Here is a 72089-nt window from a genome sequence, read left to right as displayed (position 1 = left end):
TGGCACGCTATCCAGATCAGCATCATCAAGTTTTGCGACGTGGTTCGTCAACTCGAGGCAAGATGGCCATTGCACGGAACAGAGGATGAGATCGTAAGTTTTACTTTCTTTTGCTCAACTTGTTGATAGATTCATTCACTCAATGTTTTGGTCTACACATTATATGTAGCCCGTAGCACGGTTTGATGAAGCTGAAGGGAGGATATGTGTGGAACGACATGATTAGTTCATGAAAAACTTGTTGGACATCCGGTATCTAGTCGATTTAGATACATTATTGTACTAGACCTAATTTGCATGGTATGTATGGATAGTTTGTGTTATTTTCTATTCGAATTTTGATGAATATCGATCGGTTTGCATGAATTTCGTTCGGTTAGTTAAAATTCACTTTGAAATGTATGTGGCTACGGTTGGATAACATTCTCCCGCATCTGTGTCCGTGGACTGGCTCCGCTTGTACACAGATGGATGCGGGTTGCCGTTGGAGATGCCCTAATCTAGTCAAAGTTGCCACCAAGATGTTAATCTTCCAAAGATTATTTGGATTCTCACATTATTCAATAAAGTTTCTTCGATTCCCCCTAAAAAAGAGATAAAACATTTATATCCAAGAAAAGAAAAAGGAAAACCCTAGATCTCGCAACTGCGGCTGTGGGGGTGGCGTCGAGGAAAGAAGGAGAGGGAGAACACTGCTTTTGGAGATGGAGGTGATAGGAGAAGCCAAAGAGGGTAGCGGCGGAGAATCCGCGTAGCGCCGCCGTAAGGAGGCCAAATCCTCCTCTGGGATCGAAGACGGTTCAGCCACGCCGGAGCAGATCTCGGAGAACGAAGACGACAACTCAACGGATGGGGAGCTGTTCCTGCCCGAGTACTTAACGGATGAGGAGATCATGCAAGAGTACCGTATAGGCTGGGAATGCAGGTGCTATGGCAAGTTCGGTAACTTCGAAGATGAGAGTAAGTAAACAATATACGCACTTATATGAGTTAATTCGCATAATAACTTGCAGCAAGCATAATTTTCTTCCTATTCGTAATCATCGAAATCGGAACCAAAGAAAATTTTCGGTTTCTGTGTATTATTATGTTTCTTGCTGACAGACCTTATATGTTGTAACACACTCTTTGTGTCGTATGCAGCGACGATCAAGAACATGCTGACCACATACAAAACCATCCCACATGCTTTGGTCTCCCGCAGCTTGCAAGTCTACTCCATCGAAGTCGAGAAGCCGAAACTCGGGTGACCACTTCGTGTCTATGGCATGGTTGCTGCCCGAGACCATGTGGATTATAATCGCAACTTTCTCTTCAATCGCACGAGCGATAACTGCCAAATCATTACTGCAGATGTATACATTCCTCTTCCCTGCTTGAGGTGGTTTATTGGCTTTGCCATATAAATTGTTACTTATACTATGATTGCCAATTGCAGGAGCCCTACTTGACGCTGACTGGCCCCTCTCGTGTAATTCTGTCCCTTGAACCTATGGACTTTGAAGTTGATCTTAAGTTCAAGAGAGAGTTTGAAGATGGAAAAGCATTGATCAACCAAGTCCTCCGATACCAACGGAGCCCTGGTCCTTTTGGTACAATCTTGGACAACAACCTTTGCACCATAAGATTTCATTGTAAGCAGCTTGGGGAAGCGGTCGAGGCCACTATCCTGAGTGTGCAAATTATTCATGGGTCATGGCCTAGTCAATTTGCAGGGAAAGTTTTTAGCAAAGGTGCCTCTCCCCTTGAAGAATTTGTGTTGCTTGATTTTTCAGATGGAGATAATCCGCCGGTGGATCAAGATGGTAACATTCATCTTTCAAGGCGTGTTGTTTCTGTAGATGTGAACCAAGACTTCAAAGTTTCTGTACAGGCCTACTCTGCATGTGGTGGTAGCTTGAAAATACCCATTGCAACAGGTGATGCTGTGTTCGAACCGAAAAAAGAGGGCGTCGTAACAGAGAAAGAATGTGACATTGGTGCTAGCTGCAGGGTCAAGATTAAAGTGGCTTGGTCTCTACTTATTTGGTCCAACCTTCTACTCCAGGGTTAACATTAAAGTGGCTTGGTCTCTACTTATTTGGTCCAAGCTTCTACTCCAGGGTTAACATTAAAGTGGCTTGGTCTACTCCATTCAGAAATATCCTTCCTTCCTTCCTCTAATGAAACCAAAGGTGTCATATGTTCTGGCTGGCTGGAAGAAGAATATGCAGTCTTTCCTGTGGTCTATTAACTTGTTCAGCTATCTGTAATGCCATGAGCTGGTTGTTATGCGAGATTATCTTGGACCCCGAAGTCATGTCTTGCGAAACTAATTTAAATTGTGTCATGTGAGATGTCCCGGCTACTTCTGTATGGATGTCATGTGTGCAAAATGTCAGCTATTTATGTATGTTCCCTCTGTCCCATCATATAAGAACCTTTTTGACACTAACTAGTATCAAAAACGTTCTTATATTATGGGACGGAGGGAGTATCTACTGATTAGTAGTGTACTTTCTCGTGCTGTTTTTACCCCTGAGCACCAGTTAATTAGTTTTGATAGCATGATGATGTGCTAGTTACTGGACGCAGCTACGCCTCAATTGTTTGATGTGGTAAGCCAGGCCTACAGCAACTGTGTCGCATGATTCATATGATTGTAATTGTAGTGAGCAGGTGATTTCGTCAATTCAGCATGGTTCGTACAATTGTAATTGTAACGAGCAGGTGATTTCGTGAATGCGTCAATTTCATGATAGATTCTTTGTGCCGCAGCGAGGGTTCCATCGTCCGTAAATTTACACCCAAGCAGAATGAAGCATGCCGCGGTTGCGAGAGCAATGGCGTTTGCCGGAGTTTGTAGTGTTTCTTCTTCTTTCTGAAAGTGGTGTTGATATACAGACTTCTCATGATGGTCGCTTCCACACTTTGATTCATTCAACAAGACATCTATGAGATCATTTGTATGACACCTAGCTAGGAAACGTGCCTTCTCCCCACAGAAGTCCCTTGACACTGATTTCATTTAGGGAGAAGAAAGAGAGGTTTGCCGGCGTATTGGAAATGATTCAAGCAAGTGTGATTGGAGTGACGAGGTAACCCTCCAATTTTATGCCATTGCCGCCGTCGAGTTTGGGAAGGAGGAGATCAAGGCACGATCTGTTCATTTTCTTAGCCTGGATGCCCACAATTTTCTGTCAACGGAGAGAGTACTACGCGCCTGCTTTATGTCTCTGCTGTCTGCCTTGCGCGCTCGCCTGATCTGACGGCGGCGTCCGACGCCGACCCAGTGGCGGGGCTAGTGCTCTGCCCCTCGACACGAGCGCGCACATGGCGCGGTTGGTTGCGGCGGCGGAGACGCCCACGCGACGTCTCTCGCCGTAGCCAGCCTGTCCCTCGCCCGCGGGGCAGCCACCCCGATCATCCCTGTCCGATAATGGTAACCAGATCCAATCTCATGCAGTCCCGTCTCGGTCTCGCTCTCTTGTACCACCTGTTTCGAAAACAACGACCTCTTATCCAAAACAGGGCGAAGGTTTCGCTGGATGATATGGTGCATTTTCAAGTACGTCCGTAAATAAGTGTACATCTAACTTTTGTATCAAGTTAAAGTTTTAAATTTTTAATCAAATTTAATGAGTAGTGGCATATATGATATCAAATTGGTACATTATAAAACTACGTTTCAAAATGAATCTAGTGGCTCTAATTTAGTGCCATAAATGCTGCTACTTTTCTCTATAAAATTAATCAAAGTTTTAAAAACGTTGACTTATGACAAAAACTAGATGTATATTTATTCACGAACGGAGGGGGTAGCTGTTCAATAGACGCTTTAATTAGAAAAGAGCAAAAAACGGTGTATTTTCGACTGAGATGAGTATACCCCTCTTATCTTCTCAACTTTGAAATGAACTTGACAAGAGGTTAGTTTAGATGGGCGGTACAACAGTTGCCATTAGGTGAGTGTATCGTCGTTTTTGTGTTGCAGAATTCTTTCATGATATCATCTTTTTTGGGGCAAAAATTCTTTCATGATATACTACATCACATCTCTATTACAAAATGGGCCATTTCAGATAGGTTCGTTGCTCCGACCCAAAATATAATTAATTGGGTATGGGCTCTGTGAGCTCCGAGTAGTTTAGCGGACAAATTGATAGGTTTGGCATTCTTCGCCGATCAAGCAAATCACTTTACTATTCTTTAGTAGACAGGGTGAACCCTCGCATTACGCGAGACGAGGGCGAACCCTCGCGTTGGGGGAGCATCAGATGGGCCAGCCGAGCCGCGCAGGAGGCCACAACCTGTTCTTTTTTTCTTCTACTTTCTGTTTTTGTTTTTTCCTTTATTTTTGTACTTTTCTTTGAACTTTAAAATATTCTACACACACGCGCGCGCACAGACATAGAGATTGACTATTCATCACCCCAGGTTAGGAATAGTTATTCTTCACCCCCTCTATTTTAACATTAATGCACCGAAATTTCACATTCCGTAAATTTTGACTTATTTAATACATAAAAATAGAATGTAAGAAAATATATAATCACCGCAAAAAATTATTTATGTTATGTAAAATTACAAACGTAAAAACGTAGTGTAAAATATACATAAAATGCATTTTTTCTGGTCTTATGACCTATGATTTTGTTTTCTTATGCTAAATTTTACGTAGTGAATCAACATGAATGTAACTTTTTGTATTTCAAATGTAATTTATTTATGAAACGAATACCAGATTACCTCAGGTGAAGAATAAATTATTCTGCACCCTGCATCATTTTTAATATAAATGGTTACAAAAAACACTCTTCAGAGCATATTTCAAAAAATGTTGAGTAAGTATTAAAAATGTTTAATGAGTATTTAAAACATGTTGAACAAGTTTTTAAACATGTTGAATAAGTATTAAAAATGCTGAACAAGTATTTGAAAAATGTTGTATATGTATTAGAAAATGTTGAACAAGTATTTTAAAAATGCTGAACAAATATTTGAAAATATTGAATAAGTAAAAAAATCTTGAATAAGTATTTAAATTTTTTGAACGAGTATTGATTTTTTTGAACGAGTATTTGAAAATATTGAAATAAGTTTTTAAATGTTGAACAAGTATCTGAAAAATGTTGAATACACATTTGGACAATGTTGAACGTGTATACAAAAAATGTTGACCACTTATTGAAAAATGTTTTTGACATATACAAAAATGCAGAGTGAAAACGAAAACATAAGAAAAAACAAAAGAAAAACAAAAAATGGAGAAGAACAAAGGAAACCAAACAAAACATGAAGAAGAAAAAATAAAAAATGAAGAAAAAAAATAAAACCAAACAAAAGACGAAGGAAAACAAAGAAAACCCTATCAAAAAACAAAAATAGAAAAATAGAAAAAAAAACAATGAAAGTCGGGCTAACTTCGCCTCAACTACATCCCACCCTATTATGTGATCAGAATCCCGACCCTAGCTTGGTGGCTAGCACCGGTGAAATTTATCTTTGCAAGCACGGTTTGAAATCCCTCTGCGATGTTCCTTTTTTCCCCGTTATTTTCGTTTGAAGTGTGCGCGAGTGGGCCCGCCTATTGGTGATGGAGCTCGTAGCGAGAATTCACGTACAACTTGCTTAATGCGAGAAATAGCATTCGCGCTTTAGACACGTTATTAGAAGCGAAATCGATAGTGAAAATTGCATTATATTGAACATATAACTCTAGCTACGCAATCCGCCTAACGAGAGCCATCGCGGTTGAAATCGACCTCGCCCGCACGATTTGCCTCGCTGTCCAGCGCGGTCGTCCTTTCCATCGTGCTGGTCAAAATCGGGGCATCCGTTTTCCTGCACGCATCGTTCTCGCACTAGAGTCGCTGAAGGCTGGGCCAGGGTTGCGCGTGGGTCCATCTCACAGTGCCGCCGTGTGTGCGTGTGTGTGTCCAAGAGCTTGCTCGGTCAAAACGGGCGTCGATTGTGGGTTTGCAGCGCTGGCAGCCCCGCCCATCATGGGTTGGTTCGATTTTTTTACCTTTCGCGCTTGCACCCAGCTGCGGCCGTTCTGCTTCAGCTGCATCGGGCCCATTTGTCGGTCTCTTGGGTGCGCGGGGGTTATGTTCGTGCTTGCTGGCGTGGCTGGCCTGCTTCGGTCCGCTAGGTAAAGAGTCGCTTCGCCGCTTGCTGGCGTGGCTGGCCCGCTTCGGTACGCTGGGTAAAGAGTCGCTTCGCCTGTTTCGTGTTGCTACACGGGGTCTCTTCTCTCCGTGCCGCTGCAGGTGGCCTATCGTGGAATTCTCACGGCAGATGTCCTCGTGAAAGGACTTAGTCGCGGACCCATCGCTACGGGTTAGCTTGAAGGGGTTAAACCGGACAAGGGGACACGGGAGTTTATACTAGTTCGGCCCCTTCGATGAAGGTAAAAGCCTACGTCTAGTTGTGATTGGTATTGCTAGGGTTTCGAGGGCCAGGGAGCGAATCCGCTTTGTCTGGCTCTCGAGTTGTTGTTCTCCCTTGAACCGCCGTCGGGTCACCCCTTTATATACTCAGGAGGACCCCGGCCGGTCTACAGAGTCCCGAGGCTGGCTCATACAAGTGTCCGCCTCGGTCTCCTCTTTCCTATCTTATAATATTAGTTTATACAATCATGACGGTTTACTACCATGGGCCCTAAATCGCCTGCGGGCTCTGGGCCTCTAAGCCTTATCCGTAAAGCGCCATCTTCTGGGTTTCCTTGGGCTTCAGCATAGGTGAGGGTGAACCGGCCCCTCCTAGGCGGTTTACCCTTAATGGTTATATCCTCAACATTAGGCCCAGATTGATTTGAACCTGTTCATGTCAATCTTCAATCTTTAGAAAAAACTACTTGACTTTTTGACAATTCTCGTAAACCGCCATATTGTCTTATCCCTGTGAACTTTGGTGAACCGCCATGATGTCATCTTATGACACCGCAGTAAATCATTGTGACGTCATCCCTGTATAAAAAGATTTATGAAGATTCCTTTCTCTTTAATTAATTCTCGAAGATCGAGGCGATAGCTACATCCTTTTTTGCCGCTCCCGACTCCTCGATTTTTGCGCCTGCTATTTTATTCCACTTCCCTTATAAATAAGACCGGGGCGCCTTCCATTTCCCCCTTTCCCATTCACATCGTCTTCCTCCTTGCGACCCGAAGACCTCAAGCATCGCCGCCGCCGTCGTCGTCGATCTTCCAGTCTGCACCAACAAGGCCGTTGCATCACCCTGTTCGTACCAGATCTCTTAAGATACTCCGCCGTTGTGTGTCTCTGGTAAATACTCCTTCCCTTTACTTGTTAAATCTGCATTAGGGTTTCGAACTTTCTTCGGTGTTCGTCAGTGTTCATCAGCACTTCCTCTGCTTTTCCTTTAGCATCGTACTGAATCTAGCTAGGCCTGATAGTTCCCCCTTGCGGATGGATCTGTAGCCTTAATCTGCTGTACTACAGCATCTTACTGTTCCTGTATAAATCCTTATCTGAACCTTCTCTGTTCCGTTTAACACCATTGTAAAGCTCAGAAAAATTTGTCTTTTGAACAACGGTAGATCCAAAATTATATCACCATCTTATGAAACTTGTTTCCGCAACACTTAACAAATTTTCAGATTGGTTCTGCCTCCAATGGGCGGTTTATCCTTTAGTATTGATAATCCGTCGTATGTCATTAGCCCTCTCTTAAACCGCCATCTAGACTTTGAACAGCAATGTCTGGTTCACTTCATACGTATACCTTGAATTGCCGGTTTAACATTTGTCAAACACATATGAACCGCCAATCGTAAACCGTCCATTTTCCTTTTACAGACTTTGTAAGATGACGAAGCAATTTGCTGCTTGCAACTGGGTTCCATCTCGGATCACAGAAACGCAAATCAATGAATATGTCACCACAGGCGCTTTAGCTTCAAAAAATGCCCTCCATTGACGAGTTCCTGGCCCTGAGTGCCCTCCTGAGCCTCAAGATGGAGAAGTGATTGTGTTCATGCAACATTTAGCTCGAGGTTTCAGTCCTCCCGGATCAAAAAATTTCCGGGATGTTCTTGCCAGGTTCCAACTTCATCCTCAAGATATTCGACCAAATTCTGTGTCCAACATATGCGAATTCCAAGTATTCTGTGAGGTTTACCTGCAAGAAGAACCAACTGTCGACCTCTTTCAAGATCTCTTTCACTTAAACCGCCGGACTGAATTTTCTGACGGACCCAATACTGAACTTGGCGGTGTGTCGATCCAAAAGAGGAAAGAGGTTGAATTTCCTCACGCCAAACTTCACAGCCATCCAAAAGACTGGAACCAAACCTGATTCTACTGTCAGAATACTGCCCCTGCTGAAGAGAATCCTTTACCGGGCTACCATCCGCACTGGCTCAACAATAATCACCCTTTACCTCAGAGATTGTCTGCCAAAGACCGACAAGCCTATGCACCTCAACTCGCCAAACTCCGGGCTTTCCTCACCAACGGTTTAAGTAGTGTTGATCTTGTCCGCTGTTGGATTTCATGGTGCATTCTACCTTTAAGCCGCCGGCCCGGATTGATGTTTGAATATATCGGCAATTCCAATGATCCACAACGGTTTAATGAAATAGAACTGACTGACGATGAAGTCACTGAAGGTGTAAAGAAAATACTTGACGAACCGCTCATGGTATGTACTCAAATTGGTTTGCGTCCTTTTTGTGCCTCCAACAAACCGCCAGCGGTAAAGACTTTAACCTTGTACTTTTCCTGATCCTTCTCCGCTTTGACATTGCTATAATAACCCTTTGTGCAATGTCATAGGCCAGTAGCTCCTTCTGGAAAAGGAAATGTCAAGACAAATCGGCTAAGGCTCCTCGTGTTAAGACCAAGGTCATCAAGAGAGCTGCCAAAAAGAAAACTGTTGAGTCTTCGGAACCGCCAGAGGATGTCGGTGACTCGGCTGAAGAGGTAAAGTTTGACTCCCTTGACTTCTATTCATATATTTTACTAATAATGATTACTCTCAGGATGATGCGGAGGCCAGCCATGCAGATCATGTTGAGGCAATTTGTCTTTCTGACTCAGAACTTGTGCCGGTTCAACGATTTCGCCGTGCAGTTCGGAAAGTGAAATGCTCTCACCCTGTTGCTCATTTGGATCAAAAACTTTCTTTGAAGGCACAGCAAACCGAAGGGCGTCACACAACCCGGCACAGTGGTCAACAGGTCACTTCTTCTGGTTTACCTCATACACCAAACTGGAAACGTCCTCCAGAGGTTGCTTGTTCTCCTGAAAAACGTTATCTTTTGAAAGGTTTCTTTCGATGCCCTCTCAATCCATCTGATTCAAACTATCAGGCATCTTCTAATTCGTCTGGAGGTTCATCAACCACTCAGCTGCCTCCACTGAAAACCGCCCCTGGGTAAGCATGCAGTCCTCCCTTCTCCTTCATAATTCAGTTAATCATGCTAATCCTTGTTTTAATATTAGTGCTAAAGCTCGTCTGAGTAAGAAGGCCAAGACCAGTGCCCCTACCGGCGAATTTGAACCAGAGAAAGCTCTTGAAAATCCTGATAAAAATCTTGATAATCTCATGGATGATTCTGTCCCGCCAGAGCCAACTAACAACGCTGATCCGCCGGAAGCTGATCCGGCCACACATGAGGACACCTCAAGTCCACACGCTATACCTGCAAGTCCGGTTGCTGATCCACTGAGGTCAACTGCTAATCCGTCAAGCCCAGCCAAAGATGATGACGTTATTGTTACTGGCACTGCTTATACCGCTCCGGGTGATCCAGTTATCTTGGCAAAACATACCGCCAAGGATGAGTTTACTTCTATGGGCAAGAGGAAGATGGAAGCTGACTTGTCAAAATGTGCTAATCTTTCTGCCCAGGATCTTCATTCCGGATTCTTGAACCGGCTTTATACAAGCCGAGATAATGAGGCTGACTTGGTAAATCTGATAAAGGAATGCTATGAGGTAAACATTTTCATCCTTATCTTTGTATTTTCACTGCCTTGTATCTTGTAGCCCCCAAGGGCCGGTTTAGCTTGTAAAGGCAAACCGGGACTTTTGAATTTCCAAACTGCACATTGTTGACTTTTAAGTTTTTTGAACAAATACACATTAGCCCCCAAGTGCCAGGATTGAAACTTGTATGAATCCTCGGGACTTTGAATAAGCAGTAAGAAAGAAGCAATCCGCATTAGCCCCCAAGTGCCAAGTGTAGAACCAGTTGTATGCTTGGGACTTTTGATAAAATATTGATATGCTCCTCTGATTGCGGCAGGCTGACATAAACCATCAACGGACGCAGATTGCTGATCTTCAAGAGAGTATCAAATCTCATCAAGAAGAATCTTCTAAAGCCAAAGATGAACTTCGAGCCGCTTTAACTTCCATAGAACGACTGAAGGAAGAATTCAAGACTGAACGTGCCAATTGGGACACTGAGAAGGGTACATTGCTGAAACGGGCCGAAGACGCCGAATCTGCTCTTAAACCGGTGGCAGAAGAGCTTTCTGGGTTGAAGCGTCAAGTGAACGCCATGACCTCCACAGTATTTGGTAAGTACTCCTAGCAAGGCATCTGAAATATCCATCTTGTAAGGTGCCGGTTGAAATATGAAATTCTTAAACCGTTGCAGGTAGCCGCATTACTCATCTGGGCTCAGATGTACGGATGAAGCTGAAAGCAGCATATACTCTGCTTGAACAACTATACACAGGTGCTCAACGGGTTATCTGCACATCATCCTATGACAATCCGGCCCCAACACTGATCAAGGACACTCTGGCAAGGCTATCCATGGCACCAGCACAGATAGAAGAGGTAAAGCGATTTGCTGCCAGGGCTGGCGCTTTGTTGGCACTTACTCGAGCCAAAGCGTGGATAGCTGACTTGGATCCGGTGGACCTTGCCAAAGGCTTTCCAAGCACACAAGAAAACGGGGCAGATCTTGATGATGAAGCCCTTAAAAGAGTGACAAGGGAAATGCGTCCTCTGGCGAGTCAGCTGGCAGAAGATGCTAACTTGATTGTTCACCGGTCTTATTATGATGCCAACAACAAACGGGTTAACACTGTCATCCCGGAGGCGCAAAATCTTATTCCGGGAATCCATAAGCACACTTATGCCCCTGACATTGATCCGTCAGAACTTATCAGTGAAGAAGCTATCTTTCAGGCCTTAACCCGGATTGACTGGACCACCACAAACTTCTAGCCGCTAGGTGGGGAGGAGGAGGCTGATCCGACGCCAGATGACCCATCAACTTCGCATCAACATGGTAATGAGACTTGATCCGGCAATCAGAGTGATGCTCCATAAACCTTGTTCTGCTGGAAACACCATACTTTGGGCCTTCAAGCGCCTTGCAATAGGCTAGTCAAAATACTTTAATCCGTTGCCATCGTGCACTGGGATACACTTTGCGTTGATTCGTCATGATAATTTCGGTACTGGCTTATGTATTTTTACAATATCATGCAATCCCTGTGTCTGCATAAGGAAAATCTGTCCAGGCGGTTTACCACCGGACGGGTCAAAATACCCAACACAACTTGGTAAGCAACTATGGTTGCAACAATAATAAATCATACCTGTGATACAAAACATTGCTGTTGGTTTACCAATTGTGATTTGAAGAAGGGTGAAAACCCAACTTCCACCATGCCATGCTGGTATATATATGATATAGAACCGGGTTGTGATGAACACCGGCCGATTGCTGGAGACAAGGTGTCAAAGCCAGACCGGTTTTGAAGGATGCCGGGTTACCTTTAATTGTATGCTTTAACATAAGATCCGTAAGCCATACCAGGTTAAAAAACACTGGTTTAACATAAACCTTACGAAAAACAAAACTTGGCAAGAAGCAAACAAAAACTATGGTCAAGGCTTTTCAAGGGCTGCCAGGCCCAAATCAAGGCTTTTCATGGGCTGCCAGGCCACTGAGTTAAACCATTTTGACGAAGCCTTTTAAGATGGCCCTCCAACTAACCAATCATCGTTTTAACTTTGACAAGTTCAGGGTCTCAATGAGAGTAACTGTCAAACGTTCGACGGGTCGTGCCAGGATTACCTGGATAGGAGTGGCTTACTTGATGAAGGCAGGTTAACCCGAGGTTTTCGGGGAATACACCAGGCTTCCAAGCCGTGGGTCGATACCCAGCTACAAGGGTCCTTTCAAACTCTTTGGTATTTGACACAAAGAGCCCCCAAGTAACTTTGTGAGCTGTGCTCCATGGGTGCCTATGTTTGAGTCGTGCTTTACGCAATCAAACTCTCTTTGGCCCCTAGGGTGTGAAGCTCCCAAGCTAGATGGTGGCATGGTAGCCAGGCTAACAGGTAGTACTTTGCTTTATTAGCTGAAGCCCCCAAGTTAACGGATATTTAAAGAAAAAACGGCGGAGACCCTACTTGATAGCAAGGATGCCGGTTTATTATATTGATCATAATATATACATTGTTGAAATATGTACATACGAAAAGCCTGTGGCTTCAAGTGTAATAAGGCCGTAGGAGAGCTATGTTCCATGGCCGCCGGGTCCCCTCCTCAGAGCTACGTGAGTCTTCTCGAACGTCAATGAGGTAGTATGATCCGTTGTGCAGATTTTTGCTGACCACAAAGGGCCCTTCCCAAGGTGGGGATAATTTGTGCATATTAGTCTGGTCTTGAATGAGCCGAAGTACCAAATCGCCTTCTTGAAAGGTTCTTGTCTTAACCCGGCGGCTGTGATAATGCCGCAGGTCTTGTTGATAAACCGCCGACCGCGCCAAAGCCATGTCTCGCTTCTCATCTAACAGGTCCAGCGCCTCTTGGCGTGCTTGCTCGTTGTCCGCTTCAACATAATTCGCAACCCGGGGCGAGTCGTGACGAATATCACTTGGGAGGACAGCCTCAGCCCCATAGACCAGGAAAAAAGGTGTATATCCCGTAGATCGGTTTGGGGTGGTATTTATACTCCATAACACAGATGGTAATTCTTCCACCCAACAACCCGGCGTCCGCTTCAAAGGGACCATAAGCCGAGGCTTGATACCCTTCAGGATTTCTTGATTCGCCCTCTCAGCTTGACCATTAGACTGGGGGTGAGCCACGGATGCTACACCAAGTCGGATGTTCTCTCGTTGGCAAAACTCCTCCATCTCACCTTTAGAAAGGTTCGTACCATTATCTGTGATGATGCTATGTGGAAAGCCGAAATAGAAAATAATCTTTTTGAGAAATTGAACCGCCGTGGCTGCATCACATTTACTGATGGGCTCCGCTTCAACCCATTTGGTGAACTTGTCAACCGCCACCAACAGGTGGGTCTTCTTGTCCTTGGAGTGCTTAAAGGGTCCAACCATATCAAGCCCCCAAGTAGCAAACGGCCAAGTGATGGGAATCATGCATAACTCTTGAGCCGGAACATGAGCTCGACATGAAAATTTCTGACAAGCGTCACACCGCTTTACCAAGTCTTCTGCATCAGAATGAGCTGTCAACCAGTAGAACCCATGTTGGAAAGCTTTAGCAACCAAGGACTTTGAACCGGCATGGTGACCGCAATCCCCTTCATGGATTTCACGTAGAATCTCTTGTCCTTCTTCAGGAGAAACACAACGTTGGAATACGCCTGAAACGCTAGAACGGTGCAACTCGCCATTGTGAACAACCATAGACTTGGACCGCCGGACTATCTGTCTGGCGAAAAGTTCGTCTTCTGGTAATTCGCCCCAGTTCAGATACGCCAAATATGGAACCGTCCAATCCGGAGTGGCATGTAAAACGGCTACCAACTGGGCCTCCTGATCAGGAACAGCTAAATCCTCCTCTGTAGGCAACTTTACAGATGGGTTATGCAAGATATCTAGAAAGGTATTGGGTGGTACCGGCTTACGCTGAGATCCCAGCTGGCTTAGAGCATCTGCTGCCTCATTCTTGCGCCGGTCGATGTGTTCCACCTGATAACCCTTAAAGTGACCTACTACAATATCCACCTCGCGCCTATAAGCCTCCATGAGTGGGTCCTTAGAATCCCAAGTACCAGAAACTTGCTGAGCCACCAGATCAGAATCTCCAAAGCATCGAACCCGGCTTAAGTTCATTTCCTTAGCTACACGAAGGCCGTGGAGTAAGGCCTCGTACTCCGCTGCATTGTTAGTACAAGGAAACATTAAGCGGAGAACATAACAAATCTTATCTCCTCGAGGGGAAGTGATGACAACCCCAGCCCCCGAGCCTTCCAACTTCCTGGATCCATCAAAGTGAATGGTCCAGTATGTATTATCCGTTTTGTCCTCTGGTGCCTGTAACTCGGTCCAATCATTGATGAAGTCAACAAGCGCCTGAGATTTGATGGCTGTTCGGGGCGTATACTTCAAACCATGGGGACCAAGCTCAATCGCCCACTTCGCAACCCGGCCAGTTGCTTCTCTATTCTGGATTATATCGCCCAAGGGAGCAGAACTAACCACTGTGATAGGATGGCCTTGAAAGTATTGCTTGAGTTTCTTACTTGCCATAAAAACTCCATACACTAGCTTCTACCAATGCGGATATCTTTGCTTTGATTTGATCAGTACCTCACTGATATAATAAACTGGTCATTGAACCGGATATTCTTTTCCAGCCTCCTTACGCTCAACCACGATCGCCACACTGACCGCTCGGGCATTGGCAGCCACGTACAACAATAGAGGCTCATTATCAACTGGAGCAGCGAGGACTGGCGGTTCAGCCAGCTGCCGCTTCAATTCCTCAAATGCCGCATTGGCGGCGTCACTCCAGACGAATTTATCTATCTTCTTCAACATCTGATACAGGGGAATTGCCTTCTCTCCCAAACGGCTGATAAACCGGCTGAGGGCTGCAATCCGGCCCGCCAGACGCTGAACATCATTGATACACGCCGGTTTTGCCAAGGATGTGATTGCTTTGATTTTTTCTGGATTTGCCTCAATACCTCTGTTGGACACAAGAAAGCCCAAGAGTTTTCCTGCCGGAACACCAAAAGCGCATTTGTCCAGGTTGAGCATCATTTTGTAAACCCGAAGGTTGTCGAACGTCTCCTTGAGATCATTTATCAAGGTTTCCTGCTTCCTAGATTTCACCACAATATCATCCACATAGGCATGAACATTACGCCCGATCTGCTTGTGAAGACAATTTTGCACACAACGCTGGTAGGTTGCTTGGGCACTCTTGAGCCCAAAGGGCATAGAAACATAGCAGAAGGCTCCAAAGGGAGTGATGAAGGCTGTCTTCTCCTGGTCATTAACTACCATTTTAATCTGATGATAACCTGAATAAGCATCCAGGAATCTCAGGCGCTCACAACCCGCCGTTGCATCAATGATCTGATCAATACACGGGAGAGCGAAAGGATCTGCCGGGCAAGCTTTATTCAAATCAGTGTAGTCCACACACATACGCCAAGTGCCATTTTTCTTAAGAACAAGCACCGGATTAGCCAACCATTCGGGATGAAACACTTCGACTATAAACCCAGCTGCCAGCAGCCGGGCTACCTCTTCGCCGATGGCCTTGCATCTTTCTTCGTTAAAACGGCGAAGGTACTGCTTGACCGGTTTAAACTTAGGATCAATATTGAGAGTGTGCTCAGCGAGTTCCCTCGGTACACTTGGCATGTCAGAAGGTTTCCATGCAAAGATGTCCCGGTTCTCACGGATGAACTCGATGAGCGCGCTTTCCTATTTCGGATCCAGATTGGCACTGATACTAAACTACTTGGATGAATCACCAGGGACGAAGTCAATGAGTTTAGTCTCATTAGCCGGTTTGAACGTCAGGGCCGGGTCATGCTCAGTTGTAGGTTTCTTCAGAGGGGTCATGTCCGCCGAATCAACATTGTCCTTATAGAATTTCAGCTCCTCTGTAGCACAAACCGATTCAGCATAGGCCGCTTCACCTTCCTCGCAATCCAAAGCAATCTTTCGACTCCCATGTACTGTGATCGTCCCCTTATAACCCGGCATTTTGAGCTGTAAATAGACATAACAGGGTCTCGCCATGAATTTCGCGTAAGCCGGCCGTCCAAATAGTGCGTGATATGGACTCTGGATTTTCACCACCTCAAAGGTCAAAGTCTCAGACCTGGAATCATGCTCATCTCCAAACACGACTTCCAAAGCAATCTTTCCAACAGGGTATGCCGATTTACTTGGTACTACACCATGAAAAATAGTGTTTGACGGTTTAAGATTCTTATCTGTCAACCCCATGCGACGGAAAGTCTCATAGTACAGGATGTTGATACTGCTCCCTCCATCCATCAGAACCTTGGTAAACTTATATCCCCCCACCTGAGGTGCTACCACCAAGGCTAGTTGACCCGGATTGTCAACCCGGGGTGGGTGATCCTCTCTGCTCCACACAATGCGCTGCTCCGACCATCGTAGATAACGTGGTACGGCCGGTTCAACAGTATTGACTGCCCTCTTGTGAAGTTTCTGATCCTGCTTGCACAGGCTAGTAGTGAACACATGACACTGTCCGCTGTTCAACTGCTTGGGGTGACTCTGGTAACCTGACTGTTGCTGATTCCCTTGGTTATTCTGATGGTTATTACCATGGTTGTTCTGGTGGCCCTGGTTGTTCTGAAATCCAGAGCTTGAACCGCCGCCCCCATGGAAACCTGGGCCCGAACCGCCCGGAGGATCCTGATCATACCGGTATAGATTAGAATTTTTGAACTCTCTCATTATATGACAATCCTTCCAAAGATGTGTGGAAGGGGCCTCCTTGGTTCCATGCTTCGGGCAGGGTTGGTTTAACAAACGCTCCAGATTCATCCCTCCACCACGCTGGGGCGGTTTACCTTTGCGACGCTGCATATTTGTGTTAGCCACCAAATCTGAACTATCCGCTTTATGCTTACCATTATTCCCATGGCCTCCTTGGTTGTGGTGCTGCCCTTTTGCACCGCCGTTCTTCTTTCCCTTCTCCGGTTTGTCCTCCTCTGAATCCGGATCCTTGGTATTATCTGAATCGGCATACTTAACCAAAGCGGCCATGAGTGTTGACATGTCGTTGCAGTGACGTTTGAGCCTCCCCAACTTCTGTTTCAACGGCTTGAAACGGCAATTGCCCTCTAACGTTAACACTGCGGTGTCTGCATTGATACGATCTGATGAATGCAAAATCACCAAGACCCGTTTGACCCAATGGGTCGTGGACTCTCCTTCCTCTTGGACACAAGCGGCCAGATCTACAATTGACATCGGCTGCTTACACGTATCCTTGAAGTTCTGGATAAACCAGCGCTTTAATTCGGCCCATGAACCAATAGAGTTGGTCGGCAAGCTCTTCAACCAAGTGCGAGTTGTTCCTTCCAACATCATGGTGAAATATTTAGCACACACTGCCTCATCCACATCTAACATCTCCATTGCCATCTCATAGCTCTCCACCCACGCCTCTGGCTGCAAATCGGCGGTGTAATTTGGTACCTTACGAGGTCCCTTGAAATCCTTGGGCAATCGCACATTACGCAATGCGGGAGTTAAACATGGTACCCCTAGGGAACTGAACATCACCCCTGGCTCCACGGAGGCAGTGGGGTGAACCGGAGTATGTTGTCGTGCTTCGTGTCGAGCTGTCAACTCGGCCTCTCATCATGCGCGGCCGTGGTCCACAACATCTTGCGCATTAGCACCTCCCCCGGCCGGGTTGTTCCTCCGTGGCGAATTTCGGTGGCGTGCGCTACTGGACACGCCCGGTTCATCTTCCACGTGTCTGCTATAACTCCGGCTTGGACGAAGAGTGGAATGAATCCTCTCACGGCTGTGTGAATACGCTTGCTGTTGATTTAGTGCTGTCTAAAGGAGATCCCTGGCCCGACGTGCTTCCACTGCAACTGGTGACTCGCCGTCGGTTGGGAGGGCCGCCAGACGCGAAGCGGCGGCCACAATATTATCCAACGGGTTGGAATAATGCCCGGGCGGCGTTGATGGTACAACGTTGTTCTGGCGAGGCAGGTCTGTTGCACGCGGCTGAACCGGCGCTCCTGCTCCCGGCACCCCCGTCCGGTTTAGCGTGGGTTGGTTACCAGCTCCTGCACCTGGCATGTTGAAAAGATTCTGCAGCTCATAAACCGACGGGAGACGTGATCGGTACCTTCTTATCATGACCTCTTCCGAAGCATTCTGATCCAGTCTAATCCGATAAGCCTATGCTTCCAACTCGGCCCGCTCTGTAGCCATCTTGGCGTTCTCTGCTGCCAGGTCCGCTTTAGCCTGGGCTATCTGATCTTTCACCTTTAGAATATCCGCATCGTGTTGATTCCTGGCTGTTGCATCTACCTCCGCGGACATCAGTGCTGCTAGAGCGTCGAACAAATCAGACAAGACTTGGGCCGGAGGCGGCGCCGAGCTTCCTGCCCCTGCCGGTGTGGCCGTCGTTGAACCGGAGAGCACTGCTGCGGTGGTAGATGAATGAGGTGCCGATCATGTGCCGGCCATGAAGATGGCGGCCCGGTTTGGCAGACCGGGGGAATCCGGAATACTGTTGCCCTCGGATCCTCCCTCAATCCGGCCATCCTGCAACTGGTAAAGCGATTCGGTTTCTCCAGAAGACTCGTCACCACTACGGACTACGGTTTCTCCATCGGAGACCGGTCCCTCCTCGTACCCCGATCCATGGACGACACCTACGAAAACATGCCTTGCCTCAGGCTGAACCAGTGAAGAACTTGCACGTCAAGCCATTTCGATGATGTCGGTGCAGATGTCCGGCTCGGGGGCCGGTTCGCCGATCTTGCCAATGAAGACGTGAATCCCACCAAAGGGGACCGGGTACCCGTATTCGATTGAATCGGCCTTGGGACCCCATCCTGCGTTGTTGATGTAGAGCTTTCCACGGCGACTCTTCGTCATCCGGCCCATGGCGTATCCCTTGAGTCCATCGAAGCTGCCCTTCAAGAACTCAAAACCACCGTGCGATGGCCCCACGGTGGGCGCCAACTGTCGTGGAATTGTCACGGCAGATGTCCTCGTGAAAGGACTTAGTCGCGGAGCCATCGCTACGGGTTAGCTTGAAGGGGTTAAACCGGACAAGGGGACACGGGAGTTTATACTAGTTCGGCCCCTTCGATGAAGGTAAAAGCCTACGTCTAGTTGTGATTGGTATTGCTAGGGTTTCGAGGGCCAGGGAGTGAATCCACTTTGTCTGGCTCTCGAGTTGTTGTTCTCCCTTGAACCGCCGCCGGGTCACCCCTTTATATACTCAGGAGGACCCCGACCGGTCTACAGAGTCCCGAGGCTGGCTCATACAAGTGTCCGCCTCGGTCTCCTCTTTCCTATCTTATAATATTAGTTTATACAATCATGGCGGTTTACTACCATGGGCCCTAAATCGCCTGCGGGCTCTGGGCCTCTAAGCCTTATCCATAAAGCGCCATCTTCTGGGTTTCCTTGGGCTTCAGCATAGGTGAGGGTGAACCGGCCCCTCCTGGGCGGTTTATCCTTAATGGTTATATCCTCAACATGGCCCATTCATGCTTTTGGTCCCACTCGTCAGTTAGGTTGTGTTCCTCTGTCGGTTGATCTAGGAGTTACAGCACATGCGAGGGTTCGTGCTTCCCTCATTAACTCTGGTGCCTTGGCTCCCGGTTCACTCCCCTTGCCTGCGCCTCTTCGTTCTTCTTCCACCCGCATCTCCTCGTTCTCATCTGGCCGTCATCGCCGCTCGCCGTCGGTAGGAATCGATCCCCGTCGGCTTCTTCGTTGGTCGCTTGCGCCGTCGTCGCCTTGTTTCATCATGTCTCCTCGTGCTGCTGCTGTGGCCTTTGGTTAGGAAGGGTGAGTTCCTTGCTTCTTTCGGTTGGTTGGTGCTCGATTCTTGCCTGCTCTTGCCTGACTTCTTCTTCCTTCTGCCTTTTGCTTCTTTATGCCTTGTAGGCCTGCTTCGACTACTTTGCTGTGCTATGGTTGTGCGGCTGGTTGTTCCTTCTGTGCAAGGTGAGGTCCTTCCTGCTCCCGTGCTTGCTATGCGCTTGATGAAATGTGGGATTTGATTTCTGTCAGCCTAAGAATCTCATATGTTGTGCGAGACACAAATGGGTGTGTGCCATGTTTAGATCTGCTGTGTGGTGCTCCTAGGGGTTGATTTAGTTTAGCTTAGCCTCTTCTTGACACTGCTCTTTTACCCGGTCCTCTTTCTAACAGGCCCGATCGATTTTCAGATGTTACCCCACTTTGGTTGCTATGGTTCCTACCATGTGTGTTCATTCCAGGGATTATCTTGGGTGGTTTAGGGTTTAGGACTGCATTGTTTGCGTTCTTGCCTTGGTCTAGAGTGATGGTTGCTATACGTACGGTTGCATGCTGATGGGGCCTGTCACATCTACATTCTCTCCAGGACTTGTTTCTGGCCTATTTGTTCTTTAATGTTCTTTAATGCTCCTCTGCATCTACTTTAATGCTCCTGCTTGTTTGACTTGTTTTTGTTCTTGCTCACTTAATTTCTGCCTGCCATGTGTGTGCTCTGCATCTCAGCTTTCGATGTCTTCCTTCTTCCTGTTTGCTTGATCTGGCCTTTCCCGTGCTTTAGTTCAGTTCCTTATTGCTTGTTAATTTTTATATTCTGTTTTTGTAGAACAAAGATGTTTAAATTTCTAATTTTATTTTCTTATGCATGTGTAGGTCTCATTTGGTGACATTGGACTGCCGGGTCAGTTGATGTCCTTGCTCATGTTTGACGAAGGTTCTGCCACGCTTCGGTTCACCTCATAGCTCGTGTGCTGTCTTTCATGTAGCCAAGGTTTCATGCTTTCCTTCCTTGCTATTTCTATTCTTGTACTCCTTTAAAATTCAGTCTCTAACTTGGTTCTAATCATGTGTCTTATGTGCGTTGGGTTTTTCCGTGTCTTTGTGCACTCTTATTGCTGTTGACTTTCTTATGCATGTGTAGGTCTCCTTTGGTGACATTGGACTGCCGGGTCAGTTGATCTCCTTGCTCACATTTGACGAAGGTTCTGCCATGCTTTGGCTCACCTCATAGCTCATGTGATGTATTTCATCTAGCCAAGGTTTCATGCTTTCCTTCCTTGCTATTTCTATTCTTGTACTCCTTTAAAATTCAGTCTCTAACTTGGTTCTAATCATGTGTTTTATGTGCGTTGGGTTTTTCCGTGTCTTTGTGTACTCTTATTGCCGTTGACTATTTCTTCAGTCTACTTTTCTTGATTGCTCATACACGCTCTTTCCTGCTTACGGTCTTATTATTCGCCTGCTCAGGATGCGTCCTGTGGTGCCATTTGTAGTGCCAATCCTAGAAACTGTGGCAGCACACTATGAGCTTCCTCCTCCTGTCTATCTGTGTGAGGTTGATGGGGATGGGCATGTCCTTGTTGGGGTAGAGGTTGAGATCCCTGGGGATGGTCTTGCGGTGATTCCACAGAGAATTTTTTTTGGAGCCCTGCGTGCCTCGGTTTTGCAGATGCGTATGAACAGGCTGCCCTTCAGGCAATCAAGTTTTTGCAGGGGCTCTATGGCTTTGTAGTTAGAGATTACACTTATGAGTGTGTTGTTGTCTATAGGAATTGCGGGAATGCTGCGGTTGCAGTTGCTGCATTAGCTGTTCGCTATGCAGCTTATTTAGAAAGAGTTATTGCCTGCCCGCACTTATTAGGCACAGATTCCTCTGTTAGTGTCCCTCGTGCCCATGCGCATCCCCCTCCTAACTTAGCGTTGCTGTACTCGAGGCTTCTAGCGCCTGTCTGTTCCATTCAATCATCACGGGTTGTTGTTGTATTATTGTACTCATTTAGTAATAATAAAAAATAATAATTTTATCAGATGCTTGTAGATCAAGTGTGAACAATTAGTTTCCGCTGTGAAGTCTTACTGCTTTTCATGATACGTGTGCCCATGGTGCTGTCTTCTATGCTCATAGGCTGTGCTCCTCTTATTTATATTCCACCAGAGAAATTTCAATGTTCTGTTGGTCTTTGTTTCCTCTCTGTTTGCAGCACTATGGTGTACGATTTTTCCTGCTTTTAGTTCCTCTGCTCGCGGTATGCCTCCGCGTCGTCCTGTTCCAACACGGCCAGCTGTCCCTTCGGGACGTGCTTTTGCTTCTGGTCGTGCGGTCCCTGCCCGTCCTCCATGCTGAGCAGCCCGTGCTGCACCTGCTTTGCCTGTTATTCCGGTCGTGCATGCCCCTCCCCTTGTTTGAAAGAGGAAGCATACGTTCTGTTCCTCTTGTCATAATTTGGATGCTATTGGATACTTACTCTTAGCCAGGTCATGTTGCTTCAGCGTGTTTTTCTTTTTCTACTTCCTTAGGAGATGACTACTTTCCATTCCTTAGTTCTGCTGAGACTACACGCAAACGTAAAAGGCGCAAGTTCTTGTTGCTAAGGCTGCACGCTCACAACAAGGGTGGTTAGTTCGTGTTCCCTTCGTTGTACATGGGTTTCTTCCTTTCCTCAATGTGTCGTATTAGTACCTTCTCCTTATGGCTCTCGCAGAGCATGTCCTTGCGTCACCTCTGCATCCTGATTGGGTTGATTTTTCTCCTGATGAGGTGGACATACTTAAAGGTATGCCTCTGTACTCTCGTCGATCGTGCTTCTTTCTACCAGCACAATGTCGTGTGCCCTTACACGCGAGACATTCTGCAACTTTTATCCAAAAAGATCATACTACGGAGGCCTAGACTATCAATGCATCCGCTGCCAGGCTAGCTTTTGGTGGCGCGAGAGGGTGAAGTCAAAGTCTGCTATTACAAAAAGACGAGTGGTTTACAACAACTGTTGTAAATCTGGGAAGGTCTTCATTAGACCCTTTGACCCCCCCCCCCCCGTTCTTAGCAACCCTGCTTGATTATACAGGACCACCGCGTAGCCTAAGATTTATTAAACAAATATGCCAGTACAATTGTCTGTTTGCGTTTACATCCATGGGGGCGAAAATTGACCGGTCTGTTAATGATGGCGGAGGTCAATTTTTTAAAAAATAAACGGTCAGGTTTGTCATCGTAGAGGCTTGTTGCTTCCCAATGAAGGTGATACACCCAAGTATGCAGAGTTATATATAGATGATAGAGAAAATGAGGTTAATAACAGAATTCAAGCTTTAAATCACCATGATGAAAAAGGCATCGGGTTAGATAAGGACACTGTGAGGGGTCTTATGCAAATGCTTGATACAAATAATTCTTTAGTCAAAAAGTTTCGTATGGCTGCGGAGATATTAGAACAAAATAAACATGAGGTGATTTCAATAAGGCTTATAGCTCCTGGCGAGAATGATAGCCCTCAGTTTAGTTTACCGGCGACAGATGAGCTGGCGGCTTTGGTTTATGGTGAGTTCACGTTAGAGGCACCATGTCGAGATCTAATCATACAGACTAAAGGTGACAGGCTGCACCGTATTTCTTCTTTGGATACCACCTACATGTCCTTGCAATACCCTTTGCTATTTCCATATGGTGAGCGTGGTTTTTAGCTCGGTGTGCACTACATGGGTGCTGATGCTGATGACCTGAACAAGAGGGTGAAAATGACCATGCAAGATTATTACTGCTTTTGTTCACATTATAAACCAAAGCAGCACAATCCATTTCTTTGTTGTGGCCTGTTGTCATCACAGGCTGCTGTTGACTTCTGTGCTTGCATTGATGAGTGCCGCCTCAATTTTATTCTTAAGTGTAACGATGAAATGCGGGATGAAAATCTTCAGGGGGTTGTTGATGCAGTAGACCAGGGTATGATTGATGGGTTAGAGGTTGGGAAGAAAAATATTCTTCCATCAACCTACACTGGCGGTCGTCGGTACATGTATGAAAATTTCCAAGATGTTGTTGCTGTCTCCCGGGTTCATGGGTCGCCAGACATTTTTACAACTTTCACATGTAATCCAAAGTGGGAGGAAATCCTTGATTCTGTTGAACCTGGGAAAACAACAACAGATAGGGCTGACATTGCTGTTAGGTTGTACCACATGAAACTTAGGTAGTACCTTCATCGGATCAAAAAATGGAATGCCTTTGGTCCTATTGTTGCTGGTACTGTCCCTTGCAAGCCTCTTTCATTTTGGCCTTTCTCTTTCTATGTTGTTCTTGCGTCTTTTATGTCGCCTTTCTCTCCTCTTTTCAGTCTTGCACACTATTGAATTTCAGAAGAGGGGATTGCCACACACACACATCCTTGTTTGGCAAAAGAAGGATGATGATAGAGTTGTCACGCCGGCTCTGATAGATTCTTATATTTCGGCTGAAATACCTGATCCTGTACAGGATCCTTTAGGATATGCGATTGTTGCTGAGTTCATGATGCATGGGCCCTGTGGCATTGATGGCCCAAAGTGTCCTTGCATGAAAAAGGGTGTTTGCTCAAAAATATTTCCAAAATCATTTTAGAATGAAACTTCTATTGATGAGAGTGGGTTTTCCCTTATATAAGCGCCCTAACAATGGTCATTTTGTGATGAAGAATAATGTCAGGCTTGATAATAGACATGTGGTTCCTTATAACATGCTAATATTGAAAAAATGGCAGGCGCATATTAATGTTGAATGGTGTAACAAAACTTATGTTATCAAATACCTATACAAGTACGTCACCAAAGGACCAGACAAGTCTAAAACCCTATTTGAGCATGTTAGGAATGGTAGCAGCCAGGATGTTGATGAGATCAAAGAGTATAGGGATTGTCGTCATATTGTTGACTATGATTCTTTTTGGAGGGTCTATGGGTTTGACATACATAGTAAAACACCCTCTGTTGAGAGATTGCCTGTTCATCTCCTAAACATGCATGTCGTGCGATTTCACACTAAAGCCACACTGAACTCAGTTGTTAATAATGCCTGGATGCAGAAAACAATGTTGACAGAATGGTTTGTAGCAAACAGGCTATACCCTGCTACTAGAACCTTAACTTATTGTGATTTCCCTACTACATGGTCGTGGATAGCTAAGGACAAAAAGTGGAAACATAGGACACGAAGTGATAGAATTGGTAGAATATACTCTGTCCGTCCAGCAAGTGGAGAACTTTTTTATTTTAGAATGTTGTTTATGATTTTCAAAGGTGCAAAATGCTATGAGGATGTTAGGACCTACAATGGCATCGTATACTCAACCTTCAGAGAGGCATGTGGGGCAAGGGGTTTGCTTGGTGATGATATAGAATGGTACAATGCTTTTGATGAAGCTGTCAAATGGGGTATGGGGAATCAACTGCACCAGCTCTTTGTTACTATGATACTTCACTGTGCTGTTAATGATGAGGGTGCTTTCTTTGAAAAGTATGAAGCTTACCTAGGCAATTATATTGAACATAGGATTCGACAGTCTGGAAATGATTTTACGCATGTCGTACCTCCTGTAGCATTAAGGGACATGGTCCTTGATGAATTAGCTGCTGTATTTTCTAAGAACAGTGCATGCATCCTAGATCATCGATTGCCTTTGAAATATGCATGCCATGATGCTGCAGTGCAAACTGATATGCTTTCAGATGCACTAGATGTTGATGTTGTTAGTCTTCTTAAAAAGGCGAAGTTGCTGTATGACAAGTTAAACAAAGACCAGCTCTATGCTTACGCTGCTATAGTTGACCGCATTAGATACGGGAAGCCTGGTTTTTTCTTTGTCTCTGGTTATGGTGGTACTGGAAAAACATTTCTCTGGAATGTGCTCGATGCTTATCTTAGAGGTAACGAGAGGGTGGTTCTGTCGGTTGCTTCCTCGGGGGTTGCGGCCTTGCTTTTACCAGCTGGCAGAACAGCGCATTCTAGGTTTAAAATGCCTGTTGACTTACCTGATCATGGCACCTGTGAAATTAAACGGTCTACCATGCTCTCCGCCCTATATATGGGACGAAGCATTGATGTCCCATTGGAAATGCTTTGAGGCCCTGGACAGATCATTTCGTGATATCCTGTCTGCCAATGATCCTTCTTTAGCTAATGTTCCATTCGACGGTAAGGTTGTTGTGTTGGGTGGGGACCTTAGACAAATATTGCCTGTCATTGAGGGCGGGTCTCGAGCGCAGATTCTTGCTGCTGCTATCACTAACTCCCCTCTGTGGAATACTGTAGATGTTTTGCACCTAAACATTAACATGTGCTTGACTGCACACACAAATGATCCAATCCTCCAGTCTGAGGTTGCTGCCTTTGCTGAGTGGGTCCTCAGTTTAGGTGATGGCACAACACCTGCTATGGCTCGTGAGGGGGAGTCTGAACCCTCTTGGATAGTTATCCCTGATGAGCTCTTAATACACACCGATGGTGACAAAATTGATGCCATTGTTCAGGCCATATATAAAGATATCCCTGGAAGGTATTCTGATGTTAGTTATCTAAAAGAAAGGGCAATACTAACACCGACAAATGAGGTTGCTAAGAAAATAAACGAGCATGTCTTGTCTTTAGTGCCTACCGATAAGAGGGAGTACCTTAGCTGTGATACTATAGGGAATTCTGCTGACGCAGTTCGCAATCAAGATGCTTTCTATCCTGTCGAGTACTTGAATGGGATTAAGGTCAGTAACTTTCCGTACCATAGGTTGGTGCTCAAGGTAGGCGTTCCCATCATGCTTTTGAGGAATCTGAACCAATCAACAGGCTTATGCAATGGCACAAGGCTCATAGTCACAAAGCTTGCTGCTAAGATTATTGAGGCAGCTGTCATCACTGGTTCAAACATAGGTGATGTTGTTTTCATACCAAGGATAGGCCTGACTTCAAAGGATCCTAAATGGCCTTTCACTTTGCATCGTCGTCAATTCCCTGTTAGGGTGTCATATGCGATGACCATTAACAAAAGTCAAGGGCAGACTCTTTCAAATGTTGGTTTATATCTGGATACACCTGTGTTCACACACGTGCAACTCTATGTGGCTGTATCGCGTGTCACTTCAAAAAAATCACTGAAGATCTTAATCAAAGGAGAGGATGATAAGACTACTTCTCAGACAAGGAACATCGTGTTCCCTGAGATTTTTCGGTCCACTCGTTAGGTGCCATCGATAATAGTCTATAGTATATGTCATAAGATTTTGCTGATCTATGTTTTGTTTCTCCTATAATCTTCTTATGATAGAGTTGCAGTTTTTACATGTTCTTAACTTATTTTGGCTTCCATCCCGCCTTATGCAACTTCGTGCCCCAAATCACTTTTGCGATTGCATGTTATTCTTCTTTGTCACCTGATCCCCTAGTTTTGCTTTCTCTTGAGTTCGTGCCTCATCAAGTAGTATGTATGAATGGCCTCATCAGATTTAAACTTTCTTTCCCTTCATCTGGTCATCACTTTGACTTTTGCTTCCGCACTGCAGATGTCAAGCGGAAAGTTTAGCCTTCTCTCACAGGTCCATACCAAGGAACTGTACTGGAATGCCAAGGTTCTGGTGTCTCGCCTGTGGGAGTACCAAGGTGCAACTGACGATGGCCCACTCGTGCACACTGGCATTGTGGTGCTTGACCAAGAGGTTTGTTTTGACTTGTGTCATCTTTGCTTACACTGTTGTTGTTGACCTCTGGCCCTAATTACTGATGTGGATATGTAGGGCACCCACATGTATGGTCAGATCCCTCCAGAGCCATCAGAACTTCTGAGAGATGTCTTAAAGGAAGGTGAGGTCTATTTGATAAACAGATTCATGTGCAAACAATCCAAGCAGACTTACAGGGCCGTTGAAAGTCCATATATGATGCAGTTCACTCGCTTTACTACTGTGATCCCTCAGCCTGGTGATGAAGAAGACTATCCATAATGCACTTACAACCTCCTGCCCTTTTCGGATATACCTGTGCCAGGCCCACACAGTCCTCGCTTTCTTGGTTCGTAATTCTATGCTTCCTTTATGTATGCTCTCTTTACTGCTGGTCTTTCATAATGTCATACTAATGTTGTTTTGTTGCTTGCATATGTCATTGGTAGAATTACTGCGTTCATAGACATTGTTGTTGTCCACTCTCAGTATCACCCTGAACCTTCGGATACTAGGACAATAGTTCTTCAAAATGAATTGTGAGTTGCTAGCTTACTTCTTCTTTCTTCCTCTTGTCTTCTACCCTTTGCCTTTTCCGACATGCTCGCGTTGATTTATAGAGGAAATGAAATCAAGCTTGTTCTCTGGGGTTCTCGAGCTCATGCGTTTGAAGCAGAAGAGGTTCGTGATGCAAGTGAAACAGGAGCTGTTGTCGCTATCTTCGTAGGGACACTGCCAAAAATATACCGAGGTAATTCTTTCACTTACACCTTGCTTGCGTATTGCTTCCTCTGCCACCTTAATACAGATTTTTACTTACCCATCTCAACAGGCCTGAAGGGATTGAGTGGTAGCTCTGCATGCCGCCGGTATATTAATGAGGACTTGCAGAGATTACTGCCTTTCATGCTAGGTATTTTCTCCTTGTATGACATTATCATTCGTGAAGATCTTTACATATGTTCCATTCCTGATTCAATTGACTGTTTGTAACGCCCTGTATGTAACTTGCCATATTTGTATTCCAACTCTTGCCATTTTCGGCACTAAGTTATGATATTCCTCGTGGTTGGGTTTTGTCTTTGTTTTGCTTTTGTCCTTGTCATGCATCCCATATCATGTCATCATGTGCATCGCATTTGCATACGTGTTCGTTTCATGCATCCGAGCATTTTCCCCGTTGTCCGTTTTGCATTCCGTCACTCCTATGTCCTCCGGTGTCCCCTTTTGCCTCTTTTTGTGTGCGGGTGTTAAACGTTCTCAGATTGGACCGAGACTTGCCAAGCGGCCTTGGTTCACTACCGTTAGACCGCCTGTCAAGTTTCGTGCCATTTGGACTTCGTTTGATACTCCGACGGTTAACCGAGGAACCGTAAAGGCCTCATGTGTGCGGTAGCCCAACACCTCTCCAAAGTGGCCCAAAACCCACCTAAACCCCCTCCATCATCTCGGTCGTTCGATCACGATCGCGTGGCCGAAAACCGCACCTCATTTGGAGTCTCCTAGCCCTTCTATGTATAAATAGGCCTTCCCCGTCCAAATCTCGGATCAAATCCACCCCTAACCCTAGTCTCCCTTCCTCCGCGCGCCGGACGTGTCCGCACAGCCGCCCTTGACCAATCGCGAGCCGCCACGTGGGCAGCCCGCACCCACATCGCCATTGGCCCGCCCGAGCCCGGGACGGGCCCTCCCCAGCCCGCGTCTCCTCGCCGCCCGTGCCCGCGCGAGGAGCCGCGCCGCCCCGCTCCGCCTTCGTCGCGTCGCTGCACCTCCTCCTCACCGGCGCCGGCCATCGCCCCGCTGCCTCATCGCTGCCGCCGCCCGCAGCTCGCCGGACCCCGACGAGCTCCGCCGCCTTCGCCGCCCAAGGTCACGCCGTGGCCGGATCCACCCTCCTCCGAACCGGCCCCGCCGTCCTCGACCCCTCCGGCCGCCGTCCTCATTGACTCCGGGGAGTCCCGGCCACCGTCCGGCGAAGAGCTTCGGCGAGAGCTCGAGCCCACCTCGATTCACGTGCCCTGCTGGATCTGGATCTGAGAGGGTTGACCTTTTTCATCACTAAGTCTTTTCTGTTCATAATTTCTAGGCGTCTTCATCATGTCATATCTCATCATTCGTAGCTCCGTTTTGGGCGTGTAGCATATCAAATTGTTCGTCTGGATGTGCTCTTCATTTCATTCCATTGCACCATGTTCATTTGAGTTTATCTTGATGCCGTAAATGCTGTTGCAAGAGTGCTATGTAATGCTAGGTTCTGATTCTTAACAGATTATGGACATTTGTCATTTTTGCCATGATTAGTGTGTACCTCCTATGAACTTGAGCCCTACATGTGTTTTGGGCTATGCCATGCCATCTTTACAGGGGTGTATGTGATGTATTTTTGTGATCTTTGTGGTGACTAGCACAAGCATGCAAAGTAGCTCTCGTGATGTTGCTGATTTCAGGGACTTAGAATTCTTCTAAGTCATTTCCTTGATGTTATTTTTATGCCATGTATTCATGTTGCTACAGAGTGATCCATGCCTCTTTTGAGCATGTTCAGTAAGGATGATTTTGATATATTGTTATGATCTATCCATCCATGTCTTGTTTGCAATTATGGAGTACCCTAGCATGACTCAATCTTGCTCTACTTTTGCTATAAAATGTTCCTGGCAGATTGTTTACGTGTTAATCAATTTTGCCGAGGTTGTTGTAGTTGATCCATGCATGCTATGAGAGTGTTTTTGCCATGGTTAGCTTATTGATCATGTCTTCTTGCTGGGTGTATGCTTAGTTTGTCATGCAATGCCTTGTGGTGAGTGCATCGAGCTCGCAAACATGCCTACGTAACTCTGGTTTTGCCATGTCCAGTTTTCTGCTAAGTCTGAATCTGTTAATGAAACTTTCTATGTTTACATGGTTGCCATTGTATTTTCTGATCCTTTTTGGCTTATGGTCAGTAAAGGACTTTTGTTATATGCTTTGATTAGTTTCATGCCATACCTTGCTTTGCCATTTTATGTTCTTCTAGCATGTTGTTTTCTTGCTCTAAACATTGCTTCCTGATGTTAAATCCTGGCATGTTGTTATTTCCACTAAGTCTGCGAACCTGATATCTTTTGCACTTTTGTCATGCTTGTTTGAACCTGCTATTGTGTGATTTAGCCGTGGCTCAGTGTTCATATTTTGTCAAGCATCTTGAGTGGATCACTGCCATGTGCTTTGTTGCTATGTTAGAGTGCAGTAGCTTATTTTTCTTGATGCATTTAGATGGCATCGTGCTGTTAATCACAGCTTTGTGCCATTATTGTTTTGCTTGCCATTTGCAAACGTGCATCTAATTCCGGTGATCTTTATATCGATTTCGACCGAAATCAACCCATCTTTCCAGCGGCATTCTTGGTTTGCCAAGTTGAGGCCTGGTTCAATCTTTTCCTCAAAAGATGAACATTGAGTACGCTTACGAGGATCAAGCTCACGTCAACTCGGAGAACTTTGCAGGCAAGATGACCATACCCTCAAAATCACTTCTATCTTTGCTTGCTAGGTGCTCGCTCTTTTGCTATGCCTATTCCATGATACCTACCACATGCTTATCATGCCTCCCATATTTCCATGTCAAACCTCTAACCCACCTTGTCCTAGCAAACCGTTGTTTGGCTATGTTACCGCTTTGCTCAGCCCCTCTTATAGCGTTGCTAGTTGTAGGTGAAGTTTGGAGTTTGTTCCTTGTTGGAACATGTTTATTGTTGGGATATCATTATTATATCTTGTTTACTTTAATGCATCTATATACTTGGTAAAGGGTGGAGGGCTCGTCCTTATGCCTGGTGTTTTGTTCCACTCTTGCCACCCTAGTTTCCGTCATACCAGTGTTATGTTCCTTGATTTTGCGTTCCTTACGCGGTTGGGTTATAATGGGAACCCCTTGACAGTTCGCCTTGAATAAAACTCCTCCAGCAAGGCCCAACATTGGTGAGGGAGTCCTGGATTAGGGGGTGTTCGGGTAGCCGGACTATACCTTCAGCCGGACTCCTGGACTATGAAGATACAAGATTGAAGACTTCGTCCCGTGTCCGGATGGGACTTTCCTTGGCATGGAAGGCAAGCTTGGCGATGCGGATATTCAAGATCTCCTACCATTGTAACCGACTCTGTGTAACCCTAACCCTATCCGGTGTCTATATAAACCGGAGGGTTGTAGTCCCTAGGCAACCAACTCCATACACAACAATCATACAATAGGCTAGCTTCTAGGGTTTAGCCTCCTTGATCTCGTGGTAGATCTACTCTTGTACTACTCATATCATCAATATTAATCAAGCAGGAGTAGGGTTTTACCTCCATCGAGAGGGCCCGAACCTGGGTAAAACAAAGTGTCCCCTGTCTCCTGTTACCATCCGGCCTAGACGCACAGTTCGGGACCCCCTACCCGAGATCCGCCGGTTTTGACACCGACATTGGTTCTTTCATTGAGAGTTCCTCTATGTCGTCGCCTTTAGGCCCGATGGCTCCTTTGATCATCAACAACGATGCGGTCCAGGGTGAGACTATTCTCCTCGGACAGATCTTCATCTTCGGCGGCTTCGCTCCGCGGGCCAATTCGCTTGGCCACCTTGAGCAGATCGAAAGCTACGCCCCTGGCCATCAGGTCAGGTTTGGAAGCCTAAACTACACGGCTGACATCCGCGGGGACTTAATCTTTGACGGATTCGAGCCACAGCCAAGCGCGCCGCACTATCTCGATGGGCATGATATAGCTCTGCCACCGAACAGCGCCTTGGAGGCCGCACACGCATCGGTTTTGACCATTGATTCGGAGCCTACTGCACCGATCGAGGATCAGCGGTTAGACGCTGCCTCAGGGGCTGCGATCTCAGAGGCGATTGAGCCGAACTCCATCCTCGCACTCCGCATGGCCCGTGACTCCGAGGATCCGGATTCCTCTCCGAGCTCCGAGCCCCCCGCGCCCCTGCCGATCGAATCCGATCAGGCGTCGATCATGGAGTTCACCGCCGCGGACATCTTTCAGCACTCGCCCTTCGGCGACATCCTGAATTCTCTAAAGTCTCTCTCTTTATCAGGAGAGCCTTGGCCGGACCACGGTCAGCAAGGTTGGGATACGGACGACGAAGAAATTCAAAGCCCGCCCACCACCCTCTTCGTAGCCACTGTCGATGACTTAACCGACACGCTTGACTTCGACTCCGAAGACATCGACGGCATGGACGACGATGCAGGAGAGGAACAAAAACTAGCACCTGTAGGGCACTGGAAGGCCACCTCGTCATATGACATATATATGGTGGATACTCCAAAGGATGGAGATGGCGATGGAACAGTGGGGGATGACGCCCCCAAGAAACAGTAAAAGCGCCGGCGTCAGCGGCGCCGCTCTAAATCCTACCAAAGCAAAAATGGTGATTCCGGCACGGGAGATAATACTACCCCGGACAGCACCGAAGAACACCCACCTCAGCAGAATTCGGCACAGGAAGATGGAGAAACCAGCCCTCATGAAAGAGTGGCAGACCGAGAGGTCGAGGATCATAACTATACGCCTCCCTCCGAAGACGAGGCTAGCCTCGATGACGACGAATTCGTCATACCATCAGACCCTGCCGAACAAGAGCGTTTTAAACGCAGGCTTTTAGCCATGGCAAGCAGCCTCAAGAAAAAGCAGCAACAGCTTAGAGCTGCCCAAGAATTGCTAGCTGACAGATGGACTGAAGACCTTGCGGCCGAAGAGTACGAACTCGAACGCCCCTCCAAGAGTTACCCGAAGCGCAGGCCGCTACCCCAATCAGAAGAGGAAGCACCTACATCACCAGCGCATGACATGGCAGACCGGCCACCTCGCGGCCGCGACAGAGAGGCCTGCCGTCCCTCCACCCAATCCATGCCTCAACGCTGCTCAACTAAGGCACGGGAAAATGCGCCCGACCTGCGAGACATACTGGAGGATAAGGCAAGACAAACAAGATCGATCTACGGATCGCGCAGGCGCCCTACGGCACGTGACAATGGTCTTCACTCCGGATACAATAAATCCGGCCGGGCCGAACACAACAGACATAGCTCTTCCGAGCTGCGTCGTGATATAGCCCAATACAGAGGCGCCGCACACCCGCTATGCTTCACGAATGAAGTAATGGATCATAAAATCCCAGAGGGTTTCAAACCCGTAAACATCGAATCACACGATGGTACAACAGACCCGGCGGTATGGATCGAGGATTATCTCCTTCACATCCACATGGCACGCGGCGATGATCTACACGCCATCAAATACCTCCCGCTCAAACTTAAAGGACCGGCCCGACATTGGCTTAACATCTTGCCAGCAGACTCAATCGGTTCTTGGGAGGACCTGGAAGCCGCATTCCTCGACAACTTCCAGGGCACTTATGTGCGACCGCCGGATGTCGACGACTTAAGCCACATAATTCAGCAGCCAGAAGAATCGGCCAGACAATTCTGGACACGGTTCCTAACAAAGAAAAACCAGATAGTCGACTGTCCAGACGCAAAGGCCCTAGCAGCCTTCAAACATAACATCCACGATGAGTGGCTTGCCCGGCACCTGGGACAGGAATAGCCGAAATCCATGGCAGCCCTCACGACACTCATGACCCGCTTTTGCACGGGAGAAGATAGCTGGCTAGCTCGCAGTAACAACTTATCGAAGAACCCTGGTAATTCGGATACCAAGGAGAAAAGTGGCAGGACACGTCGGAATAAGCAAAAGCGCCGCGTTAACAGCGACAGCAATGAAGACACGGCAGTCAATGCCGGATTCAAAGGCTATAAATCCGGTCAGCAGAAAAAGCCATTTAAAAGAATACTCAGGGCCCGTCCAGTTTGGACCGAATACTCGATCGCTTGTGCCAGATACATGGCACCCCCGAAAGGCCAGCCAATCACACTAACAGGGATTGTTGGGTGTTCAAGCAGGCAGGCAAGTTAAGGGCCGAAAACAGAGACAAGGGGCTGCGCAGCGACGACGAGGAGCCCAAGCCGCCGAACAACAATGGACAGAAGGGCTTTCCCCCACAAGTGCGGACGGTGAACATGATATACGCAACCCACATTCCCAAGCGGGAGCGGAAGCGTGCGCTACGGGACGTATACGCGATGGAGCCGGTCGCCCCAAAGTTCAACCCATGGTCCTCCTGCCCGATCACTTTCGATCGAAGGGACCATCCCACTAGCATCCGTCATGGAGGCTTCGCCGCATTGGTTCTCGACCCAATCATCGACGGATTTCATCTCACAAGAGTCCTCATGGACGGCGGCAGTAGCCTGAACCTGCTTTATCAGGATACAGTGCGGAAAATGGGCATAGATCCCTCAAGGATTAAGCCCACAAGAACGACCTTTAAAGGCGTCATACCAGGTGTAGAAGCCAATTGTACAGGCTCAGTAACACTTGACATGGTCTTCGGATCCCCGGACAATTTCTGAAGCGAAGAGTTAATCTTCGATATAGTCCCGTTTCGCAGTGGCTATCACGCCCTGCTCGGACGAACCGCATTCTCAAAGTTCAATGCGGTGCCGCACTACGCATATCTCAAGCTCAAGATGCCAGGCCCTCGAGGAGTAATTATGGTCAACGTAAACACCGAAGGCTCCCTCCGTGCGGAGGAGCATACGGTGGCTCTCGCAGCAGAGGTACAAAGTAGCCTTCTCAGGCAATCCTCCAGTCCGGCCATTAAAAAGCCAGACACTGCCAAGCGCGCCTGGAGTAATCCATAGGAGGACCGCCTAGCATGCTCTGAACAAGCGTAGCAATACGGCCCCAACCCCAGCTTTCGCAACATAGCGAAACCAGTACCTCACGTACATAACCACGCCCTGGAAATACCATGGGCACAGGGGAAGGGGCACAATAACGGCACGCCCAAAATACGGCTTAAAATGTACTAGGGGCTGCCGGATTCTTTTTTCATTTTTTCTTACTTTCAGGACTCCATACTTCGGACGACCTGTTCGGCAATTTGACTGCCGCACAAACGATGCAAGATCCAGGGAAGCAGACAAGCCATGCCGCATTATGGAACTCCCAGGTGGTCTCTATTACGAGCGGTATACCTGTTTTAAATACAATTCCGCGGCCTGCCCCTGGTCAGGACATACTGAATAGTCCAATATCTTTTGCTTACCGCACTATTTGTATCGTTCGGCTTTGTTAAATAGCCTCTCTATAAACAATGCATAGCTTTTTGTCTATTTTTTGCATTACTCTCTTTTATATATGTTCATTTGTGACATGTTGCACCCGTACACTGTGGTACGGCAAGTACGCCAGGGGCTCCAGTACCCTTTAACATGGTGTGAGAAGTCCGTACACTTTCACAAGTGCGGCACCCCGAACTTATTGCACTATATGCATCGGCTCCGAATCATGATTTGGGTCAATAGTTGGGTTTGCCCGGCTCCTATGTTTTGGTGCCTTACGTTCAGCTCTATCGGCTAAGGTAGCACTAGGAGAACCACTGCGATTGTGCCCCGGTTGAGCTGGGTTAAGCACCTCAGTGGAGAAAGCTAAAACTGACTGTCATGATGAGGTGAGAGACCGGTCGCTGTTCGAGAGGTTTTTCGAGTCCCTAAAGACTTATGCCGCTTCGAGCGAGGAGCTGGATAACCCCAGCCAAGGCATGGATAGCGCCCCGAACTCGGTCTTCCGAACTAGGGGCTTCGCCGAAATTTAAAATTATATAGTTCTATGGCTAAGTGAGAGTGTTCAAGCATTATAGTCCGATTGCCTGGTTCGTCGTGCTGAGCGCCTCCCTCGAAGGACCCAACATGGGAAAAAGAGCGCTCAGGTTTATCACCGAACACCCCAGCACTAGTGGCATGGGGGCAGAAGCCGACGACTGGCCATCTCTCAATTTTTGATAAACGGCCGCACAGAAAATAATATTTTAAATTCAATAAGCAAAGCTTAAAGCGCCTATGAACAAGTTTTCAGCGCACAGGATAAAAACGAGCGAGTTTATTCAAAAATTACATCCTTGGTACATTCATCCGCCACAAGGCGGGCACCTGCAAGAACATCCTTGTAATAGTTCTCGGGCTTGCGATGCTCCTTCCCCGGCGGCGGCCCGTCCCTCACAAGCTTCTCACCGTCCAGCTTACCCCAGTGGACCTTCGCACGGGCAAGGGCCCTACAGGCTCCTTCGATGCAGACGGACCGCTTGATAACCTCGAGCCTTGGACAGGCCTCCACCAGCCGCCACACCAGCCTGAAGTAGCTCACAGGCAGGGCCTCTCCGGGCCACAGCCGAAGTATGAAGCCTTTCATGGCCTGTTCAGCCGCCTTGTGGAGCTCGACCAGCTGTTTCAGCTGGTCGCTCAAGGGCACAGGGTGTCCAGCCTCAGCATACTGAGACCAGAACACCTTCTCTGTCGAGCTGCCCTCCTCAGCTCGGTAGAATGCGGCAGCGTCGGATACGCTGCGGGGAAGATCTGCGAATGCCCCTGGAGAGCTCCGGATTCGGTTAAGTAACAAGTAGTTTACTTTTATATTTCTGCTTTGCGTAAAGAATGCCTTACCCGCTGCTATCTTTTTCACCTCCTCCAACTCTTGGAGGGCCTTTTGGGCTTCGGCCTTGGCAGACTTGGCAGTCTCAAGGGCCGCCGCGAGCTCGGACGCTTGGGTCTTTGACTCAAGCTCCAAACTCGCATGTTTTTTCACGAGAGCCTGAAGCTCTTGCTGCACCTCGCCGACCTGAGCCCCAAGTTTCTCTCGCTCGGTGCGCTCCACGGCCGTTTTCTTTTCGGCCCCAGATAGAGCCTGCTTGAGGGTCGCCACCTCAGTCGTGGCCCCTACAATAAGCAGTACAATCCTGTTATTTTTTGCAATCACGCCTCTCTATAGGCACCCTTTTCAGTAAGGTATTTCTTACCTTCTGTCTCCTCGAGCTGCCGCGTGGCAAGGCCGAGCTCTTGCTCGGTCCGATCGAGGTCCTACTTCAGGACAACCACCTCCGCAGTCAGTGCGGCGGTGGATAGCAGCGAAGCCTGCATACGCATATTGAATCTTTATTGTTAGACTCCTGCGAAATTTAATAGATCCTCTATTCGGCTTTTCTTTCCGAACGCCAAACAGAGTATCAGCAGCTACTGTCTATGCGGTAATATTTTTACATATTTTTACTTACCTCAAAGCCTGTTAGGAGACTAGCGCAAGCTTCACTCAGTCTGCTCTTGGCGGACTGAACCTTCTGGATCACCGTACTCATAATAGTACGGTGCTCCTTGTCGATGGAGGCGCCTTCAAGCGCCGCCAGCAGATTGTCCGGCACCTCCGGTTGGACGGAGGCTGCCGGCTCAGAAGGCTTGCTCCTCTTTGAAGGAGTTCGCCTGCCGCGGTCCGGAATCGTTGGAGATTCCGACACGGTGTCCGGATCAAAGCCGGACTCGGAGCCTTGGGGGGTCTTGTCCCCTTTACTCCTGGAGTCCGGGAGGTCGCCTTGCGGCTCCTCCAAGACCACCTCCTCCTACCCCGGAGCTCGTTGCGACGCCACTTCGGCGTCATCCGCAGTGCGGGGGGAGACAACGGGCGGAACTAAGTTCACGTCCGATGAATCCAGGGAGCCGCTCGATGACTCGTTGAGTTCGGCCTGGGGCGGGCTGCATGATTATATTCGACATTAGGGAAAGCTGTGCAACAAAAGGAATATCATGAGTTACTCTGGTATCCGAACACTTACGATTTCGCCGGACGCCTGGCCCTGTCCGGCCACTCGTCTTCGTCCTTGTCGGCGTTGGGGGCGTAGTCCGGCGGAGGGGTTTTCCTCTTCTTGGACCCTTCGGCCTTCCCCCTTGGGGCAGCCTTCCTTTTCTTTCCTCCCTCCGCTGGGGGGGAGAGCTTTCTTCTTCCTCCTCCTCATTTTCACGGGAGGAGGGCATCCCGGACTCGTCGGACGATGAGTTCGACAACACCATGTTGCGGGTACTCTTTCGAGTCCCCGTGGTCTTCTTCTTCTTGGCCTTCTTTTCCGGCACCACATAAGGCGCCGGAGCCAGCAGCTTCACCAGTAGAGCTGGGGCTGGGTCTTCGGGCAGCGGAGCCGGACAGTTAATCGGTCCGGATACCGCCTGCCAAGCCTGTCAAAGGTAAGGGAGTTTAGATCCCGCATAGAGTTAAACTATGAAAAAAGCTGAACATCATGTAAAAGGCTGAAATGGCTTACCTCGCTAGCGTGACGCTGCGAGCTGTATCCGCGGTCCTCAGAAGCGGATGCGGGATCCCCGGCACCTTTGATCAGCACCTTCCAGACGTCTTCATACGTCGTGTCGAAGAGCCTGTTAAGGGTTCGGTGCCGTGCCGGGTCGAACTCCCACAGAGTAAAGTCCCGTTGTTGACACGGGAGGATTCGGCGAACGAGCATGACCTGGACTACATTTACAAGCCTGATTGACTTGTTTACCAGGGACTGGATGCATGTCTTTAGTCCGGTCACCTCTTTCTTGTTGCCCCATGATAGGCCCGTCTCTTTCCAGGACGTGAGCCGCGTGGGGGGTCCGGATCGGAACTCGGGGGATGCGATCCAGTTCGGATCGCGTGGCTCCGTGATGTAAAACCATCCGGCTTGCCACCCCTTTAGGGTCTCTACGAAGGAGCCCTCGAACCACAGGACGTTGGCAATCTTGCCCGCCATGGCTCCTCCGCACTCCGCCTGGTTGCCACGCACCACCTTGGGCTTGACGTTGAAGGTCTTGAGCCAGAGGCCGAAATGGGGGCGGACGCGGAGGAAAGCCTCGCATACGACGATAAACGCCGAGATGTTGAGGATGAAGTTCGGGGCCAGATCGTGGAAATCCAGGCCGTAGTAGAACATGAGCCCCCGGACGAATGGGTGAAGTGGAAAACCCAGCCCGCGGAGGAAGTGGGGAAGGAATACTACCCTCTCATGGGGCCTTGGGGTGGGGACAAGCTGCCCCGCCTCGGGAAGCCGGTGCGCGATGTCTTTGGACAAGTATCCGGCCTTCCTAAGCTTTTTGACGTCACCCTCCGTGACGGTGGAGACCTTCCACTTGCCTCCCGCTCCGGACATCGCTGGAGAAAGGTTGAGGTAGGAAGTGCGGGCTTGGGCGGTGGAGCTCGAGTGCGCAGGAGATGGATAGGCAAAGGAGGAAGAAGGCATAGGTAAAAAGGTGGATCCTTATCCCCTTATATGGGCGGATGCGGTTGTGCGTCCCCACCTGCCTAATAAAACTTGCTTGCCTCCCCAGCGCCGTGGTAAAGGGCGCGGTTAGGGTTACCCACGTCCGTATTGATGAGAAACCCATAAAAAGGGTACACGATCTCTGCTTTGACAAGACGTGCCAAGGAAACCGCCTCGCAAAACACGCTGAGGTGGAAAAGTAAAAACGATTCGAGTAAAGGACTTGGCTGTAGTGTGATAGCGCACTGTAGAATACGTCAGCAGATTTGATTTGTGTTAATATTATTCTCTCTATGGCAATATGTGGAAACTTATTTTGCAGAACCGGACACTACTCTTGGTGTTTACAAATCTTCTATGAAGGACTTGGAGGAGGAACCCGCCTTGCAATGCCGAAGACAATTTGCGCGCTGGACTCGTCGTCATTGAAGCCTGGTTCAGGGGCTACTGAGGGAGTCCTGGATTAGGGAGTGTTCGGGTAGCCGGACTATACCTTCAGCCAGACTCCTGGACTATGAAGATATAAGATTGAAGACTTCGTCCTGTGTCCGGATGGGACTTTCCTTGGCGTGGAAGGCAAGCTTGGCGATGCGGATATTCAAGATCTCCTACCATTGTAACCGACTCTGTGTAACCCTAACCCTATCTGGTGTCTATATAAACCGGAGGGTTGTAGTCCGTAGGCAATCAACTCCATACACAACAATCATACCATAGGCTAGCTTCTAGGGTTTAGCCTCCTTGATCTCGTGGTAGATCTACTCTTGTACTACCCATATCATCAATATTAATCAAGCAGGAGTAGGGTTTTACCTCCATCGAGAGGGCCCGAACCTGGGTAAAACAAAATGTCCCCTGTCTCCTGTTACCATCTGGCCTAGACGCATAGTTCGGGACCCCCTACCCGAGATCCGCCGGTTTTGACACCGACAATTGGTTTTACCATTTGTCACCTAGCCTTTTCCCTTGGGTTCCACGGACTCAAGGGTCATCTCTATTTTAAACCCCCCCCGGGCTAGTGCTCCTTTCAGTGTTGGTCAACCTGTCAGCTGCCGGTGGCCACCAGGGGCAACTCTGGGTTGGCCTACTGGAACCTTGGACAATCCGGTGTGCCTTGAGAACGAGATATGTGCAGCTCCTATCGGGATTTGTCGGCACATTCGGGTGGCTTTGCTGGTCTTGTTTTTACCATTGTCGAGATGTCTTGTAACTGGGATTCCGAGTCTGATCGGGTCATCCTGGGAGAAGGAATATCCTTCGTTGACCGTGAGAGCTTGTGATGGGCTAAGTTGGACACCCCTGCAGGGTTTTGAACTTTCGAAAGCCGTGCCCGCGGTTATGGGTAGATGGGAATTTGTTAATGTCCGGTTGTAGAAAACCTGAAACTAAACTTAAGTAAAATGAATCAACATCGTGTGTAGCCGTGATGGTCTCTTTTCGGCGGAGTCCGGGAAGAGAACCCAGTCTTGTGTTATGCTTGAATGTAAGTAGTTCTAGAATCACTTCTTGATCATAGTTTCTCGTACGTGCTTTGCCTTCTATTCTTGCTCTCATTTGCGTATGTTAGCCACCATATATGCTAGTGCTTGCTGCAGCTCCACCTCATACCTTTTCCCTACCCATAAGCTTAAATAGTCTTGATCGCGAGGGTGTGAGATTGCTGAGTCCCCGTGACTCACGAATTACGTCCAAAACCAGATGTAGGTGCCGATGATACCATTCCAGGAGATGCGACTAAACTCAAGTGGGAGTTTGATGAGGACTCAGGACGTTACTACATTTCTTTTCCAGATGATCAGTAGTGGAGCCCAGTTGGGGCTGTAAGTGCATCTAGTGCCACCCCTAGTTGGTTTTGGAGTATTGACGACAAACCTAGTTGAGGGACTAATGTGTTTGTGAGAATTGCAGGATAACACAGGTAGAAGTCCCTCATTGATTCGTTTTCCTACCAGAGATGACCCCTAAAAATGTATGAAGACATTGAAGTCAAAGGTGGTATGTGAAGACATTCACATTGAAGACTATGACAAGAGAAGACATCGCATGAAGACTATGGAGCGCGAAGACTTAGATCTTTCATAGTTCTTTTTCTTCTTTGTTGAGTCATAGGAACTACCGTACTGTTAAGTGGGGTCCAAGCGAACCAGTCAGAATGACTGAAGTGATGCTTAACCAAAATCCTATGTCTTCGAGTGACGATTATGAGAGCGAATCTTGTTCAGAGTTGGAAAAGTCAGCTTTGCTTGTAGCCCAAGTAAAGTTGTCGTGTGTGTTTGAAATCTGACCGTTGGAACACGTGTCAGTTCCTTAGTGACCCAGGGTCATTTCGGACAAATCAGGTCGGGTTGCCTAGTGGCTATAAATAGCCCACCCCCTACAACCATGAACGGTTGGCTGCTCAGAGTTAAAGTACGGCTTTTGTCGTTTGAGAGCAACCCACCTCGAAGCCTTTGAGAGAGAATTCCTTGAGAGGATAAAGCCCTAACCACCCAGAGCCAAAGAGTGTTAGGCATCACTTAAGTCTTCTTGTCTGTGTGATCTGAAGACTTATTACACTTGAGGACTGTGAATCCTCCAGCCGGTTAGGCGTCGCGTTCTGAGCATCCAAGAGTCATTGTGGATCGCCGGTGAACGAAGTCTGTGAAGGTTTGGAAGTCTACCTTGAAGACTTACCAGAGTGATTGGGCGAGGACTGGGTGTCCTTAGCTCAAGGGGAATAAGGTGAAGACGAGGTCTTCTAAGTTGAATCTCAGCCTCCCTAACCAGACGTATAGTTGTCACAGCAACTGGAACTGGCCCAACAAATCATTATCTTCAACAAGTCACTGGTTTCATCCTTCCCTTCCCTTTACTTACTGTTGGTTCTTGTGAAGTCATTGTACGATAGCATCACCATTCGACTTCACCGAGTGATTACTTGTTCTGATTGGCTTCACAATATCTTCCTACCTGATCCTTACTGCCTAGCTGCTATTAGTCATTGTGCTTTCACTTCATTGAATACGTGACTATGGTTTGTCTAGTGTAGTCTACCTTCCGCTGTGTGATAATAGGTTTATTTCTATCGTTTGTCTTCAAAACTTACATGTTTTGAAGACTTCATAAAAATTGCCTATTCACCCCCCTAGTTGATCACTAGCACTTTCAATTGGTATCAGAGCGAGGTACTCCCTTGTTCTGTGTGATTCAGTTTAACCACCTGGAGTTTTAGTCATGTCGACTGCAGAGATAATTAAAGTCTCCGCTGCGTGCCCCGTCTTCGATGGAACTGAATATCCCTACTGGAAGAATAAGATGCGCATGCATCTTGAAGCCATTGATGTCGACCTATGGTATGTCGTCAAGAACGGCGTTCCTAAGGCTGGAGAAGGTATCACTGCCGCTGATGTTAAGAAGTTCGTTCAACTAGACTCTACTACCAAGAATATCATCTGTGGTCATCTGACCAAAGGAAAGTATGGCCTCGTGAGTGATTTGGAAACATCTAAGCTAGTCTGGGACTGGCTCTCCAAGGTTAACGAAGGCGTCTCAACCCAGAGAGATCAGAGAATCAGTGTCCTTCGCAACCTCTTCAACCGCTTCAAGAGAAATGACAATGAGAATGTCCAGCTCACATTTGATCGACTCACCGACATCACAAATGAGCTTCAAGCCCTCGGCGCTACTGAGATCACCAAGCATGAAGTCGTCAAGAAACTCCTGAGATCACTTGACAGTTCGTTTGACACCCTAGCCCTGATGATTCAAGAACGTCCTGATTTCAAGACACTCGATCCGTCTGACATACTTGAGAGGCTCAACACACACGAGTTTCAGCTTTTTGAGAAAAGAGACATCTACGGTCCCAACTATGGGCGAACTCGTGCCTTGAAGGCAAAAGCTGTCTCCTCATCTGAAGAAGAATCTGACAGCAGTTCTGATGATCCTGAATACATTGGAAGGGAGCTTGCTATGCTTGTGAAGAAGTTCCAAAAATTCACCAAGAAGAAAGGCTTCAGAAAGTCTTCACGATCAAGCTCAAGGAATGATGAAGCTTCTGCTCATGAGTACAAGAAGAGAACATGTCACAAGTGCAAGAAACCTGGCCACTACATCTCTGAGTGTCCACGGTGGGACAATGAGAACAAGAAGAAGAAGAAGAGCAAGGAGTATGACTCTGACGATAAGAAGAAGAAGAAATACTCAACTTCTTCCAAGTCTTCCTCAAAGTCTTCATCACACAAGAAGAGCTCATCTGGCAAGGTACGTGCGTTTGTTGGCAAGGAAATGGATTCTGAGGAGGAGTCTGCTTCTGAGGAGGCGGAGGTGGAGTCTGAGGAGGAGTCTGATTCTGGCGTTGCGAGTCTGGCTACAGCATACGTTGCCAAGTCCATCTTCAACACTGAAGACAATGACTTCATCACCGACCCCAATGCAAATGACAAGGACTACTCCGCTCCTTCCTACCGCTTCATGGCACACGGTGCCAAGGTAAACACACGCACTACTCACTATCAAACATCTAGTGACGATGACTCTCATTGTGGTTCCAAACCCAGCTACAAAACACTTGCTAAAATTGCAACTGAACAACAGAAAGCTATGGAACACATTCAAAAACTGTTAGAAAAAAGCGATGATCTGTTAGACGCTGAAATGACTCGATCTCAGTCCTTAATTGAAGACATACAAAATCTTCACGTTAAGTATGAGGAACTTGAAAGTCGTCATGAAACGCTCTCAACAACTCATGAAAGGCTTTCCTATGATTATCTTCAAAGGAAGCAAGATCTTGAGAAATTGAGAGCGGCTCATGAAGATCTTCAAAAGGAAAACGAGTCACTTCGCACCGAACAAATCAGTTCAGCTCAGGAAGGATTTGAACCACCATGTCTTAAATGTATTGAGCATGATAACGCTACTTCTGGTGCTGAATGTTCTACTGCTGCTACTGTTGCAATATCTTCACCTGTTGATGTGGTAACTAACCCCTCTGCTGAGGATACCACTGCTATTGCTGATGAGAATGCTAGGTTGAAGACACTGCTTGAAACAGGGATGTACAAAAGTCTCAAAGGGCATCAGACACTATGTGATGTCCTCAAAAGGCAGATCCTGAACCGAAACCCTAGGAAAGAGGGTGTTGGGTTCGAAAGGAAAATGAATGCTGATGGCTCTTACTGGAAACCTGAGCAGTACCCTAAAACCACATGGGTTGCTGCAAAGGAACCTTCAACAGATCCATCCACCCTATCTGGCTTCACTTGTGCTAACCCCATTGTTATTGATGAATCCTTTGATGCAAACTATAAACTGTTTAACAATCAGAATGGTGAAGTGTTTGCCAGGTATATTGGTACTAACTGTAGGAATGGACCACCTGTGAAGAAGATCTGGGTGCCGAAGAGGTGTTTGGAGAATCTTCCTGTGAATGTCATCATGAAACCACAGGTGAAGAAGACAAACCCCAGACCACAGGCTTCATACGGTCCAAAGGCTTCATACAGACAGAGGACTCACCTGAGTCGCACTAACGCAAATGTTTTGCAGGGAAGCCATACTCAAGCCTATGAATATGAGCGCGGTTCATCAAACCGCCATGTTCATAAGACCAAGAACTATTCTGCTTATTCTTATGAGTACTATTGTCCACCCGCAAGACTTTTTGCTAGGGCTCCAAAGCCAAAGTTCTCAGATGCTGCACTTAGACTCATTGCTTCGAAGCCACCCTTGAAGATGTGGGTGGCTAAGAAAGCTTAACTCTCTTTTGTAGGGAAAGGTCTCCAGCTGAAAACCAAAATCGTCTGACACTATTGCTGGGGACCTTAAACATCTTGTAGGGCACAAGATCAAATGCCCAAATGGTCTTATTATGTACTTTGTTCCTGAATCGCTTGCAACTTGCCCTATCAGTCCTAATCTCGATCTAAACTTTAATAATCGACTGGTTCGTCAAGTGTTTTTGCTTCACAATTCTCTTCGTGAAGCCTATCCCCCTAACTGCACTGTAGGGTACAACACCAGCTGCTTCAGAATGGATTATTAATAGTGGGTGTACAAATCACATGACTGGTAAGCGAAATCTTCTCATGGACTCAACTTTACGTCCATCTAACAAAAGTCACATCACATTTCCTGACACTGGTAAAAGCAAGGTATTGGGTCTAGGTAGAGTTGCAATCTTAAAGGATCAACACATGGATAAAGTCATGCTTGTTGAATCCCTTGGTTTCAACTTAATGTCTGTCTCAATGCTTTGTGATTTAAACATGATTGTGATGTTTGGAAAATATCGTTGCCTTGTACTAATGGAATCTGACAAATCTCTAGTGTTTGAAGGGTATCGGAAAGATGATTTGTACGTGGTAGATTTCTCAGTAGGACCACAACTTGTAGTATGTCTTCTAGCAAAAGCTTCTGAATGCTAGCTTTGGCATCGAAGGCTAGGGCATGCTGGCATGAGGAACCTCCACACCCTTGCAAAGAAGAAGCATGTCATAGGCATCGAGGGCGTCAAGTTCAAGAAGGATCACTTATGCGGTGCCTGTGAAGCAGGAAAGATGACGAGGGCCAAGCATCCCTCGAAGACAATCCTGACAACGACTCAACCCTTCGAACTGCTACACATGGATCTTTTCGGTCCCACTCATTACTCAACTCTTACTACTACTGCTTGTCTCTATGGCTTTGTCATTGTTGATGATTATTCAAGATATACTTGGGTACATATAATACTTTACAAGACTGAAGTGCAGGATGTCTTCAGACGCTTCGCCAATCGAGCAATGAACAACTTTGGCGCCAAGATAAAGCACATCAGAAGTGACAATGGCACTGAATTCAAAAACACTGGCCTAGATACATATCTTGATACCTTAGGCATCACACATGAATTCTCGGCTCCATACACGCCATAGCAGAATGGCGTCGTCGAACGCAAGAACAGAACACTTATTGAGATGGCTCGGACGATGCTTGATGAATACAAGACTCCAAGAAAATTCTGGCCTGAAGCCATTGACACTGCATGCCATATCATCAACCGTGTTTATCTTCACAAGCTTCTGAATAAGACATCCTATGAGCTCCTTACTGGCAAGAAGCCAAATGTCAGTTACTTCATAGTATTTGGCGCCAGGTGCTGGATCAAGGATCCACATCACACTTCAAAATTTGCACCAAAAGCACATGAGGGTTTTATGCTTGGATATGGAAAGGATTCGCACTCCTACAGAGTTTTCAACCTCTTTCATTATAAAGTGGTTGAAACAGTGGATGTGCGGTTCGATGAGACTAACGGCTCACAAAGAGAGCACCTACCAAATGTGCTAGATGAAGTTCCATCCAGTGAATCAATCAAACTTATGGGAACTGGAGAAATCATACCTTCTGAAGCTCAACCTGAAGAGGAACTTATCATCTCTGCACCTGATCAACCTGAAGACAATGCTCAGCCTGAAGACAATCCCTCTAACAATGACAATGATCAGCAAGAGCAAAATCTTCGTCCTGTACATCCTCGTGTTGCAAATGAAGTGCAGATTGAGAGAATAATTGATAGCATCAATGCACCAGGTCCACTCACTTGTTCAAGGGCAACACAGCTAGCAAATTTCTGTGGGCACTTCGCATTCGTCTCAATAACTGAACCCAAGAAAGTTGAAGAAGCCTTCATGGAACCTGAATGGATTCAAGCTATGCAGGAAGAGCTCCAACAGTTTGAGCTGAATAATGTATGGGAACTGGTTAAGCGTCCTGATCCTCACAAGCACAATATAATAGGCACCAAATGGATATATCGCAACAAGCAAGATGAGAATGGTCAAGTTGTCAGAAACAAAGCTCGTCTCGTTGCTCAAGGATACACTCAAGTTGAAGGGATTGACTTCGATGAAACATTTGCTCCTGTGGCTAGACTTGAAGCCATACGCATACTGCTGGCCTATGCAAATCATCATAACATACTTCTATATCAAATGGATGTGAAGAGCGCTTTTCTCAATGGCAAGATTGAAGAAGAAGTATATGTTGCACAACCGCCTGGCTTTGAAGATCCAAAACATCCTGACATGGTGTACAAGCTCAACAAGGCACTGTATGGCCTGAAACAAGCCCCTCGGGCTTGGTATGACACACTCAAAGACTTCCTAAAGAGCAAAGGCTTCAAATCTGGTTCCCTTGACCCCACTCTCTTCACGAAGACATATGATGGTGAACTGTTTCTGTGCCAAATATATGTGGATGACATTATCTTCGGCTGCACCAATCAGAAATACAGTGAAGAGTTTGGATATATGATGCAAGAGCAATATCAGATGTCCATGATGGGTAAGCTGAAGTTCTTCCTTGGTCTTCAAATACGTCAGCAATGCAATGACATCTTTATATCTCAAGAGAAGTACTTCAAAGATTGCCTGAAGAAATTTGGTATGCAAGACTACAAAGGCTTCACGACGCCAATGCCAACCAAACATCATTTGGGTCCCGGCGACAATGGTAAAGAGTTCGATCAAAAGTTATACCACTCCATGATTGGTTCTTTACTTTATCTATGTGCATCTAGGCCAGATATTATGCTTAGTGTTTGCATGTGTGCTCGATTCCAAGCGGCACCAAAGGAATCGCATCACTTAGCTGTGAAGTGAATTCTTCGATATTTGGCTTACACCCCAACACTAGGATTATGGTATCCAAAGGGCTCAGAGTTTGATCTGGTTGGATTCTCGGATGCTGATTATGCTGGTGACAAGGTGGATCGCAAGTCTACATCAGGCACATGTCATTTTCTGGGACGATCACTTGTATGTTGGTCTTCAAAGAAGCAGAACTGTGTATCTCTCTCCACTGCTAAATCTGAATACATTGCTGCTGGATCTTGCTGCGCTCAGCTTCTGTGGATGAAGCAAACACTCAAATACTATGGCATTCATCTAAAGCAAGTGCCACTCTACTGCGACAACGAAAGCGCCATCAAGATCGCCAACAACCCAGTTCAGCACTTGAAGACAAAGCACATTGAAATTCGTCATCACTTTCTCAGAGATCATGTTGTGAAGGAAGATATTGATATCATACACGTCAACACTGAAGAGCAATTGGCAGATATCTTCACCAATCCCTTGGATGAGAAGAGATTTTGCAAGTTACGTTGTGAGCTAAATATCATGGAATCCTCAAATGTCCTGTGATCATGCACACATCCTAACACTTATGCATATTGATGACTTAGATGTGCAACACACGAAGTAAAGTATATCTTCAATCAATGAAGACATACATTCTAAGTGTGAATACATTAATGTGGAATTTGACTTCGGAGCGCCACGATAATTGTGCGCCGTGTCTGGGTCTAATACTTCCTATACAGTGGGTAACGCCACCACCAAATTCTTCTGTTTGAAGTGTTTCACCCATGCGTTGCATTTGCTATGTCTTCACATTTGGTTTGGCTTCAATCTCAACCTGTCTTCATGATTATCTTCACCATGTTTATTATATATATATACTAGTGTTCTGTCCTCTACAGCATTCACTTATAGCTATGTCTTCTTGTTGAATCTTTTGAACTAAGTGAATATGATCGGACCCTAACCTCTCTATGCTTTCTATCTCAAACTCTATCTCTCCAAATCATATGCATTCTCTTGAAACTGTCGAATGTCTTCTCTGCGTCCTTGTCAGCAGAAGATACAGAGACAAACATTAAGTCCGCTTTCAATGCTAATTCCTTCACCTGAAACCCGGAGATGTGGGAACGACCACCCGACAATCCAGGCATGCGTGGGAACGTGGAACAACCTCCGATATGTTGCATGATGGCCACGTGTCCTTCAGATGTGGATCGCTAGGGGCACCTATGTAATAACACTGTGCCGTCCCTGTCCCTATAAATACACGCCTCACCACAGTCATTATCCTTTCTTCCACTCTCGCACGAACCCTAGCGCCACCGCTAGCCCTCGACGACGCCGGCGATGAAGCGCTTAGCTGCCGCAACCTCTCCGACGCTGTCTTCACGCCGGCCGCGGACATCGTCTTCTCCGGCGTCGCCGTAGGTGTCCTCCGTCGCCAAGTTAGGGCACGGACAATCGAACTGCTCGGTCTCCTCTTCCACTCCGTCTAGCAGTTCTTCGTGTGGTAAATAAAACTTCCTTTTTTACAGCCCCTTTGATCCTATAGATTCATCACTTTCTACCATAAGAAGTTTCTGTTCACACAAGTTGGATCTATTTCATACTGCATCTCATAATATGCCTAGTATGTTCACTTATGCTTCACAAAGTAGTTAGATTCCTCACTTGTACTGATCCGTGGATTCGTACAAATCTGGAACCAACTCCTTATCTATGAGTGAATGTCTTCGCATGATGAGGTCAATGTCTTCTAAACTGATTTATCTTCAAAATCTTCTGAGAATGCATATGACCTCTTCCCCTTCCCTCGCACCTTAATGCTGTCACAGGTACATGTCCATGGGAGAATCCCTTGGTTCTCATAGTCTGCATTCATTTGCAGAATTCTTACAGTATCATATAAATTCTCCCGAAGCCAGTTCCTATTTGTCAAGCAAGCGAAAGCCCTTGAAGCCTTTGAACGTGTTGAAGCCATTCAGTTTGAAGTTCATGGCTGCAGAGAAATCAGTAAGGAAGGGTGGCAGCCAACGTCGTGGGGGAACATCAAGAGATTTGCCTGATGACCTCTCAGAGCTTTACAAGACAGATCCTGAAGAGGATTACAATCAGCGCAAGACCCGAATCCAATGGATTCGAAGATATTGGGCAGAACAATGGTTCAAATGCCGGTTTGTGACCCAGGAATATGCTGAGAAAAATGCCATCAAGCGACCTCGGGGAGACATCCTATACAAAAATCTTCAACCCAGGTCCAGAGATGAAGCCATTGAACAAGGCTTCTACCCCTGCATGGTCCATGGACCACAGCCTGCAGATGCACACCCATCGTCACTACTATGGTGTCCTGACGACAATCTATTCAAGCGCAACTTCTAGTTTGCCAAGAATTCGGGCAGGCAAAACAAGAAGTCATGGGGACTTGACTTCAACCCTGGCCCTTCTGCTCCCCGTGTCGATGGCACCCGCGAAGCTGAACCCAATCTTGTTGGGCCCTTCTACAACCTGGAAGGTCTCATCACCCATATCAAGGTTCAAGGGACAGTTGTGGATGAGCCTGCAGATGACGCTGAATCTGATGAAGTGCCTTCCCCGCCGAAGCCAAAGAAACTGAAGAAGCCTAAAGCTTCAATGCCTACCTCAGCACCAAAAATCTCACAAGCGAAGCCACTGGCTACTGCACCTCCTGAAGACAGTGTGCAGTCTGAAGATTTGTCACGCATCTCCAAGCCCTCAAGAGTAAAGATGCCTTTGCAACACACCAGCCTAGAACTGACTGCTGCTGCTATTCTACGCAACGACGCCATTGATCTGTCCAGTGATGAAGATCTTGCAGATGACGCCCTTGAGCAACTGATCAAGAGCAAAGAAGAAGCAGAAATCTTCAATGATTTGCCTCTCTTTGACGTGGCAATCATCCACAACTTCATTGATGAGTGGTTTGACACGCCCAACCTCAGCTTTGAAGATCTGCAACTTCCAATTGGCCTCAGTGTCACCTTCCATGGCGCCATTGCTTCAGAGCTAGCTCTAGCTCAGCGCATCGTTGAACTAAAGCAAAAGATCAACTTTGAGAAAGCTCAGTTTAAGAAGCATATGGCCAAGCTCAGCGTGCAAGAGGTTAAGAACTTCAAGATCATGCCGCACGAGCTCAAAGAAGCCTTTCTCAAGAAGCGTGAAGAAGCTCAAGGCTCTCGTGAGCGCATGAAGAGCCTGGCTGACAAGTGTGTGCAAGTCTACAATGAGGCTGAGAAGCGCAAGGCCCTTGGGCGTCCTGGCATCGATCCCAGGATGGCTGCAAAGACGAAGAAGAATCCCGCTGTGGCCGAACCCGACGCACCAAGGCAGGAAGCACATCCCATTGTCTTCCCAGCCAGCATGACTGGCTCGAAACCAAAGGTCAGGTCAACCGCTTCAGAACTGAAGAAGACAAGGACTGCTGAGGCTGAAGCCAGAAAGAGGAAACATCCTGAAGCCTCTGATGCTGCTCCCTCCAAGAAGAAGCGGAAGACCAAGAAGAATCAGGCTGGTCCCACAGAGCCCTTAGTTGTTGAACCTATCTCAATGGTTCGCCCTGCATCTACACACCAAGAGCGCCAACTGATTGTCCATGAGCCTGCTTCCACAGATGCTCATACAGCTGAAGATATTCCAGCAGTTGATCCCACCACTGCTGAAGACATTGGTCACCATGACAATGTTGAAGATGATGTAGTTCTTCCTCAGATCGAGCACCAACAGGTATCATCACCTGTGCTTACGCACAGCGAACTCATCAGCATTCTTCATCCTCTGACACCAATTGCTCAGGATGCATCATGGGCTGATCACCCACAACAACAAGTCACACCACCCCGACAAGAAGAAGAAGATGACTTTGAGGCCCAGCCAACTCCATCTCCAAAGGCGTCGCCAGCATTACGCAGGCTTCGCAAAGGACCAAGGTCTCAAGTCCCTCTCTCGAGCATTCCAGAAGGAGAAGTGCCCCACCACTCTGTTGCACGTCAAGTGTTTCCAGATGCCACTCCTACTGTGAATGTCTCCGAATCTGAGGCTAAAGCTGCTGAAGACATTCCGGCTGCATCAGCCGATGACACCCAAGAAGAAGAACGTGTCCCTATTGGAAATATGCCCTAGAGGCAATAATAAATTGGTTATTATTATATTTCCTTGTTCATGATAATCGTTTATTATCCATGCTAGAATTGTATTGATAGGAAACTCAGATACATGTGTGGATACATAGACAACACCATGTCCCTAGTAAGTCTCAAGTTGACTAGCTCGTTGATCAATAGATGGTTACGGTTTCCTGACCATGGACATTGGATGTCGTTGATAACGGGATCACATCATTAGGAGAATGATGTGATGGACAAGACCCAATCCTAAGCCTAGCACAAGATCATGTAGTTCGTATGCTAAAGCTTTTCTAATGTCAAGTATCATTTCCTTAGACCATGAAATTGTGCAACTTCCGGATACCGTAGGAGTGCTTTGGGTGTGCCAAACGTCACAACGTAACTGGGTGGCTATAAAGGTACACTACAGGTATCTCCGAAAGTGTCTGTTGGGTTGGCACGAATCGAGACTGGGATTTGTCACTCCGTGTAAATGGAGAGGTATCTCTGGGCCCACTCGGGAGGACATCATCATAATGTGCACAATGTGATCAAGGAGTTGATCACGGGATGATGTGTTACGGAACGAGTAAAAGAGACTTGCCGGTAACGAGATTGAACAAGGTATCGGGATACCGACGATCGAATCTCGGGCAAGTATCGTACCGCTAGACAAAGGGAATTGTATACGGGATTGATTAAGTCCTTGACATCGTGGTTCATCCAATGAGATCATCGTGGAACATGTGGGAGCCAACATGGGTATCCAGATCCTGCTGTTGGTTATTGACCAGTGAGTTATCTCGGTCATGTCTGCATGGTTCCCGAACCCGTAGGGTCTACGCACTTAAGGTTCGATGGCGCTAGGGTTATAGGGAATAGATATACGTGGTTACCGAATGTTGTTAGGAGTCCCGGATGAGATCCCGGACGTCACGAGGAGTTCTGGAATGGTCCAGAGGTAAAGATTTATATATGGGAAGTCCTGTTTTGGTCGCCGGAAAAGTTTCGGGTTTTATCGGTAACGTACCGGGACCACCGGGAGGGTCCCGGGGGTCCACCAAGTGGGGCCACAAGCCCCGGAGGGCTGCATGGGCCAAGTGTGGGAGGGGAACAGCCCCAGGTGGGCTGGTGCGCCCCCCACAAGATCCCAAGGTGCCTAAAGAGGAGGAGGGGGGCAAACCCTAAGGGCAGATGGGCCTTAGGGCCCATGCTTGGTGCGCCTCCCTCTCCCCCTCCCCTTGGCCGCCCCCTAGATGGGATCTAGGGGCTGCCGCCACCCCTAGGGAGGGAACCCTAGGTGGGGGCGCAGCCCCTCCCCTCCCCCTATATATACTTGTGGTTTGGGGCTGCCCAACAGATGTGATTTCTCTCCCAGTTGGCGCAGTCCTACCCCTCTCCCTCCTCGTCTCTCATAGTGCTTAGCGAAGCCCTGCTGGAGTCCCGCGCTCCTCCACCACCACCACGCCATCGTGCTGCTGCTGGATGGAGTCTTCCCCAACCTCTCCTTCTCCCCTTGCTGGATCAAGGCGTAGGAGACGTCACCGGGTTGTACGTGTGTTGAACACAGAGGTGCCATCCGTTCGACACTAGGATCATCGGTGATTTGGATCACGACGAGTACGACTCCATCAATCCCGTTCTCTTGAACGCTTCCGCATAGCGATCTACAAGGGTATGTAGATGCACTCTCCTTCCCTCGTTGATAGACTTCTCCATAGATTGATCTTGGTGATGCGTAGAAAATTTTGAATTTCTGCTACGTTCCCCAATAGTGGCATCATGAGCTAGGTCCATGCGTAGTTTCTGTGCACGAGTAGAACACAAAGCAGTTGTGGGCGTTGATTTTGTCAATTTACTTGCCATTACTACTCTTATCTTGATTCGGCGGCATCGTGGGATGAAGCGGCCCGGACCGACCTTACACGTACTCTTACGTGAGACTGGTTCCACCGACTGACATGCACTAGTTGCATAAGGTGGCTGGCGGGTGTCTGTCTCTCCCACTTTAGTCGGATCGGATTCGATGAATAGGGTCCTTATGAAGGGTAAATAGAAATTGGCAATTCACGTTGTGGTTTTGGCGTAGGTAAGAAACGTTCTTGCTAGAAACCCATAGCAGCCACGTAAAACATGCAAACAACAATTAGAGGACGTCTAACTTGTTTTTGCAGGGTATGCTATGTGATGTGATATGGCCAAAGGATGTGATGAATGATATATGTGATGTATGAGATGATCATGTTCTTGTAATAGGAATCACGACTTGCATGTCGATGAGTATGACAACCGGCAGGAGCCATAGGAGTTGTCTTAATTTATTTATGACCTGCGTGTCAACATAAACATCATGTAATTACTTTACTTTATTGCTAACCATTACCTGTAGTAGTAGAAGTAATAGTTGGCGAGACAACTTCATGAAGACACAATGATGGAGATCATGATGATGGAGATCATGGTGTCATGCCGGTGACGATGATGATCATGGAGCCCCGAAGATGGAGATCAAAAGGAGCAATATGATATTGGCCATATCATGTCACTATTTGATTGCATGTGATGTTTATCATGTTTATACATCTTATTTGCTTAGAACGACAGTAGCTTAAATAAGATGATCCCTCACTAAAATTTCAAGAGAAGTGTTCTCCCTAACTGTGCACCGTTGCGAAAGTTTGTCGTTTTGAAGCACCACGTGATGATCGGGTGTGATAGATTCTTACGTTCACATACAACGGGTGTAAGACAGATTTACACACGCGAAACACTTAGGTTGACTTGACGAGCCTAGCATGTACAGACATGGCCTCGGAACACAAGAGACCGAAAGGTCGAGCATGAGTCGTATGGTAGATACGATCAACATGAAGATTTTCACCGATGATGACTAGTCCGTCTCACGTGATGATCGGACACGGCCTAGTTGACTCGGATCATGTAATCACTTAGATGACTAGAGGGATGTCTATCTAAGTGGGAGTTCATAAGATGAACTTGTTTATCCTGAACATAGTCAAAAGGTTTTTGCAAATTATGTCGTAGCTCGCGCTTTAGTTCTACTGTTTAGATATGTTCCTAGAGAAAAATTAGTTGAAATTTGATAGTAGCATTTATGCAGACAGTAGAAGGCTTATGTCCTTAATGCACCGCTCAGTGAGCTGAACCTCGAACGTCGTCTGTGGATGTTGCGAACATCTGACATACACGTTTTGATGACTACATGATAGTTCAGTGCGTAATGCTAAATGTTTTAGAATTGAGGCACCAAAGACGTTTTTGAAACGTCGCGAAACATATGAGATGTTTCAAGGGCTGAAATTGGGATTTCAGGCTCGTGCCCATGTCAAGAGGTATAAGACCTCCGACGATTTTTCTTAGCCTGCAAACTAAGGGAGAAAAGCTCAATTGTTGAGCTTGTGCTCAGATTGTCTGAGTACAACAATCATTTGAATCAAGTGGGAGTTGATCTTCCAGATGAGATAGTGATGTTTCTCCGTAGTCATTACCACCAAGCTGCTAGAGCTTCGTGATGAACTATAATATATCAGGGACATATATGATGATCCTTGAGATATTCGCGATGTTTGACACCACAAAAGTAGAAATCAAGAAGGAGCATCAATTGTTGATGGTTGGTGAAACCACTAGTTTCAAGAAGGGCAAGGGCAAGAAGGGATACTTCATGAAACGGCAAATCAGCTGCTGCTCTAGTGAAGAAACCCAAGGTTGAACCCAAACCCGAGACTAAGTGCTTCTGTAATAAGGGGAACAGCCACTGGAACAGAATTACCCTAGATACTTGGTAGATGAGAAGGCTGGCAAGGTTGATAGAAGTATATTGGATATACATTGTGTTAATGTGTACTTTACTAGTACTCCTAGTAGCACCATGGTATTAGATACCGGTTCGGTTGCTAAATGTTAGTAAACTTGAACTAAAAGGCTGCGGAGTAAATGGAGACTAGCTAAAGGTGAGCTGGCAATATGTGTTGGAAGTTTTTCCAAGCTTGATGTGATCAAGCATCACACGCTCCCTCTACCATCGAGATTGGTGTTTGCGTTGAGCATAGACATGATTGGATTATGTCTATCGCAATACGGTTATTCATTTAAGGAGAATAATGGTTACTCTGTTTATTTGAATAATACCTTCAATGGTCTTGCACCTAAAATGAATGGTTTATTGAATCTCGATCGTAGTGATACACATGTTCGTGCCAAAAGATATAAGATAGTAATGATAGTACCACCTACTTGTGGCACTGCCACGTAAGTCATATCGGTATAAAACGCATGAAGAAGCTCCATGTTGATGGATCTTTGGGCTCACTCGTTTTGAAAAGTTTGAGACATGCGAACCATGTCTATTGGTGTATATGCAAGAAGAAACTCCATGCAAATGGACCGTTTGGACTCACTTGATTTTGAATCACTTGAGACATGCAAATCATACCACATGCGCAAGATGACTGAAAGCCTCGTTTTCAGTAAAATGGAACTAGAAAGCAACTTGTTGGAAGTAATACATTTTTATGTGTGCAGTCCAATGAGTGCTGAGGCGTGTAGTGGATATCGTTATGTTCTTACTTCACAGATGATTTGAGTAGATGTTGAGTATATTTACTTGATGAATCACGAGTCTGAATTATTGAAAGGTTCAAGTAATTTCAGGGTGAAGGTGAGAGATCGTCGTGACAAGAGGATAAAATATCTATGATATGATCATAGAGATGAATATCTGAATTACGAGTTTGGCACAGAATTAAGACATTGTGGAAATTGTTTCACAACTAATACAGCCTGGAACACCGTAGTGAGATGGTGTGTCCGAACATCATAACCGCACCCTATTGGATATGATGCATACCATGATGTCTCTTATCGAATTACCATGATAGTTTATGGGTTAGGCATTATAGACAACCACATTCACTTTAAATAGGGCACCACGTAATTCCTATGAGATGACACCGTATGAACTATGGTTTAGAGAAACCTAAGCTGTCATTTCTTAAAAGTTTGGGGCTGCAACGCTTATGTGAAAAAGTTTCAGGCTGATAAGCTCGAACCCAAAGCGGATAAATGCATCTTCATAGGACACCCAAAACAGTTGGGTATACCTCCTGTCTCAGATCTGAAAGCAATAAGGGATTGTTTCTAGAATCGGGTCCTTTCTCGAGGAAAAGTTTCTCTCGAAAGAATTGAGTGGGAGGATGGTGGAGACTTGATGAGGTTATTGAACCGTCTCTTCAACTAGTGTGTGGCAGGGCACAGGGAGTTGTTCCTGTGGCACCTACACCAATTGAAGTAGAAGCTTATGATAGTGATCATGAAACTTCAGATCAAGTCACTACCAAACCTCGTGGGATGACAAGGATGCGTACTACTTCAGAGTGGTACGTAGTCCTGTCTTGGAAGTCATGTTGCTAGACAACAATGAACCTACGAGCTATGGAGAAGCGATGGTGGGCCTGGATTCCAAAATGGCTCGAGGCCATATAATCCGAGAGAGGATCCATATATGAAAACAAAGTGTAGACTTTGGAAGAACTACTTGATGGTCGTAAGGCTGTTAGGTACATATGGATTTTAAAGGGAAGACAGACAACGATGGTAAGTATCACCATTAAGAAAGCTCGACTTGTCGTTAAGATGTTTTCCGACAAGTTCAAGGAGTTGATTACGATGAGACTTTCTCACTCGTAGCGATGCTAAGAGTCTGTTATAGCGATTACTGCATTATTTATGAAATCTTGCAGATAGGATGTCAAAACATTGTTTCCTCGACGATTTTCTTGAGGAAAGGTTGTATGTGATACAACCGGAAGGTTTTGTCAATCCTGAAAGATGCTAATAAGTATGCAAAGCTCCAGCAATCCTTCTAAGGACTGGAGTAAGCATCTCGGAGTTGGAATGTATGCTTTGATGAGATGATCAAAGATTTTGGGTGTATACAAAGTTTATGAGAAACTTGTATTTCCAAAGAAGTGAGTGGGAGCACTATAGAATTTCTGATGAATATATGTTGTTGACATATTGTTGATCAGAAATGACTTAGAATTTCTGGAAAGCATATAGGGTTATTTGGAAAGTGTTTTTCAATGGAAAACCTGGATTAAGCTACTTGAACATTGAGCATCAAGATCTATAAGGATAGATCAAAATGCTTAATGGTACTTTCAAATGAGCACATACCTTGACATGATCTTGAAGGTGTTCAAGATGGATCAGTCAAAGAAGGAGTTCTTGCCTAAGTTGTAAGGTATGAAGTTAAGACTTAAAGCTCGACCACGGCAGAAGAAAGAGGAAGGACGAAGGTCGTCCCCCTATGCTTTTGTCATAGGCTCTATACGGTATGCCATGCTGAGTACGGCACCTGATGTGTGCCTTGCCACATATCTGGCAAGAGGGTACAAAGGTAATCTAGGAGTAGATCACCAGATAGCGGTCTAAATTATCCTTAGAGGAATAAGGATATGTTTCTCGGTTATGGAGGTGATAAAGAGTTCGACGTAAAGAGTTACGTCGATGCAAGCTTAACACCTATCCGGATAGCTCTGAGTAGAGATACCGGATACGTATAATGGAGCAACAATTTAGAATAGCTCCAAGTAGAACAGTTATTTGAAATGGCTCCAAATGTAGCGTAGTAGTTGCATCTACAAGATGACATAGAAATTTGCGAAGTACATACGGATCTGAATGTTGCAGACCCATTGACTGAAACCTCTCTCACAAGCATAACATGATCAAACCCAGAACTCTTTGGGTGTTAGTCACATGGGGATGTGACCTTGAGTGTTAATCACATATCGATGTGAACTGGATTATTGACTCTAGTGCAAGTGGGACACTGTTGGAAATATGCCCTAGAGGCAATAATAAATTGGTTATTATTATATATCCTTGTTCATGATAATCGTTTATTATCCATGCTAGAATTGTATTGATAGGAAACTCAGATACATGTGTGGATACATAGACAACACCATGTCCCTAGTAAGCCTCTAGTTGACTAGCTCGTTGATCAATAGATGGTTACAGTTTCTTGACCATGGACATTGGATGTCGTTGATAACGGGATCACATCATTAGGAGAATGATGTGATGGACAAGACCCAATCCTAAGCCTAGCACAAGATCATGTAGTTTGTATGCTAAAGCTTTTCTAATGTCAAGTATCATTTCCTTAGACCATGAGATTGTGCAACTTCCGGATACCGTAGGAGTGCTTTGGGTGTGCCAAACGTCACAACGAAACTGGGTGGCTATAAAGGTACACTACAGGTATATCCGAAAGTGTCTGTTGGGTTGGCACGAATCGAGACTGGGATTTGTCACTCCATGTAAACGGAGAGGTATCTCTGGGCCCACTCGGTAGGACATCATCATAATGTGCACAATGTGATCAAGGAGTTGATCACGGGATGATGTGTTATGGAACGAGTAAAATAGACTTGCCGGTAACGAGATTGAACAAGGTATTGGGATACCGACAATCGAATCTCGGGCAAGTATCGTGCCGCTAGACAAAGGGAATTGTATACGGGATTGATTAAGTCCTTGACATCATGGTTCATCCGATGAGATCATCGTGGAACATGTGGGAGCCAAAATGGGTATCCAGATCCCGCTATTGGTTATTGACCAGTGAGTTATCTCGGTCATGTCTGCATGGTTCCCGAACCCGTAGGGTCTACACACTTAAGGTTCAATGACGCTAGGGTTATAGGGAATAGATATACGTGGTTACCGAATGTTGTTCGGAGTCCCGGATGAGATCCCGGACGTCACGAGGAGTTCCGGAATGGTCCGGAGGTAAAGATTTATATATGGGAAGTCCTGTTTTGGTCGCCGGAAAAGTTTCGGGTTTTATCGGTAACGTACCGGGACCACCGGGAGGGTCCCGGGGGTCCACCAAGTGGGGCCACAAGCCCCGGAGGGCTGCATGGGCCAAGTGTGGGAGGGGACCAGCCCCAGGTGGGCTGGTGCGCCCCCCCACAAGGGCCCAAGTTGCCTAAAGAGGAGGAGGGGGCAAACCCTAAGGGCAGATGGGCCTTAGGCCCATGCCTGGTGCGCCTCCCTCTCCCCCTCCCCTTGGCCGCCCCCTAGATGGGATCTAGGGGCTGCCGCCACCCCTAGGGAGGGAACCCTAGGTGGGGGTGCAGCCCCTCCCCTCCCCCTATATATACTTGAGGTTTGGGGCTGCCCAACAGTTGTGATTTCTCTCCCAGTTGGCGCAGTCCTACCCCTCTCCCTCCTCGTCTCTCGTAGTGCTTAGCGAAGCCCTGCTGGAGTCCCGCGCTCCTCCACCACCACCACGCCGTCGTGCTGCTGCTGGATGGAGTCTTCCCCAACCTCTCCTTCTCCCCTTGCTGGATCAAGGCGTAGGAGACGTCACCGGGCTGTACGTGTGTTGAACACGGAGGTGCCGTCCGTTCGGCACTAGGATCATCGGTGATTTGGATCACGACGAGTACGACTCCATCAACCCCGTTCTCTTGAACGATTCCGCGTAGCAATCTACAAGGGTATGTAGATGCACTCTCCTTCCCTCGTTGATAGACTTCTCCATAGATTGATCTTGGTGATGTGTAGAAAATTTTGAATTTCTGCTACGTTCCCCAACAGTCCCTACTCCCCCCATTACTGAAGAACCTGTTCTCGAGGAGAACGTGTCTGTGCCCGACCCTCCAGCTCATCAAGTGGAGGTAGAAAATCTTGAGGCTGCCACCACCAACACAAATTAAGCCAATGACGTTGTCATGGCTGAAGCAAATGTGGAGCCTGCACCAACCAATGAGCCAGAAGTCAGTGAAGCAAATGATGCTACTGCTCCTATTCCTGCGCCTGTTGCTGGTCCTTAGTTTGACTATCATGTTGAGCACAGGCCTCAGGTACAGAAGCCAATGCCAAGGTTGCCCAGGTTTCCAGGTCCTGCATCAGCACCTGGATCCTTTAGTGTCAACGGCTTCAAAGCAGACAACACCTTCTTCAATAGCTCCAAGAACCCCTACTCAAGGGAAAGAATATCTTCTGATCGGTTCTGGAGCTATCCGCATCGAAGTTATTACTCATGCATTCTGTACAATCAAGGTCGCATCTTCCCTCATATGCGTCTTGACACCGAAGCAATAACTGGACTGCCCTGCTTGGAAGAAGCTCTGGATTGCTTCAAAGAGGCTGGCTTGTTGCCTTTCGTCACCGACCAAGAGCACTGGAACGAAGAGTTGCTGCTCCAATTTTATGCCACTCTTCACATACGTGGCTACAACCGAGATCCGAAGACTTGGGTCCTTGAGTGGATGACCGGAAATGTTCATCACGAAGCCAAAGCCTTTGATATCATTGAGCTCACTGGTCTGCCCACTCCTGGAGAGCATCTTTTAGAAGCCTGAACCGAACATGAGTCAGATGCTTAGTATGATGAAGCCTTTGCCTCCAGATGCTGCATATCCTAAGGAGTTCTTTGTTGAAGACCTTGAGTATCTTCCACACACTATCTATCACATTATAAGGCGAACTCTATGGCCGATCAAAGGACATTCTCCACATGCAAAGCTGGAAGGTGCAATGAAGACTTTGGTCTTCTATATTATTCATGGCAAATGCTTCAATGCACAAGACTTCTTCATCCGCCAACTTGCTGCATCTGGATCTGATCTTTTTGGCTTGAAGTTCTATGCTCCATGGATAATGCGGCTGATCAAACTCCACTCAGCTGTCTCATATCAGCCCTCTGCTCGCAATCATCGGATCTTTCTGCCCGATGTGGATATGTTCGTTGAAGCCATCTATCCAGAGCCTGCCAAGGAGCCTCTTAGTCTTCAAAATGTTGAGTATCAAAGTTTCTCTCAGAACATTGAAGGAGTTGAAGCAGTCACTCATGTCTATCCTCTGGATGGTACTACACGTGCACCTCATCATGCCCTCACTGAAGCCACTGAAAGCACTATTGCCCAACGGCCCAAGAAGCGATCTCGTGTTCTCAATGACCAAGAGCTTCTGGTTGCCCTTCATCAGAAACAGGATAGGCATCATGACTGGCTGAAGCGCCAAATGCAAAGCCTCTTGGTGGATGTCAACCGCATTCGCAATCTTGCCACCAAGAATGCCTTTGTTGCACATGAAACCTGTCGGCGTACATGGAAAGGGCTGACGCTTATGTGTTCTCAGGATGATCTTCAAGAGGATGGCTTCTCTGAACGTTTCAAGTTTGACTCCACACCTCCCCGAAGGACTGTGCTGCGACGAACTCCATCTCTTGAAGACTCTGAGTTCTCTTCCTCCACGGCAACTGTGAATGCCAGAGTAATCAAGGACGAAGACGATGCTACTTCACCGCCCCCTACTTCTGCACGCATCTACACTGCCCCAAGTTCTTCTGCACCGCCGAACACCACCGACGACCTTGCTGCTTCACCTACTCTTCATGGGAACGAGTAGATGCTCTATGTCTTCAAACCTTTTTGGTCCTTCCTGACAAAAGGGGGAGAAGCATATGAGTTTGATAGTCTTCAAGCGGGTCCATATGGGCGGTTACTTTATGTTTTGCCTAGTGTTTACATCTCTCGTTTTGATACATTTGGTTCTTTGAGTTGCAACACTTAAACTCGATGGTCGTCTGCTACTTATTTGCTATTCTGTGATGCGATGATAAATTCCGCATGTGCGACGATAAATTCCGCACTTAGATCATTTTGCAGACGTCCATTTTTCATTATGCATGTCATTATCTTCACATACTTTTCATGCATGATGAATTGTCATCATAAGTTGAAGAAGATCTCCACAAGTACAACCTGCCATGTGCATTTGCATTCCAAAAGCAAATTACTTGTATGCACATCTTCAGGGGGAGCCCTTGCAACTTATGAAGACAATTCCTTATCCTTTACAAAGTTCACATATTATATTCCCCGTTGAAAACTTCAACTAGTTTGTCATCGATCACCAAAAAGGGGGAGATTGTAAGTGCATCTAGTGCCACCCCTAGTTGGTTTTGGAGTATTGATGACGAACCTAGTTGAGGGACTAATGTGTTTGTGAGAATTGTAGGATAACACAGGTAGAAGTCCCTCATTGATTCATTATCCTACCAGAGATGACCCCTAAAAATGTATGAAGACATTGAAGTCAAAGATGGTATGTGAAGACATTCACATTGAAGACTATGACAAGAGAAGACATCGCATGAAGACTATGGAGCGCAAAGACTTAGATCTTTCGTAGTTCTTTTTCTTCTTTGTTGAGTCATAGGAACCACCATACTGTTAAGTGGGGTCCAAGAGAACTAGTCAGAATGACTGAAGTGATGCTTAACCAAAATCCTATGTCTTCGAGTGAAGAATATGAGAGCGAATCTTGTTCAGAGTTGGATAAGTCAGCTTTGCTTGTAGCCCAAGTAAAGTTGCCGTGTGTGTTTGAAATCTGACCGTTGGAACACGTGTCAGTTCCTTAGTGACCCAGGGTCATTTCAGACAAATCAGGTCGGGTTGCCTAGTGGCTATAAATAGCCCACCCCCTACAACCATGAACGGTTGGCTGCTCAGAGTTAAAGTACGGCTTTTGTCGTTTGAGAGCAACCCACCTCGAAGCCTTTGAGAGAGAATTCCTTGAGAGGATAAAGCCCTAACCACCCAGAGCCAAAGAGTGTTAGGCATCACTTAAGTCTTCTTGTCTATGTGATCTAAAGACTTATTACACTTGAGGACTGTGAATCCTCCAGCTGGTTAGGTGTCGCGTTCTGAGCATCCAAGAGTCATTGTGGATCGCCGGTGAACAAAGTCTGTGAAGGTTTGGAAGTCTACCTTGAAGACTTACCAGAGTGATTGGGCAAGGACTGGGTGTTCTTAGCTCAAGGGGAATAAGGTGAAGACGAGGTCTTCTGAGTTGAATCTCAGCCTCCCTAACCAGACATACAGTTGTCACAGCAACTGGAACTGGTCCAACAAATCATTGTCTTCAACAAGTCACTGGTTTCATCCTTCCCTTCACTTTACTTACTGTTGGTTCTTGTGAAGTCATTGTACTATAGCATCACCATTCGACTTCACTAAGTGATTACTTGTTCTGATTGGCTTGACAATATCTTCCTACCTGATCCTTACTGCCTAGCTGCTATTAGTCATTGTGCTTTCACTTCATTGAATACGTGACTATGGTTTGTCTAGTGTAGTCTACCTTCCGCTGCATAATAATAGATTTATTTCTATCATTTGTCTTCGAAACTTACATGTTTTGAAGACTTTCATAAAAATCGCCTATTCACCCCCCTAGTCGATCACTAGCACTTTCAGGGGCGATCGGGGATCTTATGCATTAGGGGTTGTCTTTATTTTGGTTCCATAGTCGGACCTTGATTGTATTTGGATGATTGTAATGTTATATTTATGTTATTGGGTGAAGTGGCGATTGTAAGCCAACTATGTACCTCTTTCTTATTGAGTACATGGGTTGTTTAAAGATTACCCCTCTTGCGACATTTCCTACAATGCGGTTATGCCTCTAAGTCGTGCTTCGACACGTGGGAGATATAGCCGCATCGTGGGTGTTACAAGTTGGTAATCAGAGCCTTCCCCGACTTAGGAGCCCCCTGCTTGATCGAATTGTTGGCGTTGTTGAGTCTAGAAAAATGTTTTGAGTCTTTTAGGATTATATATATCGGAGAGTAGGATTCTTTTTACTCCTCAGTCCCTTCATCGCTCTGGTGAGGCATCCTGACGTAGAGTTTTGACTCTTCTCTTCTCAAATTTCACCAAAAAAAATTTAGGATCACGCGGGTATCTTGGAATCGTTCCGATGGATTTGTGACGAGAACATTGTTCTTGGTGCCTCCTGACATTTAGGGGCTGTGGCAGTGTCCCGGGGAGTTGAGCTCCGAGGTGTTGTCGTCACAATTTTATCGTTGCAGTTCTGGAATACCTGAGTTTCGCCGACATCGAAAATCTCCTTTATGCAGTTGTTGGTGAGATAACCTCGACGCCACCCAGTACTAGGGCAGGAGTTCGGGTGTATTTCCATAACTCGTATAACGGATGCTTTTCGAAGGTTGAGGTAAATGATTTCCGAAGGTTTCTTGGTTATGTGTTGAAGGATGGACACAACTGGATGTAGGATTTGCTAGTTTTGGGTGAGATATTATGCTTCCCCTGTATCCCCAACACCTAATTGCATAACCGGAAAATTTCAGGAGTTTCATAGGTGGAAATTCATGTAGCTTTAGTATTTCTTCCGCAGATATTTGGTTTGTGATTGGGTAATCCTTACCAAGTATTTGTTCATATCCGTATCTTGTTGTTTTATTCATCTACCTCTATCGAAGTGGCTTCTCAATTTATGGAAGTGTGACCATTTAATTTGGAATTCATTCGTTCATTCTTGTTCGAATGTTCAGGCTATATGTTGCAATTTTGATCCATTTGATTCAGCTTGAATATATGTCTTTCAAGATGCTAATGGATGTCACCCTCTTCAGGATGGCTCCTCCAATGCGTCAGAATCCGAAACCGCCGCCACCACCTCCACCTCCGGAGGCATGGCAGGCTGTGATGGCCGCTACCAACGCCAACACGCAGCTGATTATGCAACTCTTGCAAGAGCGCAACCAAGGAAATCAAGGCAATGGCAACAATCAAAATCAGTTTGCTACCCTCAACCAGTTCCTCGCAAACCAGCCGAAGACCTTCAGTAACTGTGTCGAGGCCACAGACGCTGATGATTGGCTCATGGATATCTGCAAACATTTCGAGTGCAGCAACATCAGGCCTGAGGACTTTGTCAAGTTTGCCTCGTTCCAAATCAAAGACCAAGCTGCTGAGTGGTATCAGCAATACAAAGATTCCAGAGGAGGTCATGTGATTACCTGGGATGATTTCTGCCAAGACTTCAGAGCTCACCACATTCCTCATAGTGTTGTTGAGAGCAAGCGTGAGGAGTTCCGCAATATGAAGCAAGGCAGCTTGTCTGTTTACCAATACAACATCATGTTCGAGAAGCTCGCTCGCTTCGCCAAGCAAGATGTCCTTGACGAGAAGAGCATGATTTATCAGTTCAGAGGTGGCCACAGAGAAGATCTGCAACTAGCCCTTGTGCTTTTTGAGCCGAAAAAATACGATGAGTTCTACAATATGGCACTAAAGCAAGAGGCTGCTCAGCTCAAGTGCGATGCTTCCAAGAAGAGAGTCAGGGATGCAACTCCTTCTTCTTCCTCAACTCAAGTGGCAGCTAAACAGCAAAAGTATTGGTTGCCTCCTCCTCCTCCGTTTCGTCAGCCTTATCAGCAGAAGAGCAAAGGTGGCAATGGATCTTGCCACCCACCCAACCCAGGCTTTCAGAACAAGGCTTCGTCTCATGCTCCAAGATCAAGTGCTCCGTATCACCGTCCGCTTTCTGAGGTTACGTGCAACAAGTGTCAGCGGAAGGGTCACTATGCAAACAAATGCTTCAAGCAGAGGCGTCTTCCTCCTCCTCCTCCTCCTGTGAGATCTGCTAGCAATGCAGTGGTCAAGCATAATCCCAAGTTTGCAAAGGTCAACATGGTGAACGTAGCTCAGGCAGAGGACTCTTCAGAAGTGATCATGGTAACTTTCCAGTTAACTCTACTCCTGCAAAAGTCCTTTTCGATACTGGTGCATCGCATTGTTTCATGTCAAGATCATTTGTTTCAAAGCATGACTTCGTTTCGGAAATGTTGGGTAAACCTATGGGAGTGGTTTCTCCGGCCAAGTCTACGAGGGCTACCACGAGGGTCCCGGATGTTTCTATCATGATGGGAGACTATAAGTTTCTGTCTTCTCCAATGGTCCTTGGTGACTCAGATATTGATCTAATTCTCGGCATGGACTAGCTTTCTAAGCACAAGGCTCAACTTGATTGTGCTGCCAGGCAAATTCAATTGACACACTCGTCTGAGGATGTGATTGTGTTTGCCACTCGTGATGATACCATTCGACTGTTTTCTCTCAATGAGAAGGGTGAGTTGGATGCCATCTCTCAAATTCCAGTCGTTTGTGAATATCAAGACGTCTTTCCAGAAGAGCTTCCAGGAATGCCTCCTCATCGGCCAGTTGAATTCGTCATCGATCTTGAGCCTGGCACGGAACCTGTTTGCAAATGTCCTTACAAGCTTGGACCAGAAGAGTTGAAGGAGCTGAAGAAGAAACTCGATATTCAAGAGTGTATGGGTCTCATCCGACCAAGTTCTTCTCCTTGGGTTTGTGGTGTTCTTTTTGTCAAGAAGAAGGATGGAATGGACCGACTTTGTGTCGACTACCGTCCATTGAACAAGAAGACCATAAAGATCAAGTACCCACTTCCCAACATCAATGAGCTTTTCGAACAACTCAAAGGTGGTCAAGTATTCTCCAAGCTTGACCTCCACATGGGCTATCATCAGATTCGCATTCGTGAACAAGACATCCCCAAGACAGCTTTCAGGACAAGCTATGGTTCATATGAATACATTGTCATGTCTTTCGGCCTTGTCAACGCTCCTCCAACATTCTCTCGCATGATGAACTTCATCTTCAACCCCTACACAAATGACTTCGTCTTGGTCTATCTCGATGACATTTTGGTCTTTTCCAAGAACAACGAGGATCATGCCAAGCACTTGAGATTGGTGCTGGACAAACTCAGATAACATCAGTTCTATGCGAAGTTTTCAAAGTGCGAGTTTTGGCTCGATGAGGTTCTCTACCTTGGGCATATCATCTCCGCCAAGGGCATAGCTGTGAATCCTGAGAAGGTGTCTGCAATTGTGAATTGGGAACTGCCTCAGAATGTGAAGCAACTCCGCAGCTTCCTTGGGCTCGCAAGCTATTGCCGAAGGTTCATTTAGAATTTCTCTAAGATCGCGAAGCCTCTTTCCAACCTCCTCCAGAAGCATGTGAAGTATGTCTGGACGCCTGAATGTGACATCGCTTTCAACACCCTCAAAGAGAAGTTAGTCACAGCTCCAGTTCTGACTCCTCCTAATGAATCCAAACCATTTGAGGTTTTCTGTGATGCTTCCCTGCAAGGTCTCGGTGCTGTGTTAATGCAAGAGAAGAAAGTTGTGGCCTATACCTCTCGCCAGTTGAAGCCCAACGAAAAGAACTACCCCACTCATGACCTCGAGTTGGCAGCAGTTGTCCATGCTCTTTTAACATGGAGACATCTCTTGTTGGGAAGAAAAGTGGACATCTTCACTGATCATAAGAGTCTCAAGTACATCTTCACTCAGCCCAACCTCAACCTCAGGCAGACTCGTTGGGTCGAAATGATTCAAGAGTATAATCCGAGTATTGAATATACTCCAGGAAAGGCCAATGTAATTGCTGACGCTTTGAGCAGGAAGGCTTACTGCAATAGTTTGATTCTCAAGCCCTATCAACCGGAGCTTTGTGAAGCTTTCCGCAAACTTAATCTCCAAGTTGTTCCTCAAGGATTCCTTGCCAACCTCCAAGTCACTCCTACTTTGGAAGATCAGATTCGTGAGGCTCAACTTCTTGATGCTATGGTGAAGAAGGTGAAGATTGGGATTGCCAAGAGCCAACCCAAGTACAAGTGCTATCTCCTTGATGACAAAGATACTCTTTTCTTCGAGGATCGAATTGTTGTTCCTAAGGGTGACCTTCGTAAAGTCATTATGAACGAGGCTCACAATTCACTCCTGTCTATTCATCCTGGAAGTACAAAGATGTACCATGACCTCAAGCAGTCGTATTGGTGGACTCGAATGAAGCACGAGATTGCTTAGTTCGTGAATGAATGTGATATCTGCAGAAGAGTGAAAGCACAACACCAATGACCAGCTGGTCTCCTCCAACCTCTTGCCATTCCAGAATGGAAGTTTGACCATATTGAGATGGACTTCATGACTGGATTTCCCAAGTCCAAGCGTGGCAATCACTACAAAAAAAGACACATCTGTGACATTTTGGGCCGAACGAAATTTTTTTCTGTCATACATATGACACTTCTATGACGATAATTATGACAAAACCCGGTATCATCATAGATGTGGTGGGCTCCTACTTCTATGACGAAAAATCATGAAAGAAAAATGGGCTTTTCGTCCTAGGCGGGCCAGAGATGCAGCTGCATGACATTCTTTGGGCCGTCCATGACGGAAAAAACCGTGGTAGAAGCGAGGGGGAGGAAAATTTCAGGGAGTTCCCGGTTACGGTGGGAGGTCGGGGTCCAAGCGATGCGTGTTTCTCTTGTACACGTACGCGCGTGGGTGTGAGGCGTTGGCTCTAACTGAACTCGAGCGAGGCGTTGGGTTCTAACTGAACCCGAGCGATTGCACTACAGGCTACACGTTACTGAACCCGAGCGATCGATCAATGGCTGTTAACTGAACCTGATCGAGCGATTCCTTCGCTACTGTTACTAACTCAAGCCGATCGATGGGATGAACAGTGAGCGTTGCGGGGGGGGGGGGGGGTTGGATGAACAGTGAGCGGTGGCATTGCCTCTGGATGAACAGGACCCCGTGGTGTGGTGGAGGGCTGGATGAACAGTAGACGGTGGAGGGGTGGATGAACAGGACCCCGTGGTGTGGAGGGCTGGATGAGCAGTAGACGGTGGAGGGGTGGTTGAACAGGACCCCGTGGTGTGGAGGGCTGGATGAACAGTAGATGGTGGAGGGGTGCCCGTGGAGGGGTGGTTGAACAGGACCCCGTGGTGTGGAGGGCTGGATGAACAGTAGACGATGGAGGGTGGTTGAACAGTAGCCGGTGGAGTAGCGCGCGGTGGAGGCTGGATGAACAGGAGCCCGTGGAGGCTGGATGACAGGAGCCCGTGGAGGCTGGAGGAGGTCGACGGTGGAGATGAACAGTATCCCGTGGAGTCCCGTTTTGCGGTACACCACACCCCTCCCGATCAACAGGACCCCCATTTCGACCGTAGCGCTCCAACACAAGTCTGTTTCCTCTGTTTTGTGGTACGCCACACCCCTCCCGATCAACAGGACCCCCGTTTCGACCGTAGGAGGTCCGTTTCCTCTGTTTTGCGGTACGCCAGACCCCTCCCAATGAACAGGATCCTGTTTCGAACGTGGCCGGTCGAACACAAGGCTGTTTCCTCCGCTCCGCGGTACGTCAGGCCTCGTTTCCATCGCATGTTCCGTCCAAGCCCTCCCGATGAACACGACACATTCCGTTGCCTCCCCATGAACACGACGGATTCCGTTGCCTCCCCATGAACACGACGACGACGCTGTTTCTTCGTTCCGACCTAGCCATGTACACGAGCCCTGGCCGTAGGTATGCGCGAGTAGGCGTTCGATACCTCGCCCGTATGTACACATACGTGGCCATATTTTCTTTCTTGCACCCTGGCCGCTGTACGTACGTGTAAATGCTACGTGCACGCCTCTACTACGACACGTGCGCGCCTCTACATCGACCAGTATGTACGCACACGTTCGCGACCAGAATGACAACGCTACGTACGCTTCGACCAGGTGGGTCCCGACTGTCAGGCACTTCCTTGCCTGCGAAGATGTAGCTGGTGGGTCCCAGCAGTCAGGGGGCGAATCGTTTTTTTGCCCAGACGCACTTCCTTGCGTGTGAAGAGGTAGTTGGTGGGCCCAGTAGTCAGGGGGAAACATTTTTTTCGCGAAATACGGTGGCCTGTCTGGTGGGTCCCGCTGTCAGGTGGAGGAATAATTATTTTGCATGTAATAAGGAGGCACTTCCTTGCTGCGGCCATGGACCCAGCTGTCAGCCTCTCCACGAACAGTCCACGTCCGATGGAAGCCGTTCCTTGACCATGTTGACCACGCCGCACCGAGAGCACCAAGGCGGTGGATGACGGCGAGGCCTAGGAAGGGGACGACGCAGAGCCGGGGAAGACGCGGCAGTGGATGCCCACGCGTAGAGGAGTACGAGGGTTCACTGGTTCGCTGCGTTGTGAGGCTGTCGTCGCCGCAGAATAACAGGAGGTGTGGGTGAGTAGAGGGATGGCCTGGCCAGCGGTGGGAGTATAGGGGGCGGTGAGGCCTCCGCTGCATCGTAGCCGGCCACGGGAGGCAGGAGCACGAGGCACGACCGGCGCTGGTTTGGGCGGCTGGAGCAAGAAGACCAGAGGTTGAAGAAGCACTACGGCCGTTGGATGGACATCGTACGGTCACTGGAGCTAGAATCGTGCATATTGACTAAGTTGACAAAGCCCTATGTCCCCGTCAACTTAGTAGGCCCACAAGTCAGCCTCCCACCAAGGTGGGTCCCAGCTAGCAGGGTGGTATTTGTTTTTTTGTGTGTAATAAGGAGGCACTTCCTTGCGTGCGAAGATATAGCTGGTGGGTCCGAGCTGTCAGCGGCGGTATCGTTTTTTCGCGAAATACAGAGGCCCTTTCGGTGGGTCCCTGATGTCAGGTGGAGGAATCAATATTTTGCGCGTAATAAGGAGGCATTTCCTTGTGTGCGGCCGTGGACCCAGCTGTTGGCCTCTCCACGTACAGTCCACTTCAGATGCATGTCGGTCGTTGACCATGTTGACCAGGCCGCGCCGAGAGCACCAGGGCGGTGGACGACGGTGAGGCCTAGGAAGGGAACGACACAGAGGCAGGGAAGACTCGGCAGTTGTTTCCCACGCGGAGGGGAGTACAACTGTACGAGGGTTTACTGGTTCGTCTGCCGTCGCCGGAGAATAACAGGAGGTGTGGGTGAGTAGAGGGATGGCTAGGCCAGCGATGGGAGTACGGTGGGGTGGTGAGGCCTGCACGGCAGCAGAGCCGGCCGCGGGAAGGAGGGAGCAGGCAGTCCCGCCGGCGCCCGTTTGAGCGGCTGGA

General features: G+C 47.1%; 2 protein-coding genes across 2 annotated transcripts; both read left to right on the top strand.

Annotated features, from left to right (window-relative positions):
- Positions 1 to 1268: 1268 nt before the first annotated feature.
- Positions 1269 to 2053, top strand: LOC147978740 (uncharacterized). Its single transcript, XM_087516662.1, has 2 exons — positions 1269 to 1355; positions 1439 to 2053. Exons 1-2 carry the CDS (start codon positions 1269 to 1271, stop codon positions 2051 to 2053), a joined length of 702 nt encoding a protein of 233 aa, XP_087372788.1.
- A 21384-nt stretch (positions 2054 to 23437) lies between these two features.
- Positions 23438 to 26944, top strand: LOC147978739 (uncharacterized). Its single transcript, XM_087545750.1, has 3 exons — positions 23438 to 23681; positions 25010 to 25636; positions 25887 to 26944. The coding sequence occupies exons 1-3, from the start codon at positions 23438 to 23440 to the stop codon at positions 26942 to 26944; spliced, it is 1929 nt and encodes a 642-aa protein (XP_087401876.1).
- Positions 26945 to 72089: the final 45145 nt, after the last annotated feature.

Source organism: Triticum urartu, chromosome 3A, assembly GCF_056163025.1.
Source record: "Triticum urartu cultivar PI428250 chromosome 3A, HENAU_Tu73, whole genome shotgun sequence".
NCBI classification, from domain to species: Eukaryota; Viridiplantae; Streptophyta; class Magnoliopsida; order Poales; family Poaceae; genus Triticum; species Triticum urartu.
The sequence above is the reverse complement of the archived record's forward strand: the minus strand, read 5'-3'. Positions and strand labels throughout refer to the sequence as shown.

Bases quoted from the DNA above. Each gene is read 5' to 3' on its own strand.
- LOC147978740 (XM_087516662.1), top strand. From the start codon at position 1,269: ATGGTTGCTGCCCGAGACCATGTGGATTATAATCGCAACTTTCTCTTC. The intron at 1,356-1,438 runs GTATACATTCCT...TGCCAATTGCAG, and splicing joins GCCAAATCATTACTGCAGAT to GAGCCCTACTTGACGCTGAC.
- LOC147978739 (XM_087545750.1), top strand. From the start codon at position 23,438: ATGGGTGCTGATGCTGATGACCTGAACAAGAGGGTGAAAATGACCATG. The intron at 23,682-25,009 runs GTATGATTGATG...TGATTTTCAAAG, and splicing joins TGTTGATGCAGTAGACCAGG to GTGCAAAATGCTATGAGGAT. The intron at 25,637-25,886 runs GTAACGAGAGGG...ATCCTTCTTTAG, and splicing joins GCTCGATGCTTATCTTAGAG to CTAATGTTCCATTCGACGGT.